The 71,502-nt window shown below is 44.9% G+C and overlaps 1 protein-coding gene across 5 annotated transcripts; it reads left to right on the top strand.

Moving 5' to 3' along the window:
• Window positions 1-7,114: 7,114 nt before the first annotated feature.
• On the top strand, window positions 7,115-54,553 carry Pcgf3 (polycomb group ring finger 3). 5 transcript variants are annotated; one of them, XM_050155738.1, is made up of 12 exons: window positions 7,116-7,314; window positions 16,758-16,793; window positions 18,020-18,059; window positions 18,302-18,442; window positions 19,608-19,725; window positions 20,840-20,936; window positions 23,805-23,860; window positions 31,643-31,750; window positions 32,784-32,872; window positions 45,464-45,601; window positions 49,943-50,023; window positions 50,598-54,553. In XM_050155738.1, the coding sequence occupies exons 5-12, from the start codon at window positions 19,617-19,619 to the stop codon at window positions 50,643-50,645; spliced, it is 726 nt and encodes a 241-aa protein (XP_050011695.1). In that variant the 5' UTR covers window positions 7,116-7,314; window positions 16,758-16,793; window positions 18,020-18,059; window positions 18,302-18,442; window positions 19,608-19,616; the 3' UTR covers window positions 50,646-54,553. The 5 variants fall into 5 exon arrangements, with proteins under 5 accessions (XP_050011698.1, XP_050011697.1, XP_050011695.1 ...); XM_050155741.1 differs by lacking the exon at window positions 18,302-18,442 and having other exon boundaries at window positions 7,115-7,314; XM_050155737.1 differs by lacking the exon at window positions 16,758-16,793.
• Window positions 54,554-71,502: the final 16,949 nt, after the last annotated feature.

Consider the following 71,502-nt stretch of genomic DNA (forward strand, 5'->3'; position numbering starts at 1 on the left):
CCTATGTTTTAACCTATCAGGGCCAAGCAGTTTCTTTATTGCTTAACCAATGAAATCAACAGATTGATATATGACACTCCCACATCAAGGAAGGTCGTTTCCTAATATCCTGAGAAATCACAACACTGACATCCAAAGGGGTTGTACCAGCTTACATTCCGCTTGCATTCCCACCAACAATGCAGAAGGGTCCCCTTTTCCCCACAACCTCTCCAGCATAAGTAAGTTGTCATCAGTGCTTTTGATCTTGGTCACTCTTACAGGTGTAAGATGGAATCTCAGAGTTGTTTTGATTTGCATTTCTCTGATGACTGAGGATGTTGAACATTTCCTTAAGTGTCTTTTAGCCATTTTAGATTCCTCTGTTGAGAGTTCTCTGTTTAGGTCTGTACTCCATTTTTTTTATTGGATTATGTGATCTTTTGGTGTCCAATTTCTTGAGTTCTTTGTATATTTTGGAGATCAGACTTCTGTCTGATGTGGGGTTAGTGAAGATCTTTTCCCAATCTGTAGGCTGTCATTTTGTCTTGTTGACCATGTCCTTTGCTTTACAGAAGCTTCTCAGTTTCAGGAGGTCCCCTTTATTAATTGTTTCTCTCAATGTCTGTGTTGCTGGGGTTCTATTTAGGAAGTGGTTCCCTGTGCCAATGCGTTCAAGTGTACTTCCCACTTTCTCTTCGATAAGGTTCAGTGTGGCTGGCTTTATGCTGAGGTCTTTGATCCATTTGGACTTGATAAACACACATTCTTAACCTGGCTAAAACTACACTGCTGTGAGGACAGATATTGTACAGAAGCGTGAGGTGTTCATGGAGAGTGACTTCTCAATAGGATCTAATTTGAACTACGTATTAATTCACTGTATGAGCGTGGTTATGGCTTATACAGTAAACTCTGTGTGTGTGTGTGTGTGTGTGTGTGTGTGTGTGTTTCACCACCTGAATAAAGAATGATAAAATTAAAGAGAACAGGTTGGTTTGAGCGTGGTACCAGCACCTGGAATGTGGAGGTGGGAGAATCAGTAGTTCATAAGGTCATCCCAGCCACATAGAGAGTTGGAGGCCAGCCTGGGCTACATAAAACCCTACCTCAAAAAAGTTAAAAAAATCAAAAAATAAGTACACAAGTTTTAGACTTTAATGCAGTTACCACCGAAATAGTTTTACAGTGTCACTTCAAAGAATGCTGGTACTCACAGTTACACAGTTACTCTTGACAACCACCTGTCTGTCTGTGTTTCCATGGATTTACCTTTTCTGAACATTAAATTTTAACATAATCATGTAACATGTGCCCTTCTGTCATACTTGTATGATTGGATTTTTTTCACTCCACACAGTGCTTTCAGGTTTATCCGCATTGTGTCGGGTACCAGTACTCCGGTTTATTGCCAAATAAGATTTTACTATCTGGGTTGCCACATTGTATTCACCATTTACTTATTCATTCATTAACTGATTGACACTTGGGTTGTTACCACTTTAGGATCACTGGAATTGTTGCTACTCTGAGTACTTCTGTATAGGTTTTGTGTACACATTTGTTTTCATTTCCCCTAGATCTATCTCTAAGAGAGGGATTGCCGAGTCTTCAATTTATCTTATCTCACGTATGAGAAGCTCCAGATGGTCTTTCAAGAAATTAGGTCATTTTTGCACTCCCACTATGTATGAAGACTCTAATTTCTCTATATCCCCACCACAAACTTGCCACTGCCTGTGTTTTTAGTTATAACCATTCTAGAGGGTATTGTGTGGTATCTTTTAGCTGAGATATATATTTCCTTGTGGCTAAAGATGTTGAGTTTATTTGTCTTTGTGTATTTACTTTAAGAAATCATCTCACTTGGGGTGGTGGTGGTGCACATCTTTAATCCCAGCATTCAGAAGGCAGAAGCAAGTGGAGCTCTGAGTTTGAGGCCAGCCTGGTCTACAAAGCAGGTTCCAGGATAGCCTCTTGGTGGTTTTTCTTTTCTATTTATTTTATTTGGTATTGTGATGGCTATTGTTTGTAGCAATATTTCATTTGTATTTTAATATATAAAGCTTTCTTGATGTTCAGAGAATAAAACATCCACCCTGGTCAGCCATACAGGCCAGGCAGTGGTGACACACACCTTTAATCCCAGAAGCCACACTAGTTTTCCATAGAAACCAGGTGGTAGTGTTGCAGGCCTTTAATCCCAGCACTAGAAAGGAATATAAGACTGAGGAGACAGCTCTCAGACAGTATCATAGGAGATCCCTGGAGGAAGGATCACCATTTCAGACTGAAGTAGAGGTAAGAGCCAGTGGCTGACTGTTTTGCTTTTCTGACCTTCAGGTTGAACACCAATTTCTGTCTCTGGGTTTTTATTAATCGTGCTGCAATTGTCTTTTTCTTCTCCACATGTCTTTTAGAACAAGCATCTTCAGAAGTTTTGGTTGGGATTCCATTGAAGCTATAGATAGATTGAGAAGACCTGATGTCTTGACAATATTGAATCTATCTATAATTTACCTATTTTATCTGTCTATCTCTGTATATATCATCTATCTATCTATCTATCTATCTATCTATCTATCTATCATCTATCATTTATCTACCTACTTACCTACCTATATCTGTGAACATGAATTATCTCCATTAAAGATTATTTTATGTGTACAGGTGTTTTGCCTGCATGTGTGTCTATGTATCACTTGTGTGCCTAGTGGCTGAGGAATCCAGAATAGAGTATAGAACCCCATGGAACTATAGTTATAGATGGTTGTGAATGGTCATGTAGGTGCTGGTAATCAAACATTCTGGAAGAGCAACCAGTGCTCTTAATAAATAGGCCATCTCTCCAGCACATCTGTACTTATTTTTACATCATCAGAGTTATGCCAATCCCACGTACCGATTCTATACACATCATCCTGAGGATGCTTCAGAGGTCATATTATTTTTCTCCATGGGATTTTAGTATTTACCTATAAAAGATGAGGCCATCTAAAAAACAACCACAACATCATTATTATATCTTAAGATGGACCTTAAATCTCTGACATCACCAGATGCTAAAGCAGGGTTTACTCATCTGACTGTTGCAACATGTGCTTCATCTGACTTGGTTTCCTTGATTCAGCAGTAGGCACTAGAGCTGCTCCCATAGGGAGGGACCTTAGCTGCTTTTCCCATCTCCATAACGAACCAGATATGGCCATGGCTCCATTCCTAATTCCCAGGTCCAGAACAAAGTTTCAGTGGCAAATCTGGGAAAACTTCTTAAGATGGGTGTAGGTGGACTTTTCTGCCCCGCCAGCTGCTCCCCAAATAAATGCTCAGGTAATATCTTAAGCTTGTTTTTAGCTAGCTCTAATTTAGATTAACCCATTCCTCCCTCCCTCCCTCCCTCCCTCCCTCCCTCCATTCCTTCCTCTCTTCCTTCCTTTTTCCATACAGGGTTTCTCTGTTGCTTTGGAGCCTGTCCTAGAACTACCTCTTATAGACCAGGCTGGCCTCAAACTCAGAGATCCGCCTGTCTCTGCCTCCCGAGTGCTGGGATCAAAGGCGTGCGCCACCACCGCCTGGCTATTTCTATTAATCTGTGTGCTGCCCCGAGGCTCATTTACTTCATGTATGCACTTCCCATACTGCTCACTCTGCATCTCATGGCATCTCCACAAGACTCCTCAGACTCCAACCTTCTTCTTCCCAGCATCCTCCTAGTCTGGCTCTCCTTTCCAATCTCTTCCTGGCCAGCTATAAACTAGTCAGATCTTTATTAACCAATGAGAGTAATACATATTTATAGTTATAGTGGTATATTATTTGTGTTTTAATAAATAAAGCTTGCCTGAAGTTCAGAGGGCAAAGCAGTCACACTAGCCAGCCATACAGGCCAGGCAGTGGTGGTGCACACCTTTAATCCCAGGACTCTGGGGTTGGAGACCTCCACAGCTACATAAATTCAAGGCTACCCTGGGCTACACAAGGTCAATCCAGAAACAGATCCAGGAGGTAGTGGTTCACACCTTTAATCCCAGTGTTTGGGAATCACACACCTTTAATTCCAGCACTAGGGAGCTAGAGATGGGAGCTAAGTGGAGAGAGAAATATACAAGGGAAGAGACAGGAACTCACTGGAGTGTGGAGTCTGGGGATTTGTGCAGACAGGATCTTGCCCTTTTGGTCTGAAGATTTGGTAGAGGTAAAAGATCTCTCCAGTGGCTGCTGCTCTGCTTTTCTGATTTTCAGCTTGAACCCCAATATCTGTATCTGAGTTTTTATTATTCATGCAACAACAGTGTACAAAGATTGTTCAACAACAGATGGGATCTGTTCTGGCTGCGTTTATGTCAGCTTGACACAGCTAAGGTTATTTGGGGAGAGGAAGAAAATGAGAAATTGAGAAAATGCCCCCACCAGAATGGCATTTTCTTAATTAGCAATTGATGTGGGAAGGTCCAGTCTATTGTGGGTGATACCAATCCAGGGCAGGTAGTCCTGGGGTATATAAGAAAGCAGGATGAGCAGGTCTAATATGAACTCACTCATAAGTGGCTTTTAGACATAAAGCAAAGAAAAACAAGCCTACAATTGAGAATCCCAGAGAACCTAGACAACAAAATGACCCTAAGAGAGACATACATGGATCTAATATACATGGGAAGTAGAAAAAGACAAGATCTCCTGAGTAAATTGGGAGCATGGGGATCATGGGAGAGGGCAGAAAGGGAGGAGGAAGGGAGAGAGGAGAATGGAGAAAAAAATATAGCTCAATAAAAACAATAAAAAAGACTGGGTTAATTTAAGTTGTAAGAGTTAGTTTTTTAATAAGCCTGAGCTAATAAGCCAAACAGTTTATAATTAATATAAGCCTCTCTGTGTTTCTTTGGGACTGAACAGCTGCAAGACCAGGCCAAACAGAAAATTCTGTCTACACACCATGACCAAAGCAAGTTGGTGAGGAGAAGGTTTACTCCATCTTGCAGTTAGTTTATCATCTAGGGATAGGAACTCAACGCAGAAACCTGGAGCCAAGAACTAATGTCAGAGGCTATGGAGGAGTGCTACTTACTGACATTTGTCTTTCTGTGTCTGGGTTACCTCACTCAATATGTTTTCTAGATCCATCCATTTGCCTACAAATTTCAAAATGTCGTTATTTTTCTCTACCGTGTAGTATTCCATTGTGTAAATGTACCACATTTTCCTTATCCATTCTTTGGTTGAGGGGCATTTAGGTTGTTTCCAGGTTCTGGCTATGATAAACAATGCTGCTATAAACATAGTTGAGCACATGTCCTTGTGATATGACTGAGCATTCTTTGAGTATATATACCCCAAAGTAGTATTGCTGGGTCTTGAGGTAGGTTGTTTCCTAGTTTTCTGAGAAATTGCCATATTGATTTCTAAAGTGGCTATACCAGTTTGTATTCCCACCAGCAATGGAGGAGTGTTCCCTTTTCCCCACAACCTTTCCAGCATAAGTTGTCATCAGTGTTTTTGATTTTGGCTATTCTTACAGGTCTAAGATAGAATCTCAGAGTTGTTTTGATTTGTATTTCTCTGATGACTAAGGATGTTGAGCAATTCCTTAAGTGTCTTTCAGCCATTTTAGATTCCTCTGTTGAGAATTTTCTGTTTAGGTCTGTACTCCATTTTTTTAATTAGATTATTTGTTCTTTTGGTGACTAATTTATTGAGTTCTTTGTATATTTTAGACATCAGCCCTTTGTCCAATGTGGGGTTGGTGAAGATCTTTTCCCATTCTGTAGGCTGCTGTTTTGTCTTGTTGACTGTATCCTTGCTTTACAGAAGCTTCTCAATTTCAGGAGGTCCTATTTATGAATTGTTTCTATCAGTGTTTATGCTCCTGGGATTCCTTTTAGGAAGTGGTTTCCTGTGCCAATTCATTCAAGTATAATTCCACTTTCTCTTCTATGAGGGTATGTAAAGCTAGAGTTTCCTGAAACATCCCTGATGGCTAGACACAGAAACAAGGTCTGAACCTTGGACCTAGAACAAGATCTGGATATGGTCTTACTTAAGGCATGAAAAGTCCACTTGCATACAGGCAGTTCTGTGGTCTGTCAAATTAAATGGATTCCTGGGACCTGCACTCTATTCCCAGGGCTGTTTACGGGCTGCTCAACAGTACCTCGTTTGCTATTTCTAATACCAAGACCATATCCTCCGTTACTCTAGGACTATCTCTCAACTCTCTCCCTCATCAATAACCTCTCCGTGATTGCAAAGGGCAGTCAGGTTTCTGTAGAGCATAGCTGCCTTTGTTCCCAGGGAGCCTTCCCCTCTGAGGGACCATCCACGCGACCCTTTCATCCTCACTGCACACATGCGCTTATTGGATTTCTCTCAAGGCACTACCTCCTCTCCCCATACCGGCAGGTCCCCCCTGGAACTCCTTCCTTGTCCCATTGCTTGTTGAGCATACTGCTGCCACAACTGCTTTGTTCCCCAAGAACAACCTTCCAGTGGAGTGTGGTACCTTTAATCCCAGCACCCAGGAGGCAGAGGCAGGTGAATCTCTGAGTTCGAGGCCAGCCTAGTCTACAAAGTGAGTTCCAGGACAGCCAAGGCTACAAAGATAAACCTTGACTTAAAAAAAAAAATTCTTTTCTGTTCTCTCCCAGTTACAGTGACCCCTGATCACTACGCACAGTGCACAAATGAATGAGTTGTAGGTCGGTCTGAACTCAGATCACGTAGGACTTTAATCGTTGAACAAACGAACCTTTAATAGCTGTGTTTCTACAGTCCGAAAGTAGAGCAGAAGGGTCTCTCTCTGTGTCCACAGTGTTCGGCGCACCTGGCTGATTCCTAGACAAGACAGGAATGTAAGAAGGCTTGCACGGGAGAAAACCTGTTGTCCGGGTGCTCAGATAGTAGCCAGTCAGAAGCGTCCTGCAGACGAAGTTTCTTCAGGTTGTCGGCTCTGACCACGCCTTCTGACCCACCTCTTCCCCTGCGGCCACGCCCCTGAGCTCCACCCCGCCTGGCTTGTCGCACCAGCTTCCTGAGTTAAGCGCGGCCAGCACGCGCCTGCGCCCTCTGGCCCCGCCTGGACCCCACCCCTGTAGGCCCCGCCTTCCAGAGGCCCCGCCCCCTCCGGCTCGCGAGGTGGGAGCTGAGCCGCAGACTGCGCATGCTCTAAGCGCGGCGCCCCCGACTTCTCACTCGGCTGGGTTCGGGCATTTCCGCCTCTTTGTTTTAAACTCCGCACGGCTTTTTTCTCCTCCTCTTGGGGGGGACCCAGAGGGAGCGGCGCCCCCTCCCCCTCCCGGCGAGCCCCCGCGTGCGCCCGCTCGCCCGCCGCCCGAGACGCAGGTCAGTGAGCCCGCCCCGCCCGGCCTGGCCCGCGCGCCCGCTCCTCAGGCCGCGGCCTCGGCCCATGGTCCGCAGAAGGCTGCGAGCCCAGCGCCCTCGGCAAACCCGGGAGGCGGAACCCTAAAAGCCTGCCAGAAGGCCAGGACTGGGAGGTCTGGACCCTGGGAGGGCAGCACCCTGGGCCATTCTGGATCCCTGAACAACCTGGACCCTGGGAGGACAGGAACCAGGACCAGGCAGAACCCTGGGAAGACAAGAGCCAGCACCAGGCTGGACCCTTCCTTGATCAGGCTGGACCAGGGGTGGGCAGAATCGTAGATCAGGGAGAACACCCAGCCAGGCTGGATTCTTAGCAGACTGGACCCCGAGAGACCAGGACCTAGGGAAGACAAGGATCCCAGACAGGCTGGAACAGGCACCAGGCAGGATTCCAGAGAACAGGACCCCGGAAGAACATGAGTCTGGACCAGGCTGGATCCAGGGATATCAGAACCTCAGACTAGACAGGACCCAGACCAGGCCAGAAATACTGGTACTGGGCAGATCCCTCATAGAGCTGGGACCTCTGAAGAGGTGGAGACCCGATCCTGGATTGCTCACTGGGGGTGGAGGGAAGAGGGTCAGTACTAGAGACTTGACAAGAGTCTAGGAAAGGTCATTGAGGAAGACTGGATCTCAGGACCTAGAAAATGCCAGAATCACTGAGATGGTCCAACTCAAGATAGATTACAGAGGAGGGTTAAGACCCTGAGACCACCCTGCGGAGGGCCAGTACTCTGGGGCAAGGCTATTTAGGAAGGTCAGGACCCAGGGACAAATCAGTTGTAGAGAGCTGGGAAACCAAGGCTGGCCCAGTAGAATCTGGACTCCTGTGAAGATCCTTAGAGTAGTTTGGGGCCCCGAGGGTAAACTGAGGAGGGTTCAGAATATAGACAGGCTTCAGAACAATTGGAGCCAAAGGTGGGTCGCTTTAGGGCAAAAGCCTTGGGGCTGAACCACGAGGAACTTCAAGGCAGGGAGGCCTGGGCCTCCAGGCATACAAACCCTAATATCTGCTGTAAAGATCACTAGGCATTGGGAGTCCAGGAGTTTCCCAGATCTATCCAGCCCACACCGGACCCTTTCTGTGAAGTGCTTAAGTGTGGGATCCTGGTTATTGGAGCCCAAGGATTCAAACCCTGCACTTCCCACAAGTACCCGAGTACCCTCAAGGGTGAGGGTCTTAGGATAGTTACAAGGCAAAGTTGGAGTTCTTCCTAGCTCCAAGGACTCAGGGTTATCACGACCGCTGTGCCTCCCCTGCTGTCCTCAGCTACTACAGGATTGTGCCGTTCCCTAGTCTTGGCTCACTCCCCCTTCTCTTTCCCCAGAAGGTCATGAGGGTGTGTACAGAGGCAGGAGGTGTACCCATGGGAAGGAGGCACTCCAGTAGATAGGAAGGTGAGGTGAGTGGGCAGAGAATTGAGGGGGGCTCTTGCATTGATGAGCACCCAGCATCCACACTCTCTGTTTCACCCCCCAAAAGAAAAGCATTAAGAGGGCCTTGGGAAGAGGTTTTGTTTCTCTGAAATCTTCCCAGTCTGCCATGGAGAACACAGTGTTTGTGGAAAAGTGAAATGTGTTTTTTGCTGCTGTGAGAGACATTAGGAGGTCATAGTGTGCTGCTCTTGGCTAGGGCAAGTACCGAGATGTGCAGTGGGAACCTGGTGTGTTTGGGGATGAAATGGCTAACGGATTCTGGGGTGGCCTAACTCCCAATGGGTGTGTTCCCCGTGGAAGCTCTTTGGTCAGGCTGCATTTAAAAGTGCTGGTTATAGGGTGTCTAGACTCTGGGCTATTTAGATTTCCAAGAAATGCTTGATGGTTGATTCCATCTTTCATTTTGAGCTGCTTTGCTTTTTGATTCATCAGGAAAAAAACAAGTTTAGGTGCCTTAGTACTGGGTGCCAACTGAGTGTGGTCCTGAATGGCCCAGAGTGGAAAGATGTGTTTGCCAGGCATCCCTGCAGTTGGGACCCTTGGACTCAGAGCTTGCGTCTGGTTTGTTCTTTGGTTGTGCCCTTTATAGTAACTGGCTGTGTGAACTTTTAGAAAAGAATGAGAATTTGTTTAGGTTCGATGATGTTCTTCATCTTCCCATGCTTGGACTTTTAAACATATGTTGCTGTACAATGTATTACCCCAGAATGTACTGCCCTGAGCCAAAATTGGTTCCAGCAGAAGGTTGAGAGCCCAGGCTTAACCGTGCTTCTGGTCAAGTTTCATAAGCCTGTAGTCAGGGTACTCGGCCTCCTCTGGGCGTTCCACAGGGAGTATCCCAGTCCAGCTCCCTCCTACACTGCCAGCTGGAGACCCAGGTCTTCTCCTGGGGCATCTCAAAGGACAATGGAGAAGAGGCCAATGACAGAGCAAGGCAGCCTCTGGAAGCTCCAGACATGGTGACTCACACCTATAATCCCATCACTTGGGAGCCGAAACAGAAGGATTGCAGTGAGTTTGAGTTTAAGGCAAACCTGAGTTACAGTAGTTAATTCCAGGCCAGTTCAGGCTTATAGTAAGATGCTCTCTCAGAAACAGAAAGAGTTGTGTGTAGAGTGGTGTGTTAGAATGAGGCCTCTAAATAACGTATGTCTGATATCACTGTAAAAGTTCAGATGATTGTGATACATGTATGTATTCTATTTAAGAGGCATCTGTTACAAACCGAAAACGTTCCTGGTGGTTAACTTACCATTTGGAATGTTCTGGCAAACAGACCCCTGTGAACAGAGTGGGGTGTAGGAGAATAGTGTCTGCCCTCTGGGTGAGTGATTTCCAGAATCTTGCCATGCTATTCTGAAATAAATTATAAACCAACCTTCCAGTTTTTCTTTACCGTCTTAAACACAAGTGTCTTTCCTGGTACATTGGACCTCATGCACTTTGTTATAAGTGTTTTTTTTTTTTTTTTTTTTCAAAATAGCGTGGAAGATGTTACATGCTGAAAAGGTTGGGTTATTTGTCCCTTTGGGGAATATTATGCCCAGAGATGTCCTGTAGACAGGAGCCCCCTCTCTCCAGCCCAGGTCTTGTGAGTAGGTCTGGAAGGTGGCTCAGGGTACTTACCCGAAGTCTTGCCCCTGATGGTCACCTCCTTGTCATTTCTGGACTTTGGGAGGTTCCAACTCTAGTTCATAAGGTCATTAACTAGAATTATTGGGGGTTTATTTGTGCTTTAAAACAAGGTTTGTTTGGGTCTGTGTTGTTATTCTTTAATGGCCAAATTTATTATTTGCTGCCTTTTTTGTTTGATATTCAGAATCGGATTTAAAGTTAAAGATGTAACTTTTCTTTATTTAGAAATACATTGGGGTTGAAGGTCAGCTTCCTGTTGTCTGTTGTTACCCTCACAATCATACCGTTCACATTGCAAGAATGCCTCACATCATGCTTTAAAAACTGGAACTGTTGCTTAGTTCTGTGACATGGTAATATGTGTCTGTAATCCTTGCTACTACTCGCGAGACTAAAACAAGAGGATCATTTGCACTCAGAAGTTGGGAGACAGGTATGGGCAACATAGTGTAACCCTGTTTCAGAAATAATCAGTCAATCACAAAGATAGATGAAGCCTTTAAAAATAAGAAAGCACTTTTCTCTGCCACATACCTTCCTACAGAATTAAAGGTACAAAAGCCAAAAGGATAAGGGTGGTCATCAGCTTCACCCCCTTTTGTTGTGGATGACCCACTGGTGGAGCAGACTCCCTGAGAGGCGCAGCACTTGCTGGAGATGCTGTCTCCCTCGGCCTGTTGTTGTCTGTGTGTTGTATTGAACAGACTCTGCGGTGTTAGTTGGACCTCAAGAATGGAGGTTAACTGGATCTCATTGGTCCTCATGGGGTCCTATACCTACAGAAGCTTCCTGGGTCCTGTGTGGGATTCCTGGCGTTTGTGGTACAGTGGGTCTTACTAGGACCTGTGACTATTGTAAGGCCTAATGGAGGCCTCTGGGTCACATGAGGAGTTTGTAGTGACTTTCTCTGTCTCCTGGTTCCACAAACTCTAGCCTAAAGCACATCGTAGCCAGTGGCTTGTGTGGCTTTGTGCTGAGGGTATGTGTCAACTTGGTTGCTAAAGTCCTCAGGATGTGCTCTACAAACTAGCAATGGGGGTCAAAGCATGCATACCATAACTGCCCTTACTTCAAGGGTTTTATGTTTTTTTTAAAATTTTATAATTATTGTGTGAGTTTATGTTTCTGAGTGCAGAAACCCTGAGCACGTATGCGTGTCAGAAGATAGCTTCTGGATTCTGTTGTCTCCTGCCATTTTTATGTGGGTTCCAGGAATTGAACTTAGGTCCTCAGACTTGGTGGCAAGTACCTGTACCCCCTGAGCCATCTCACCGCCACCACTCGTTTTTGTTTTTTTAATCTAAGTTCTTACCAGAGCAAACAATAACAAAACTCAAACAAACAAACTCGTGGAACGAAAATGCAAGAGCTGTGATCAGTGGCCCCGGTGCTGTTTTCATTCCTCTTGCTCTTTTAGGTTGAAGTTGTGACTCAAAGATGACTGCAGGAGAAATGAACTTTGTGGGAAATTCTGTCCTCAAAGACAGAATACGTGCCTTATCAAAAAACCCTGAGAGCTCTTCTATCCTTTCTGCGTCAAAGGACTTGGCATGGTGATTGGGTCTGAATAAGCCAGAGTCTGCTGTGACCCAGCTGCCAGTACTGAGAAATAAACTTAGGATGCTCACAAGCCTTCCATTGTAGTATTTTTATATAATTTTTCTAGATTTATCTATTTATTATGCATACAGTATTCTGCCTGAATGTATGCCTGCAGGCCAGAAAAGGGCACCAGATCCCATTACAGATGGTTGTGAGCCACCACGTGGTTGCTGGGAATTGAACTCAGGACCTCTGGAAGAGCAACCAGTGCTCTTAACCTCTGAGCCATCTCTCCAGCCCCCACTGAAGGGTGTTTTGTGACAGCAGCCTACAGCCTAGGATGGGACCCTCATGCCCAACTGCAGGACACAGTTTTCTGTTTGATAATATCTTTATCTTTCATTAAACACCACTTTCCTGTCACTGGAGTATTAAAGAGCAACTTCAGATGGTATGCCACCTCTTGCAGGAAATGAGGAGGAGGTCCGCTTAAAGCCAACCTGGCTCCCATCCCACAACCCCCTGCAGGGTAGGGGGCTTAGCAGGTTCCACAAATAGTTACTTCCAGGATTTTACAGTTGGCCTTGTTGTCAGAGGATGAACAGATCCCTGGGTTCTGGTGCTAGGTTGAGTCCCATCCCGACAACTCAGGGAAGTCTGGTGCTGTGTTGCTATGCACCATCCTGACACTCCAGGAGGTCTAGCATTAGATTGATGTTCTCTGTCCTCCTGACATCCTCAGAGTGGTAGACTTTGGAGTAAGACAGTCCAGGTTGGAATATTTCTGCTTTGTGACACTTATCAGCCACCCATGACCACCTGACTTGTTCCCCTGTTGGCTGGTTCTGGAAGGTGAAATGCCACAACACAGCCAAAGACAAGGCATTTTGGTGAGGTCATAGATCTGGACAGGCTTCTGTCTCAGCGTCAGTCTTTGGTGACACATTGGAGATGTGCTTACCCCCAAGGCCACTGGTTGTCCCTGGAGACTGATGGCATAAGCACTTTTGGGTGGAGAACCAGATCATAGAAAGTCACAATTTCAGCACTAATTGAAGGGCACATAACTGGGTGCCTGGGAGGGCACAGTGTCCAAGCTCAGCACAAAACTGCTTATTCTGGAAAAGTTCTGATCTGTAGGAAACACCCACCTACCAATGGCTGGCAGCATCCTATCGATAATGTTCCATTTGTTAACCATAGGAGGACCTCTGTAAGACTCCCACAGATGTCAGGACATGCTGGAAGAGACTGGAGTGGCAAGGGAGGCAGGCAAGTGGTCTTAGATATGGGAGCTATACCAGTGATAACAGCCGACCGCCACAGAAGGGGTTAGCACAGGACAGGTCATAGAGCAGAAAGAGGTCATCTTTGGAATGAGATCAGGAAGACGCTTGTCAACAGCTGAAAGTTTGTAAGTGGCTTATTTGGAAAAGATCTGGTTTTTTTTTTTTTTTTTAATTGTTAAAAACTATTCTTTTAGTTTAATGTATTAGGCCTGGACTGTTTGGGGACCAACTTGAAATCTGATCAGATCCGTGGTGCCTAAGACATAGGTCTGATGGTGTCTCTATCTAGATCGTACCCACAGGAGAGTGGGCTTGTGTTACTGATTTTAATGAGGACAATATCATTCTTTTCTCTTCTCTCCTTTCCTCTTCTTTTCGTCAGGGTCTTATGTAACCCATAGTGGCCTCAAACTCATATAGCTAAGGATGACTTTGAGCTTCTGATCTTCTTGCCTACACCTCCCAAGTGCTGGGATTACAGACATGTCTCACCATGCCTGACTCTGTATGGTACTTGGGATTGAATCCAGGGTCTTGTTCATGCTAGGCAGGCAATCACCAATTGAACTACATTCCCAGAACAAGGACGGCATCTTGCCAACTTGATTTAATGGTTGTCCTATCTTCTAGAGCTATGTATGGAACACCTGGGTTGCATGACCAGTAGTTTCTATTACATTACCTAGAACCAGTATTAAGAGAAGTTTTATTTTCTAGTTTTAAAAACATTTTAAAGCTATATTTTTGTTTATTTACTTTGGGTGACCTTTGTGGCCTTGTGAAGACAACTTGTGAAAGTTGGTTCTTTCTTCCCACCATGTGGGTCCCAGGGATTGAACTTGGGTTGTCAGCTTGGCAGCAGGCACTTTTATGTGTAGAACATAATATCTTATGGGCCATATTTCCCGGCTTTAGTTATCATTCATATTTTTGCATATCACAGAACTGGGATAAACTGAGATTCTGTCTAGGTGTTGACTAAAGTTAGGGCATGTGAACCCCATCCTTGGGGAGGCTGCTGGGTGGACCCCAAAGTTAGGCAGTGTGCAGAAGGGGAAGAAGTGTCCTGGGCCCAGGCCTGCCATAGCAGGGAATACAACACACAGCTCTTATCCTGCAGTAGATGAAGACAGTAACCAACCTGCTTGTCTGCCTGCATGGTAGTTTCTACCCCACTGCTGTTATAGCTTGTTGTGTTGACATGCATGTTGTTTTTGTGATCACGCAGGTGATGATGTGTGCAGTGTAGCAAGAAACCAAAATAGGTGATTCTTAGAAGGCCTGGAGAGGACCCCAGGCTGGCCATCTGGCCACATGATATGGTAGGGGTACTGATCAATACTGGTAAAAGTTTGGCATTGTGTGTGTCGCTTTTACCACAGAGTGCCAGCCTTTTCCTCAGCGCTGCACACACATGGTACTTGGTACCATGGCCTGCTACTCACCAGCTCTCGTTTTGTGAGTCCCAGTTTAGTAATAAAGTTGATCAGCTGAAATCCACTTAATTTGAATTTTTTGGTTTTTTTTGGTGAATCTCTTTTCATCATTTAGAGTAGAAGCGGACAGAGTTTCTCTCTAAACACCAAATAGTACTTTGGCGTGGCTGGCCCTTTGACAGTAAGAGCAGCAACACCTCTCCATCCTGAGGACCTGAGTTTGCTAAGCCCTGATCCCTATTATAGTTCTAATATGTTATAGATATGTGTGTCTCAGTTCATAATAGAGCCACATATCGTAATCTTGAATTGTAAAGGTAATAAATACCCCTGACCTCCTACTCAGCATCTGAACATGGCACCACATACTGTGTTGAATGTTAGCATTTCCGTGAAGGGTTGCGGGTGAGTGTGATCTGGTTTCACCCCACCACTAGGAGTATGTCCGTCATTTGTTTTAAATTGTAAGATACTCTTTTCTTCAGTTTATTGTGTAGAAGGGACTCAAGGCCTTTCTGAGACCCGTGGGCCACCCTTGCTGGCAGTGATGTGTTCTTTGTGGGCAGCTTTCTTCTACGTGGAGCCCTGCATGGCTGGGAGCACCCTTTCCTGAGTGCCGAGGAACAGCCGCTGTGTGGGGCCCTAGCTGGTGGGCATTCCAGTCACCTCCGACTAGACTTCGTGCGTGGAATTGTAGTTGTTCACATCTGAGTTGTTGAATAATCATGTTAGTGTCTCCTTCAATGGGGTTAAAAGTATTTCCTTAACATCTTTTAGGATTTCTAAAAATAATGAGTGGGTGCTTTATAAAATAATTTTTACATGTCTGTTGGGAGGATCACGTGTTAGTCTACTGTTACCTTTTGTCACAAGTGATGTTTCTCCTTGTATTGTTGCCTACCTATATTCCTGGGATACATCTAACTTGGTCTGGACGACTCTACCCTTATAGAATGACAGATGAGGGTGGCCAGTGCTCTGCTTAGGGTAAGGTAGGTCTGTTAGTTTTCTTCCAAATCTCGCCTTGCTAGAGTTTGATGTGTGGCTAGTAGTTTTAAGTGAATTAGTGGGGCTGGAGAAATAACTTAGTAGTTAAGAGCACTCACTGTCTGCTCTTCCAGAGATCCTGGGTTCAATTTCCAGTACCTACATGGCAGCTCACAACTGTCTGTAACTCCAGTTCTAGGAGATCCTGCACCCTCACACAGAAATGAATGAAATTAAAGTGAGTTAGAGATCTCTTTAACTGTGCATGGTACTGGAGTCCGAACTCAGAACCTTGTACAAGATAGACAAATGCACGTTCTGGCCCCAGATACTTCTACGCCTGGAAGGATGATTTGCTCTCGGTAGACTCACAGACCCAGAGTTTTGTTTTATTTTATCTATTTATTTTTATCTTTGGGTTTTTGAAACCAGGTTTCTCCGTGTAGACCTGATTGCCCTGGAACTCACCAGGTTGATCTTGAATTCAGAGATCCACCTGCCTTTGCCTCCCAAATGCTGGGATTAAAGGTGTGTTCCACCTCTGACCAACGACCCATGAAAAACATTCAGCTCTTAGAATAGAGAATATTTTGAGTTTCCCTCACTACTGTCAATTCAGGTTTTTACTGCCACCTCCACCCCCTGCTGGGAATTTATCCATTTCACACAAACTTCATTTAAAAAAATTACGCATGCTGTGTAGTGGTGGTGCACGCCTTTAATCCCAGCACTCGGGAGGCAGAGGCAGGGACCTCTGTGAGTTCAGGGTCAGCCTGGTCAGCAAGAGCTAGTTCCTGGACAGCCTCTAAAGCTACAGAGAAACCCTGTCTCAAAACAAACAAAAACCATGTAAGCCAGAAGTGTTGGCACACACCTTTAATAATCCCAGCACTGGAGTTAAGTACAGTTAGAAAGCTGTGTTTTAGTGTTTTATACCTATAAGGCCAACACTTGAGAGGCTGAAGCAAGAGAATCACTGTAACTTTGAGGTCAGCCTGGGGTCTATAGGGAATTTTAGGCCAGCCAAGGCTACATAGTGGAACCCTAATGCCACACTCTGGTTCTTTTGTTACAGGAGCTGCCAAGTTTCAAGGGACAGCAATTTTATATGGTCAGTGACCTCCATACCAGGCAGGGGCTAGTTTAAGACAGGCCTGGCCTTGATCTGGCTCCACCTCTTCTCAGTGCTTCCTCCTTTGGTTTACCTGATAGGCCACACTCACTCTCTTATTCCTTTTGTACAAGCTTCCTGGGTTGATTAGTTAATAAACAAATGTAGTTCTGAGGCTGGAGAGAAGGCCTATGGCTAAGAATGTATACTTGTTCTCTCTGAGGACCCACGTTCCCTTCTTAGTACACATAACAAGCAGTTCATAACAGCCTGTAACTTCAGCTTCAGGGGATCCAATTCCCTCTTCTGGCCTCTGCAAGACACCCGTATACACATTACATACATTCCCGCAGGCAGACAGACTGACATAAACACACACACACACACACACACACACACACACACTCACACGCTTGCATGTGCACATAAATAAAAGCTTTAAAAACGTGAAGTTCTGGAAAATTTTTAGAGGTGAAGTTATCTGAGTTGCACTTAAGAGTAAGTTGGTTCCAGGACATGTTAGGGTACACCGTCTCCAGGTTCAATGTAATCAGTCCTTAAACTACCAGTACCTGGAGCTCTGGGACTGTTCCAGTGAAGATTTCAGGCCCCTTTCCAAGCCCTTCACCAGCAATGCCTGTTCCTACATGGAAAGTCACAGCCAGGCTCCCAGGAGCCTTCAAAGCACCTCAGTCACGAAGCAGACTGCCTGCAGATTCTTGGGAGGCCTCAGACTACGCTACCAGGATTTCTCTAGCTGCTCATCTCCACATCCTGGTACGAGTACCTGGCTCACTGGCCGCAGCCCACTGAACCTACCCATGGTACGATGCCCACATGGGCCCAGGGCACATTCAGTGAGTGGGTGACAGTGACTTAGTCTGGGTGAGAATCGCAGGCTTCAAGTGAAGTGAACAACAAAGTGCTGCTCATTGCCCTCCTGCGGTTTCTCAGGTCACCCCTGAAGTCCACTGTCACATGGAGCTTCCACAGATAACCTGCCTCTTGGGCCCCAAAGCAAGTAGTGTGTATCTGCTCTGGATTGGGCGCGGCTCAGGAACTCTGGAGGTGACCCCTCACAGCAGAGCCACCTTCTTCACCATCATTCTCACTTAAAGCAAGTAAATGAACAGACATGTTTAAGGAAATGGTACTTGAGAATTGCTAGAGGGTAGAGGGCGAGAGAAGATCCTCTCATGGTGACACCCATCTCTGCTTCTCCACAGACTTCACAATGTAGCCCCGATTCCAGGCTATCATTCACAGGTAAGCACAGCTGACTGTCTGTGGCTCAATATGGTGACCACTTCATATTTCCTTGAGGTTTGGTCTCTAGCAATGTCTCTGGAGTTATTTGTGGTTCTTGATTGTCTCCCAGTATTTCCAGTGTGCCCTGTCCCATGGTTTAATACGTAGGGCGTAGCTGAGATGTAGTAGAGTTTAGTGTGGGATTGTGTGCAGGACGGGCATCAGTGTGCTTGGAATTAACAGTGCTGTTTTTGTGCTAGAAAATGGAAAAGGAACAAGGGACAGAAGGAAGGTGCAGAAGCCCGCCAGAACTCAGAGTAAGGAGGGATCACCACATCCACTTGGTGGCCTGAAGCCTCCATGCCACCGGGTGAGGAAGGACTCACAGACATCCAGAGGAGGTGAGGAGTGAGGAGTTTGGCTCTTCTAATACTCTGTGCATACTGGCTCTCTGGAGTACCATTAGTTCAGGGTGGGGTAGGTATGTAGTATTGATCAGTCTGCCTAGGAGAGGAGCACAGCTAGAAATGATCCAGATGGACTGGGCTGAATGGCCATGCTCAGCGCTGAGTCTAAAGGCATTGAGATGGTCTGGAACTCAGCAGGATCTAAGTGATGACTTGGTATGGGAGTATTCCCTCTCATAAAAAGTATAAGAGTGAGGATAGCTAAATTCCTGAGGTGGGTTTGTACCTAGATACCAGCTGTGATGTTGAAAAGCCATATGACAGATCCAGATCAAAGTGGCTGGTGATTAAATTGGATCCATAGGACCTAATCTAGCCTTTTTCTATTTTGTTTTGTTTTTCAAGACAAGGTTTCTCTGTAGATTTGGAGCCTGTCCTGGAATTAGCTCTGTAGACCAGGCTGACCTTGAACTAGCAGAGACCCGCCTGCCTCTGCCTCCCTAGTATTGGGATTAAAGGCGTGCACCACCACCACCTCCTGGTAGACTCTATCTTTCTGCAAACAGTAGAGTGGCTAGTGGCAGTTCTTTGAGTTGAGGTTCAGACTCCACTTACCACTGAGGCCTAAGGTGGGTCATTATTCAATGGATCAGATGAGAAGAAATGTCCAAGAGAAAGGATGGGATGGGCTCCTACACTTGCTGTGTCTGTGAGTAGAGGAAAGGCAAGCTGGAATGGGAAGAGATACCTGGTGTATTAGTCAGACAGACTGTGATCTAGCTACTCTTAACAATGGCTATCTTCCAGTAGAAAGTCCAAGAATTCAGTAGTTTTTCAGTCCATGATGTTGGGTATCTTAACTGGTCTTCAGTATGTACTAGAATCCCAAAGAAGTGTGCTCCAGTGCCAGTGAGGGGACAGACTTGCCGACAAGACCAGGCAAACAGAGAGAGCAAGCTTCCTTCTTCCATGTCCTTTTTTGGCCCTAGATTAAAAGTGGATCTTCCCACCTCAAAAGAAAAATGGGTCTTCCTACTCTAATTAAGAAAAAAATTCCTCACAGGTATATTCAGCTGCTTAAGTTTTAGTAAATTCCAGATGTAGTCAGGTTGAAACCTAGATTAACCATCACATTTAGTTCATTGTCTTTCTCTTGCAGAAGCCAAAGATGTTGACCAGGAAGATTAAACTCTGGGACATAAACGCCCACATCACTTGCCGCCTGTGCAGCGGCTACCTCATTGATGCAACTACAGTGACTGAGTGTTTGCATACATGTGAGTACAGCCAGTTCTTCTGATCTCGAGCACATTCCTTAGAACCTTAGCCTGGCACAGGGCACCAGGGCCAGGAAGAACAGAGATCTCGAGGGGTGGTTGGAAAACTTACCTTGAACTAGTAATGCTGTGGGTAACTCCCTGAGGGAAGCTTCTGTCGGGAAAGCTGAACAAAGGAAAGCCGCCAGGTTGGCCACTGGTGACGTGACAGTCTCTTCTAGCAGGGAGGTGTCTGTGTTGTAATAGTCGAGCACCTGTGGAATTTCAAGGGTTAGGATGGTGCCTGTTGCCTGTTACTCATTCTGCTTGTCAGGCCTGGTTGTGTGCAGGATAGGGGTTTTTTATTGTTGTTATTTTATTTTTTAATTTTTATGTCTATGAGTGTTTAGCCTGTGTGTTTGTATGTGAGTTACATGCTTGCAGTACCAGCAAAGAGAGAAGGCATTGGATCCTATGGAACTTGAGTTGCAGACAGTTCACTGTGTGGATGCTAGAAACTGAACCTAGGTCTTCTGCAAGAGCACCAAGTGTTCCTAATCACTGAGCCGTTTCTCCTGCCTCCCTTAAGTTTTGTTTTGTTTTAATTTTTTTGTCTCTCTGGAAGGTGGATATCCTATGTGGATCACCTAGAGACATGACTGCTGCACAGAATAGTGACCAACACGTATGACCTCCGTCTTGTTCATTTTCTATTTTGAAAATGTTTTCTACTTTTAAAGAATTTTAGGCTAAGATTAATTGTATTGTTAGAAATTGGTGGTACAATTTGTGTTAGGCAGTTTCACTGAATTTTACATAGTTTTGCTATAAAAGACACTTTTGTCATCTTTTAGGACGAACTGCAGATTTTTAAATATTAGTTATGGTCTCATGATCTTGCCACACAGTGGCTTAGGCAACTGTTCCCTGGTGTTTCTAGTTGGTTCCTAGGCCAGGGCGTATGACAAGTGGTACCTGCGCAGTGCAGCCCAAAGGCAGATTCTCTTCAGAAGTCAGGAGCTATGTAGAGGAGGTTACTTATGCAAGTACCTTCTTAGCCCCCTTGGAGTTGGCTGGGCGTGGCACCAGCTAGCTCCTCTCTTCTGGGTCGCTGTCATCCTCTCCCTTTGGATAGTTTGCAGGAGCTGCCTGGTGAAATATCTGGAGGAGAATAATACCTGCCCCACTTGCAGGATCGTGATCCATCAGAGCCACCCGCTACAGTATATCGGGTAAGTAACAACGTGGGCTGGTGCTCCCTGGCCATGATGTCCATACATCTGTATGGTGTTGGCCACCTTGTTCTTGGCCCCCAGATACTACATTGCAGGTGACAGAGCCATACCAGTATCTAGCAGCACATGTCCTGGAGGGACCATGAGAACAATGGAATCTTAGAAGTTTTCTTACACTAACAGTTTGAAGTAGAAGAGACCCAGACCTGTCTTTCTTTAGAGGAGTAACTTGCCCCTGGGCTAGAACTTGTGCCGAGAAGCAAGGGCCTATAAGTAAAATTTCTGATTTCAGGGGTCACTTTGGAGGAAATTAAGTCACAGATACATTTGGCATGAGGGAATCAGGAGATGAACTGAAAGGAAGAGGTGTTTTTCACTCTAAAGTTGAACAGCATGTCACAGTCACATTACAGCTGGAGCAGTAGCAGTCTGACTTCGGAAGCCTCCAGACGTCCGACAGCACTGCGGATGCCCCTGTTTCTATCCCACCCTGAGATGAGAGTTGTTTTCTGTGTACCTAACTTCAACGCCATGTCATCTCTTCTTAGAATCTCTGGAGAAGACCTCCTGGTCTGTGTGTCCTATGTGGTGGACGTATGGCAATGTCTAGCAGTTCTTGGTGTTAATTATTGTCTGAGTCCTTTCCAGTGTCTCAGTGGGTGCGGGACATCTGATTTAAGGAACTTCTGTCCAAATTCCTATTGACTTTTGAACCAAGCTCCCTGTATAGTGATAGGTTTTTGGTTTTGTCACTGTGGTGGCTCTAGGCACATCTCACTCACTGCCATGGTTATCCCTCAGCTGGTGCCTTCCCATGTCTACCCGCTGTTGGACTTCCTTGTGATGCCACCTGTCGCAGGCTCTGTTCTGCTTTTGTTGTCCTCATGTGATGGTACAGGCCGCGTCACCTGCTCTCTCTCTCTTTCTCTGTAGCGCTCAGAGACAGGTTCCCCACTTGAACTACTGCTGACTAGAATGGAGGCTGGGGGGACACTGCTGCCCTCTTGAGGGTTGCTGGAGTTTGCTGTGGGAGGCAGAACACTAAAGAGCTTTCATGGGCAGGTCTCTCATGGAAGCTTAGATTGTCATGCAAACAAAAAAGAGATACGGGGCAGGAGCCCAGCAGTGGACCAGGTGTTGGATAAGTAAAGGAGCAGGGAGGTATCTAGGCTTGAGTGTTGTGACTCACAGTATGAGCTAGGTAGCAGCTATTGCCTGCCATAAACCCTTGACCTCTAAGAACTTCTCTTTCTCTCTGGCTTAATTGACACAGGGTTTTATGTAGCCTTGAACTTCTGACCCTCCTGCTTCTTCCTCCTAAGAACTGAGTTTATAAGTTTATTCTACCACACTCCATTATACAGTGCTAGGGATCAAACCCAGAGCTTTGTAAATGCAAGGTAAGCGTTCTACCAATTGAGCTGTATCCCCAGCTCTTAGTGCCTCTCTCACTGGCAATGTCTGGGTTCCGTTTGAAACTGTCTAGGATGATACTTCTGCTGGTGCCATCCTCTGCCCATGATTTGGTTTCATCTGCCCCCACCTCCTGTCTGATTCTCTACTTTCAGGGGAAGGAGAGGAAGCCTGTGGGCCCTATGGTATTAGGTCGAAGGAGTTTTCTTGGCTTCAGCATTTACGTTTCAAGATTTAGGGGGAAAGATGTGTAACCAGGAACAGCAGGGTAGAGACCTTTGCAGAGAGTGTTGAAAATGCCGCTGTGAACCTGGAGTGTGAGCATGCTCACTTTAAAGAAACAGCTCCATTTTGAGAACTTTCCATCCAAAGAGTAGTCTGCTATGTTTCCAACTTGCCCCCTTGCTAGGCCTCCAAGGTAGACAAAGCCCGACATCGTATCAATGATGGAGGGTCCTGTCTTTGTTTGTGTCTCTGTTGCTGTGATAAAACACTAACCAAAGCCAACCCAGGAATTATTTATTTAGCTTATTCTTGGAGGTAATGATTCGGTAACAATTCATCCCTGTTCCTGTGAGAATCAGGGCTTGCTGGCTTATTCTCCATGGCCTGCTCAACCTGCCTTCCCATACAGTCTTGGCCCACCTGCTCAGGAGTGACATTCACATAGTAGGCTGGGCTCTCCTACATCAATCACTAATTAAGACCCCGCCCTGCCCACAGGCCCCGTCTGCTTGGGAGGAACTCCTCAATTGAGGTTCTCTCTTCCCAGGTGACTTCAGTTTGTGCCAAGTTGTCAAAACCCAATCTACAAAGTCTAAATTTCACCTGAGTGCGTGCATCCTGGTCTAGGTAGTGGAAAGGAGGTTTGGAGCTCTGGGTAACCTTTCAGTATACAGTTGGGCCTCATAGCCAAGAGCTTCCAAAGCACAAGAAGTTGGTTCGTGCAGTGAGTGCTGGTCCACAGCACTGAGGTGGCTACAGTTGCACTAGAACTTGCCCATGGGTAGCCACTGAGCGGAGCCCAGATTGGCTAGATTCCTGTGCATTTGTTGGAGTGTAATCATTGGCCAGTTACTGGATTCATATAGGCTTATACAGTAAGGATTGGAGGTTAAAATGGCTTTGAAAATTAAGAAATTCTCTATCACTTTATTCAAGAAAAGAAATTACTTGATATCATTATATTTTATGCTTAAAAAAAAAGCAAAATACTATAGATAAAGTAGCTCTGCACCTTCATGTTTGCCCGTGTCCAGAAAGTTGAGCTTAGCCCTTTGTCCAGAAGGGTGGAGGCACTGTCCCCAGGGTGACCTCATTCCAGGTAGGTGAAACCTAAAGTAAATGATGCCTCAGTTCAAGTCCTAGGTAACTTTTAGAAAGTTGTTAAATAGAAGATGTAAATAATGATAGCAATCGTGTAAATTACCCACTGCCTGTTCTCTTTTGCAGTCATGACAGAACCATGCAGGACATTGTTTACAAGCTGGTACCAGGCCTCCAGGAAGGTGAGTTTACCTTGTACCCAGGACCCTTTCTCAGCGTCATCCCCATTTGCCACATGTCTGTTCTTAGATTCTCCACTGTCTTCCTGTGATCAGTAGGCTGTGTTAGTTTTGGGAAACAGCAACATCTCGAGATAAAATGCTTAGATCTTTATAAGCATTTGCAATAGAATTTTATATGTAGCCAAGTACATGAAGATCTCTGTATGCTGTGATCACTGATTTTTGTTTCTTATTTGTGTATACTGCTACTTTGTTGAAAGTGTAGGAGTTTCCAGGAAGAATTTTTAAGGTCAGTTATATATTCAGTGGTATCATCTGCAGATAAAAATACTCTGACTTCTTCCTGTTTGTAACCCCTTAATCTCTTTCATTTGTTTTACTTTTCTAGCTAAGACTTCTGGTACTGTATTGAATAGATATGGAGAGAGTGGATAACCTTGTTTTGTTCTGATTTTAGTTGGAAATGTTTTGAGTTTCAGTCTGTTTAGGTTGGTGTTGGCTGTGAACTCGTTGTAAATCGCCTCTGTTGGGTTGAGGTATGTCCCTTGTATCCTTGATCTCCACAAGACTTCTACATGAAAGGGTGTTGGATTTTGTCTAAAGCCTTTTCTGCATCTAATGAGATAATCGTGTGGTTCTGCACTGAACCATCCCTGCATCTTTGGGATGAGGCCTACTTGATCATGGTACATGATCCTTTTTTTTTTTTAATATTTATTTATTTATTATGTATACAATATTCTGTCAGTGTATATGCCTGCAGGCCAGAAGAGGGCACCAGACCTCATTACAGATGGTTGTGAGCCACCATGTGGTTGCTGGGAATTGAACTCAGGACCTTCGGAAGAGCAGGCAATGCTCCTAACCTCTGAGCCATCTCTCCAGCCCTACATGATCCTTTTGATAAGTTCTCGAATTTGGGTTACAAGTAGTTTATTTATAAATTTTACATGTTCTTCGAGGAAGTAGATTTGTTCCTTCTGTTACTATTTTATGGAGTAATTTGAGGAGGAGTAGTGCATTAATTCTTCCTTGAAAGTCTGGTAGAATTCTGTGTTAAAACCATTTGACCCTGGGTTGTTGTTGTTGGTGGGTTTTTTTTTCTTCTTCTTTTGTTGAGAGACTTAATGATTGCTTCTATTTCACTAGGGGTTATAGGTCTGTTTAATTTGTTTATCTGATCTTGAGTTAACTTTAGTAGATGGTATTAATTGAGAAAATTTTCCAATTTGGTTGAGTACAGATTTTTAAAGTATATCCTTATAATTCTCTGCATTTTCTTGGGGTCTTTTGTTTTGTTCCACTTTTCAGACCTAATTGTATTCATTTGGATCTTCTCGCTCTGCCTTTTAGTTAATTTGGGTTTGTAAATCTTTTGTTTTTTTTTCAAGGAACCAACTTTGTTTCATTAATTTTTTTTCTATTTTATTGACTTGAGCCCAGAGTTTGATTATTTCTTTTCATCTGTTCCTTTTATGTATTATTCCTTGTTTTTGTTCTAGCGTTATGCCTGCATCATGTACCCCCCAGAGACCACCAGAAGTCCAGGTTCATATACAAAAGCAGAGAACCTTTATTGCAAGCCCGAGCTTGGGCTCACCATTCCTTCTGACACAGCGATTGGACCAGAGAGAGCATTGCGCTCAGCTATGGCAGGGTTTTTAAGGAGTAAAGGATGGGGGAGGGGAGGGGAATTCTAGATTCAGATTGGGCAGGAGTGAGGTAACAAGTTTTGTCAAGCAGTGGTTGGTACTGGCATTGCTGCAAGGAAGTTGGCAGTCTATATACAGATTATGTAAGCTATTCGTAATGTTCTGGAGCAGCTGGTACAAGGAAGTTGGCAGTCTATATACAGAGTATGTAAGCTATTCTTAATGTTCTGGAGCAGCCGGTACTTGCTGTCTCACTTCTGATTGGTCCCCCCCCCCCAGGGTACAGTCTCTGGTTTTTCCTGGTTATTGTAAGGGTGAGGCCTAATCCCAGGATTGTCGGTCCACAGCCTAGCATGGCTACACTAAGGCTAAATTAAGCCTCTTAACTAGAGCTTTCAAGTGTGCCCTTAAATTATAATATGAGGGCTCTGCATTTGGGGGGGGGTCGTTTGAGTTTTTGTTTGTTTGTTTGATACAGGGTTTTTTTTTTTATGTAGCCCTGGTTATCCTGGAATTAGCTCAGTAGACCAAGCTGGCCTTGAACTCACAGAGATCCCTTGCCTCTGCCTCTCGAGTGCAGACTCGACTTAAAGGTGTACACCACCCCTGCCTATCTCGGTTTTTTAATATATCACTTAGTGCTATGAACTTACCTCTTAGAATAGCCTTCATTGTGTCCCATAAATTTGGTATGTTGTATTTTCATTCAATTCTAAAATGTTTTTATTTTAATTTAAATGTTATTGCTGGGTAGTGGTGGTGCACGTCTTTAATCCCAGCACTCAGGAGGCAGAGACTGGCGGATCTCTGTGAGTCAGAGGTCATCCTGGGCTACAAAGTGAGTTCCAAGACAGACTCCAAAATCACACAGAGTAGTTTTGGTCTCCAAAAACCAAAAAAAAAAAGTTTTTAATTTCTATCTTGTCTCATTTTTCCTTCAGTAGTGAGTTGTTCAGTTTCCATGAGTTTACACACTTTCAGTTGTTGATACCCAGCTTTAGTCTGTGGTGGTCTGATAGGATGCAGAGTGTTTTCTTGTATTTTCAGTTTTCTTGTATCTGTTGAGACTTGCTTGTGTCCAAGTGTATTTTCAATTTTAGAGCTACTGAGAAGCCATGTTCCTTTGTGTTTGGGTGAAATGTTCTGTAAATATCTGTTAGATCTATTTAGTTTATGAGACTAGTTAGCGCCAGCACTTCTCTGTTTAAGTTTTGTTGGATGACCTGTCTGTTGGTTAGTGGGGTACTGAAGTCACTCACTCTCACTGTGTGAGAGCCAATATGTGATTTTAACTGGGACTAGCAGACACACCTCATTCAAGTCATCTCAGTGGGAATAGTTGTAGAGTCTCAGATGCCATTCTGCTTCTAAATTCCAAGAGAATCCTGTGCTTTGCTTTGCTTTGAGTATGTGGGCATTGCATGATTTACAGTCGGTCTTCTCCATAACTCCACCATGGTGCATCTCCTTGCATCTCCCTGCCACATGCACCGTTTGCAGTGGCTGCATAGGATTCCTTGGGGTAAGTGACCCCACTCTGGTCCCATGAGGCACCTGTTGGATTTACTTTGCCTGTTGATTCTTAACAGTGCTGAAATAGTCACAGCCTCTGTAGGGATGCTGTTGAGCAGAGGAGATAGCATGAACCTTAGAACAAATGTAACTGGCTCAGCTCCAGTGTTGCTCATGCGGCTCTTAAGTTGTGTGTGATTCTCCAGTGTTACAAATAAGACTTCCTTACAGGTTGACTTGCTTACCTTTTGGATAGATTACTAACAGAATTTTTTGTGTTGTTGACTAAATTTTAATGTATTTTATATATATGTAAATGTATGTATATATAGCCAGAAATTTCTAATTTCTGTATCTGTTTGCTTGTTCATTTTGGTGGGTTTTTGTTTGTTTGTTTGTAGGGTCTAACTAGCTCTAGCTGGCCTTGAACTCACTGGGATTAATGGGTTGTGTTTCTGTATCTGTACACACCTGACATTGGCCATATTACATTTTCTGTTTGTTTGTTTCTGTGACAAACACCCTAGAGTCTGCTGTTTTAGGGTTTTAAGTCTGTGGTCATCTGGTTCTGTTAGTTGTGGGCCATGGTGAAGCAGAAGAATGTCATGGTGAAAAGGAATGGCAGAACAGAGTTGCTCACCTTGTGGTGGCTAGGAAACAGAGGAGCAAACAAGCTCCTCTTCAGAAGCCTGCCCAGGGGCCTACTTCCTCCACCTCTCAGTAATGCAGTCGGGTCACCCACTGCACCCACTGGAGGAGTTAGTGCTCTCCTTATCCAGTCACCCCCAAGAGCCCCAGAGTTGGCAACTTTGAAAAAAAGACATTTCGGTGTCAAACCCCACGGGGGGGGGGGTATTATTATTTTCATCCTTTTTTATTATGATAGGTGAAAAAAATAAGGAACTAGGCAGTAAACGGGGTGATAGATGCTGAGTTATTTCTGTCTTTGGTGACTTCCTTATCATTGATCTCTGGGCCTTTGGTATTAAGGTCACAACTCTTTGTGAGGCTACTTTGGGTGACTTCCCTTTGTCAAAACTGTTCCATGCTCTGGTTTCGGGGGTTGTAATGGGAACCCGTCTTCATTTGTTTATGTTATGTATATACGTGTGCACGTGGCGATGCATGTGTTCCCTGATGTATGTGCTATGGTTGGTTACAGAAGTTAGGGGACAACTTGTAGCGGTTAGTTCTCTCTTCCACCTGTGGGTCACAGTTCAGACTCAGATTGTCAGCCTTGGTGATAGGCGTCTTTAACCACTGAACCATCTCTGATCCTTCCCTCCACTCTAAAACGGCTCCTTTTCTGGCCAGGTACACAGTTTATACATCTTCATATGTGTAACAGTCAGGTTTGGCAAAGCATCTGTTCAGGCTGGACATGTCCAGAACATGCTCTGGGCTCCCTAGGGATTCCATGTCTACAGGGAAAGACAGACGTGCAGATGAAAAGTTTAATAAGGCCAGGCATGATACTATAGTGATATTTGTATTTTTTTTTAATATTTATTTATTTATTATGTGTACAATATTCTGTCTGTGTGTATGCCTGCAGGGCAGCAGAGGGCACCAGACCCCATTACAGATGGTTGTGAGCCACCATGTGGATGCTGGGAATTGAACTCAGGACCTTTGGAAGAATAGGCAGTGCTCTTAACCTCTGAGCCATCTCTCCAGCCCTGATATTTGTATTTTTAATAAATAAAGCTTGCCTGAAGTTCAGAGAGTAAAACAGCTGCACTGATCAGCCTACAAACAACATGGTTTTAACCTCAGCATTCAGGAGGCAAAAATAGGCTAATCTCTGTGACTTAGAGGCTAGCCTGGTTTATACAATGAGTTCCAGGCCAGCCAGTGCTACCTAATGAGACCCTGTCTTAAAAAATAAACAAGTAAAATTTTTTAAAGTTTATTTAAGAAAGCATTTCTTGCAGGGCGGGTCGGTGGTGGCGCACGCCTTTAATCCCAGCACTCAGGAGGCAGAGGCAGGTGGATCTCTGTGAGTTTGAGGCCAGCCTGGTCTACAAGAGCTAGTTCTAAGACAGGTCTCAAAGCTACAGAGAAATCCTGTCTCAGGAAAAAAAAAAAAAAAAAAAAAAGGAAAAAAGAAAAGAAAGCATTTCTTGGTTGACTACATATAAAGTCTTTTACTGAGTTACTTGTAGATTTTTGGTTTGAACAAATCATTTTAAGTTTCCTTTGTGTTCTGAGCAGAGGCCAGGATCTGATGCATGTCATTTGAGTTTGAATTTTAGTATCATGGATGGAACTTTTGCTGAAAGTCAGAAGCAGATTTTGTCTCTTGTAATTAATAATTTCCTCTAGCTAATGGAGCTTGTATGCTGACCATTTAAGGACAGACCATGCTGCTTTCTTGGATAGTAATCCCGAAAACCACAGTAATCTGAAACGCTGGACAGCTTCATGGCTGGATGCTTGTCTTTAAGAATAAACTTTCTCTGTAAGCTGGAGGTTTCTGCTTCCTTTTTTTCTTTTTTTTTTAATTTTTTTTATTGAGAATAAGAAAAAAAAAGTTTCCGCGTCCTCCCAGCCTCCCATTTCCCTCCCCCATCCTTCTCCCCCTGCCCCCACTCCTCTCCCCCTCCCTCTCTAATCTAAAGAGCATTCAGGTTCCCTGCCCTGTGGAAAGTCCAAGGTCCTCCCCCCTCCGTCCATGTCTAGGAAGGTGAACATCCAAACTGGCTAGGCTTCCACCAAGCCGGAACATGAAGTAGGATCAGAACCCCTTGCCATTGACCTTGGCTTCTCATCAGTCCTCATTGTTCGCCATGATCAGAGAGTCCGGTTTTATCCCATGCTTTTTCAGTCACAGTCCAGCTGGCCTTGGTGAGCTCCCAATAGATCAGCCCCCACTGTCTCAGTGGGTGGGTGCAGCCCCCCGTGGTCCTGACATCCTTGCTCGTGTTCTCCCTCCATCTGCTCCTCATTGGGACCTTGGGAGCTCAGTCCAATGCTCCAGTATGGGTCTCTGTCTCTATCTCCATCCATCACCAGATGAAGGTTCTATGGTGATATGAAAGATATTCGTCAGTATTGCTATGGGATAGGGTCATTTCAGGTTCCCTATCCTCAGCTTCCCAAGGGACTAACTGGGGACATCGCCTTGGGCTCCTGGAAGCCCCTCTAGGTTCAAGTCTCTTGCCAACCCTAAGGTGGCTCCCTTAACTAAGATATGTGCTTCCCTGCTCCCCTATCCAACCTTCCTTTATCCCAATCTTCCTGTTTCCCCAAGTTCCCCCAATCCTCCCCTTCTCACTTTTCTCTCCCCGTCCCCCCTTATCCCCAACCCACCCCACCCCCAAGATCCCAATTTTCTCCCCGGCAATTTTGTCTACTTCCCTTAGCCAAGAGGATAACTATTGTTTCGGTTTCTCAGGAAATTCGGGATCAACCTAACCCTGGACCCAGCAATACCACTCTTGGGAATATACCCAAGAGATGCCCTATCATATGACAAAAGCATTTGTTCAACTATGTTCATAGCAGTATTATTTGTAATAGCCAGAACCTGGAAACAACCTAGATGCCCTTCAATGGAAGAATGGTTGAAGAAAGTGTGGAATATATACACATTAGAGTACTATGCAGCGGTAAAAAACAATGATTTCTCGAATTTTGCATGCAAATGGATGGAAATAGAAAACACTATCCTGCGCGAGGTAACCCAGACCCAAAAAGATGAACATGGGATGTACTCACTCATAATTGGTTTCTAGCCATTAATAAAGGTCACGGAGTGTATACCTGGTGAACCTAAAGAAGCTAAATAAGAAGGTGAACCCAAGAAAAAACATATAGTTATCCTCTTGGCTAAGGGAAGTAGACAAAATTGCCGGGGAGAAAATTGGGATCCTTTTTTTCTTATATTTCTTTCATGGCTACTGCTGCCTACAGCCAGTTGGGGGCAGTCTTCACCCAGTACAAGACAGATATGGCCACTGTTGTAATCCTTGATGTGACCAAGGGACCTTGGCACACAAACACAGTCTTCTAGGACAGGGTTGTTCTGGGTCTGTTCTTGTCTTCAGTTGCATCTACTACCCTCAGCCTGGTGAGAGCTCTTCTGCACTTGATGGCAGCCAGATGGTTGTAGATTGTAACCATCGTGGCTATAGGGACAGTGGGAGCACTCAGCAGCTTGTGCCCAAACGGCGTATAGTATATAAGAATGCACCAACAGCCACATTGTTAGTGGTGATGTATGAAGGGTCATCTGAGCCACTTCCTCGGGACCTGTCACAGTCTGGGGGGTCCCTCAAACTGCTTCCATAGGATCTGTCATGCTCCAGGTGACGAATAACCCCACACCATCCTAGAGGGCTGAGGAGGTTGTGTCGTAGTCCAGGAGCAGAATCCCTACATCTCCAGAGCCTGTCTTGCTGCCCCAGTTCTTCCTACCTGTGTCCTGTCTCAGTGTTCTCAGATACCTGCAACATGGGCATTACGGTTCTCATTCCAACCTGTGCTTACTTTCTTACTAGTATCATCCTTCTGACTCATCATCTAATCTGCAAGTTTCTTTGTGTGACATTAGTGAGCAGTTTTACTATTTAAGTCCTTTCCTATTGAACATTAAAATTGTTTCCATTCTTAATAGCGGAAATGAGGAAACAGAGGGAATTCTATCACAAACTGGGCATGGAGGTACCAGGTGACATCAAGGGGGAGGCGTGCTCAGCAAAACAGCACTTAGATCCCCGCAATGGTGAGTAGCTGCTGCATTAGGCCACAGAGCACTTTTTCTCAAGGCTTAGGTGGTCTGCCCATTTTCTGATTGTTGTTGAAAAGGATCTTCATCAACCCTGGTAGCTGGACATGTGGGTTAGACTACTAGAGATATAGCAAATACCTAGAGGTCATGTGGAAAAAACGGTAGAAAGTGGATATCCTTAAGATTCTAACTTTGCTTACTTTATGATAAAGAGGTCAAATGCCAGTTGGATTTGAGCATAAAATTAATTGGTGCTTTTAAAGTCTGTATTTAATAAATTATTCAAATCTTGAGTGCTGGCACTTTGCTGGCAGGACCACTCAAGACCACCCTGTATGTGCTGAATACCCAGATCCCTGTGGGAGCCAGACTAGGCGTGGGCGGGGGTAGGTTAGGGTGGATGGAAGTGGGAATCTGGCCCCAAGCGTGTGTCCAACAGCAAGACTCCACGAGCTAGACTACTTAGAGGACTAAGGTTGCTGTGGTGAGTATTGAGTGGTCCTGGAGGCTTGTCTCTGCTTTGCTCACCAATTCTGGTCACTTCTCCATCTTCTGAGTCCCTTACGACATTAGTCCAAGTCCAGTGAGCCCCTCAAGACACATAATCCAAAACCTGCCTCACTCAGCTGCAGTCATAGGGTTTCCTGCCACAGAGTTGCTTAGTTCCTTAGCTGACATGCAGAATGGTTTTAACTGCTATCACTGGGCTCTTTGTATGCGTGAGTGTCAGCATCATTTTTAATATACTGTGAACTTTTACAAGTATTATAACATTGGATTTCTTAATATGGGTTTTGCTCATCCAAAATGTTTAGAGCCAAAAGTGTTTCAGAATTTGATTTTTTTTTTCATTTTGGAAAAGTTGCATATAATATTTTAATTCTGCCTTTTTCTACATACAGCCTGTCATATGGGGTTAAGTCTAGAAGTTTACACTTACACCTCGAAAAGTTTTACATACTAGAACTTTTGAATTTTGGATTAGAGATATTTCAACCTGTACAACATTTTCTATTTGTGCTAAAAGGTGAAACCAAAGCAGACGACAGTTCCAATAAAGAGACAGCAGAAGAGAAGCAGGAGGAGGACAACGATTACCACAGGAGTGACGAGCAGGTGACAATGCCTCCTCTGTGAACCCTGGCTGTGTGCATACGTCAGCGTCTCATGAAACTGTAACAGGATAAAATACCATAGCTTTTCTTTATATTCCTATTTATTTGTTTCAACAATCAGAGCAGTACATGGTGACTGTAGAGCATGTCAGACATACAGAATTCACAATCAGATTGTTATCTACATCCATAGAAACACTCACTATTGGTGGTGTGGTCCCTTCTCTGATGTGCCCCCAAGGGAAGTGGGCCTGCAGTGTTGAGAACCCCCCATGTCTTATTTGCCACATCATCAGCTGAGAAAACCAGACCAAGCAAACAAAAACCATATCAAGACAGAAGTGCCACAGAAGGATCTGATAAAACTCCATATCCCTGTCTACAGAACTTCCTAGTTTGTGAGTTCTAACAGTTTTGATGCTTTTGATAAAATAGGATCATTGTCTTACTAAAACGGAGTAAGGAAATGCCATGGCTGTCACTGTGTTTAGAGGCCCTCTCCCAGGGGCAGGGAAACACGGATAAGACAGTTAGAGGAGCAGATGCTGTATTCCTAGGAAATGCTGTCTTACATAAAACCTGAGACAGTCCACTGGAAACAGAACTTTGCTCCATGGCTGATTGGATCAGCATGTAATAATCAGTACGTGTTGGGAATAGGCAACAAACCAATGCACACCACCATCAAGGATTTTTATGTGATTTCCTGGCAAAGAGAGGTCCTTCCCCAGTCTGACTTTAGACATGATGCCAAAGTCGACAGGAAACAGCCACTTTATGACTTAGTGGGAGATGAATGCGCATCAGTAGTCATGAGATTGCTGCATATAGTGGGGTGATCTTGGCCCTATTAGAAGACACAGTAACATCGTAACTGAAACATCGGCTGGAACGGTGGAATCTTTTTTAACATGTCCATTTCTATAGTTAATGATAGTCGGCACCACAGAAATAGGGTGGGTTTGCAGATAAATGTGGGATAAGTGTCCTTTCCTGTGGTGACTCTGACAACCCTTGTGTGCACAAGCAATGCAGTCATCTTGGAGGGGCCCCGGTCTCATGTGCTGTGCTGATTCTGAGCACCAGTAGCAGGTGACAGCAGGTTTCATAAGCTCTGCTCTGTAGGCCGTGTGCCTGCCAGCACTTCTGGAGCACAGTAGTGTTCCTTGCCTGGACTCAGTCCTATGCTTTTGGAAGCCACTAGGTATCCAACCCTAGCCCAGGCCTGGTCATTGCTTGTGTCCTTTTCCTTTTTATAGCAAATATACTACGTGTTTAAGTATTTCTTAAAGCATATATAAGGAGTGAATTTTGTTCTTGTTTTCGTAGTGGTCTAGCTTTCGGAGCTAAACTCTGTGTACTTGGTCTCACACAGGCTGCACACGTCCTGGGTGCCGTGGGTACAATCCCTGACGCTTACAAGTTGTGCCTTACAACCCTATCTTTTGCAGAGGCATGAAGGCTGTCATCTGGCCTTTCTGGATAAGTGTTCTCATGTGTCCACCTGAACTCCCTGCTTGGCTATAGTACTTTCTGCTTCTTTTCATTGATATTTAGAGGATGCTATTTGTGCTGACCTCTGCATGGAGTTCGTGCTCCTCCAGTGTCCAGGTTCTAGCTTACCTTTTTGTTGCTGTGATAAACAGTATGACTGAAAGCAACTCGGGGAGGAAGGGATTTGTTTCATTTTTCACTTTATGGTCCATCATCAAGAGAAGCCAAGATAGTAGGATCCTGGAGGCAGGAACTAAATCAGAGACCACAGAGAAACACTCTTACTGACTTCCTTTCTATGACCTGCTTATTTAGTTTTCTTTTATAGCTCAGGACCACCTCCTTAGTGTAGCAGAGTCCACAGTGGGCTGAGCCCTCCTCCATCAGTCAGCAAAATGCCCCACAGACATTCTCACAGCCCATTTTGATGTAGGCAGTTCCTGAGTTGAGGTCCCCTCTCTCTAGATGTGTCAAAAAGACAACCAAGCCGGGTGGTGGTGGTGCACACCTTTAATCCCAGCACTCAGGAGGCAGAGACAGGCAGATCTCTGTGAGTTTGAGGCCAGCCTGGTTTGAGGACAGGCTCCAAAGCTACAGAAAAATCTTGTCTCAAAAAACAAATAAACAAACAAACCAGCATTAGCTATAACAAATCTACTCTTTGTCTTTGTCAACTTGACATATAAACATATCACTACTAAACCATAACCTTTCCTTTTTCATTTGTCCCAGGATTTTATGTTAATATGAGAATATAAAATATAGTGCAACTTTAAAGTGATGAAACTTCTTGAACACTGTGGGACTTTAAAGTTCAGGGTCTTGGGACTAGAGAGATGGCTCAGTGAGTCTCTTTAAAAAGTCAAAAGTCTTAATTCTAGGTCCCTGTAAAATCAAAGCCGAGTTAAATACATTCTTGTTTCAAAAGGAAAACCTTCAGAGTTGCTAGGTGATGGTGGCATATGTCATTAATCCCAGGACTTGGGAGACAGAGGCAGACTAGTCGAGACTGGCCTGGTCTACAGAATGAGCTAGGGCTATGCAGAGAAACCCTGTCTGGAAAAAAGAGAAAAGGAAAGGGAAAAAAAAATATCAAAAAACAATCACAGTTAAGGAAAACCAAAGTCAGCAGTGTAGCTTCAAAAATCTTGTGGCTCAGTGTCTGACATCTTGGTTCTTGTGGGTTCCAAAGGGCTTGGGCAGCTCCCTTCTTTGCCTCTGTCATGCCTAGAACGCACAGCTCATCTCAGATTAGATTCAGGCCAACTCCCTTCCACATTTGCCTCTGTCTGTGATGGTCTCCTCACTGCCCTAGTATCTCCAGCTCGTCAGTAGCTCTCCTGGCCTCTCATCAGGGAGACTCCAGTCACACATGGCACTAAGCCTCAGGTTCTCCTCATGACTCTTTCAGTCTCAGGGTTTTCACTGCAACTGAGGCTGCGCCTTCATTAACGCACCCCTCACACATTGGTCCCCCCACTGGACCATAGCTTCTGTGTGTGATCCTGAGGAAATACTTGGACGATCTCACCTCCATGATGCTGGTCTCTTACTAAGCACAACTGATATTTTTAGCCCCAGCTAACCATCATCACCTGTCACTTCAGAGGTTCTAGTCTCCAGTTAGTCACAGTTGTTCTCCAGCTCCCCAGAAGTTACAAATTCTTAATGAAAAATATCATCTAACAGACATGGTAGCTCACACCTTAATCCCGGCACTCAGGAGTCAGAGGCAGGTGGGTCTCTGAGTTTGCGGCTAACCTGGTCTACCCTCTCCTTCCCTCTCTCCCTCCCTCCCTGGTGGAGTCTGAGTTACTCTGAAACTTCACTAGCCAGGCCTTCACTGTCTGTGTTTCTCTCCAATTGTCTTGAACAATTAACTCATGAAGCCCGGAGTACTCGATGAGTTTTCCAGCCCAAAGCTCCAGATTTTCTCCCTTCATCCTGTAAAACAGTCTAAGACATTAAAGCCAGGGTCAGGTCCTTCACAGTATCAGTTACTGGTACCAGTTTCTCTCTTAGTTTACTCTCAGTTTCTGTGATAAAACACTGGCCAAAAGTAGTTTGAGAAGGCAAGAATATATTGACTTCCAGGTTACAAGTCCGTCATGGAGGGCAGCCAAAGAGGGAGCTGAAGCTGAGACCTTAGAGGAGCACTGCGTGGTGCCTTCCTTTCCTTGGTTTGCTCACCTAGCCTTCTTCCACAACACAGTACAGTTCAGAGGTTACCCCCCCCCCCCCCCCTAGACTGGGCCCGCCTCTATCAATTAAAGTACAGGAAATTCCCTGCAGATGTGCTTGGGTACGTCAGGTTGACAGTCCAGTTGTGCAGAGAGCCCAGGGGAACGACTCTAGTACTGATGTGGCTGTCCACACCTGCAGCCTCGTCTTCTCGCCTCCTAACCCTAACCTTAAGCTGTAACACCTTCATAACTGTCACTCTGCCTATTCCTCAGTTTCCTTGCCTGTGAGATGGTTGGTGCTTATAATATCTTCCCAAGGCTTCTGTGCGGTACAGTTGAAGCGTGTGATACACAATAAAGCACCACACCAGCTAAGGAGAAATTGGTGTTGGCTTTACACTTACTGTCTCTTACTAGTGTGTTCTAACAGGTGTGTGTCTTGGGGAGCACAGGCTGTGGCCCACATTCTTGGTGAGTGTGCTGTTTCTCGGCTTTGGTATTGCCACTTCCCTTGCTTTCTCTCTAGATGTTTCTGTCCTGATGCTTTGGGTCTGCATGTAATGTAGAATTTTACGTTGCATTTTTAAACACATCTTGAAGATCCTGTTTTACAGTTATTTCCATTGGAGTAGCTATCTTCTTCCCTTTCCTATTGACCCATCCTCAGGTTGTTTCTTCTTTCTCACCCATAATCTGGAAATACTGTTTTTCATGGTACTCTTAAATATTTGAACATGCTTAAGTTTACGTTTTTAAGTGATCTAATGCTTTGTTTCAGGAGATTTTTTTATGAATCAGAGTTGGGCTTAATGAAGTTATTTTAATTTTAGGGTAAGAGAAAAAGAGATGCTCAGAAGAAAGTAAGACACACTGGGTGGTGGTGGTGCACACCTTTAATCTCAGCACTCAGAAAGCCCAGGCAGGCAGCTCACTGTGAGTGTGAGACTTGCCTGGTCTACAAGTGCTAGTTCCAAAGCTAAAGAGAAACCCTGTCTCAAAAAACCATAAATAAATAAATTAAAAAAAAAAAAAAAGACAGGCATATCCAAAAGCATGAGCGTGGCCTTCAGAGGAGTCAGGTTCCCACCATAAATGGTTACTTATTTTACTAAACCTTTAGCATAACCAGGTGACTCAACACCTGTAACCCCAGGTGAGAAGGTTAGCACAATTTTGAGGACAATCTGAATGACACCTTCTCTCCATAAAATATAACTTTACGCACTGGAGAGGTCTCAGGGGTTAAGACATTGACTGCTCTCCAGAGGTTCAGGATGGCAGTTTGCAGACATACACATACACTGATATACATATAGTCAAAACATCATACAAAATAAAAGTTTTTAATAAAAAAGCAAAACTTTAAAAATATTTTAATGATCGGAATATATTGTATGCAATTTTTAAAGAATTAATAACTTTAAAAAATAAGTTTTGTTGTTTTTGTTTTTTGAGACAGGGTTTCTCTGTAGCTTTGGAGCCTGTCCAAGCCTGTCCTGGAACTAGCTCTTGTAGATCAGGCTGACCTCAAACTCACAGAGATCCACCTGCCTCTGCCTCCTGATTGCTGGGATTAAAGGCATGCGCCACCACCACCCAGTGAAGTTTTTTTGTTTGTTTGGTTTTTAAGATTTATTTACTATATATACAGTGTTATGCCTGTGTATATGCCTGCATGCTGGAAGAGGGCACCAGACCTCATTACAGGTGGATGAGCCACCGTGTGGGTGCTGGGAATTGAACTCAGACCTCTGGGAAAGCAGCCAGTGCTCTTAACCTCTGAGGCACCTCTGCAGCCCAAAGAATAAAGTTTCTTAAAAAAACAAAACTTAACCAAACCAAAATAAGGTTGGTATGGTTTAGGGGAGATTGTTTGTGACAGGGTTTCACTAAACCATTCTTGCTTTGAGCTCACTATTTAACCAAGGATGATCTTGAACTTCTGATCTTCTCACTCCTTAAATGCTAAGAACACAGCTGTGCACAGTCTGCACCCAGTTAAGGTGCAGGGATCAAACCTGAGCTTTATCAAGCAAGCACGTAACCAAGCTGCATCCCCAGAATTCTTCCCTAACAGTAAAACGTGGATGCAAAACTAAAAGTTGTGTAGATTTAGTTAAGTGTCGTGCTTTTGTGGAGTTTGGTGATAGTTTTGTTTGTGATGCTAGGGTAGGACATGCTAGGCAAGTGCTTGACTGCTGGGTTACATCTCCAGCCCTCTTTATTCTTTCTACTTTTCATTCTGTGACAGGGTCTCAAGTTGCTCAGGATACGCTTACCTCAGCCTCCTGATTAGCTGAGATTAGAGGCTTGTGCCACCATGTCCAGGTCTTTTGGTGTTCGTTTTATTTTCCCACAATATTGGATTTATCTTCAGTCTTTCTCTTTTGTGTGTTCTGTTTATATGCCATTTCAGACCAAGTGTGTCGGTAGTAAACATTCCGAGTTTTTGTGTGCTGCTGTATTTATTACTGTCACCTCTCATTTGAATAATTTAGTAAACTTAGAATTCTAAATTCACGATAATTTTATCGCTTACCACCAGGCTGTCTTACATCTTTCAACTGGATTTTGTGCCTTAAGCATTAAATATTTTTTTAAAATATTTATTTATTTGTTATATTATTTGTATAGCATTCCTTCCACGTGTGCCTGCAAGCCAGAAGGGGGCGCCAGCTCTCATCATAGATGGCTGTGAACCACCATGTGGTTGCTGGGAATTGAACTCAGGACCTCTGGAAGAGCAGTCAATGCTCTTAACCTCTGTGCCATCTCTCCAGCCCCCAAGCATTAAATATTAAGACAGAAAATGGATGAGGCATGGTGGCATATGCCTTTAATTGCAGCACTTGGTGGGCGGGAGCATAGGCCCTCACAGGTCTGCGAGTTCCTGATCAGCCTGGTTGTACATAGTTTCCAGACCTGTCAGAGCTACATAGTGAGACTATCTCAAGAAGGAAGAGAAGAGAGAGGAAAGAAAAATGGAAAACTAATAGAGCTAAGGAAATAGTTCAACGGTAGAACTCTTGCCTGGTATGCACAAGGCCCTAAGTTTGACGTCCTCTCCCTGACCCAGGACCAAAAAGGAAGGAACGACAATGAGAGAAACCAGTAAAAGGACAGGCTGCCCAGCCCTATGTGATGTTCCTAGTTTCTCCCTTCTTGAGTTCCCTGCTAGCTTAAGCAGGAACATCTACTGGCATTCGATGACAGGAAGGTCTTGTCCTCTCTGCGGCCACCGCTGAGTGACCACTCTGGCTTGACTCCAGCTCTTGCATTTGGTCAGTCAGGGAGTTGGATGGGGCTTGTTCATGGTGGCCTCTCTCTCTCTCTCTCTGAATAGAAACTGCCCCTGTTTGTCACCTGTCTTCACTGCTAAATAACCCCAGGAACAGGCTTGTGGGCAGTGAATGATTTATATGACCTTTCGGAGAGAGAGGTTTAGTGGAGGCTGAGAAGTACAAAAAGCATAGATCAGTCCAGGAATGGGGGCTCACATCTCTAATTCTTCTGCTTAGGATGCAGGCGCAGGTGGATCTTTTGAATTCAATACCAGCCTTGTATACATACAGAGTTCCAGGCCATGCATAGCTTACACAGTGAGACAGTCTCAAAACATAAAAAGTAGGTTAAGTTTCTATACTCAGAATCATGTTTTCTGAAGAATTGACAAGACTTTTATTTATTTTCCCATTTCCTGAGGCAAGGGGTTGAAGAGGTTCTGTCTGTGGGCACCCCATCTATCTACAGTTGATCAGGCTCCCCACCCAAGTCAGTCTTACTCTGATTTGGGAGTTCCCAGATCTCTGGGTATCTGCCTATGCCTCATGGTTGTTGCTGCTCCACAAGGGAGCCTCATTCTTTCTGCTCTTCATTTCCTCTCAGCTTTGCCCCAAGTTGAGTCTTTCCTAGGTCCCTTCTTTCTTTCTCTTGCCGTTGTTCACAGTGAAAAGGCCATCTGGGCAGAGCCATCAGCTGTGTTGCTACAGGTCTCTTTTCCTGAGGCCTGATTACTTCTTTTGGGACAGCCTGAGTAGAAGGTGGTTGGTGAGTGGGCAGGAGGCTCCAGTCATGTGTGTGTGTGTGTGTGTGTGTATGTATGTATGTGTCTGTCTCTCCCTCTCTCGCTTATTTCCTCAGGAGATGCCTTCTGCAAGAGATTCTCACACCCAGAAACCCCACAGTGATCAAGGGGCACCTGCTAGCACAGGGGTAGGAATGTGGGTCTTATTTCCATAAAGGCCACTCCTTAGCTCCTTAATGTCTACTATGATGGGGCTTTGTTTTGTTGTTTTGAGCAGCCATTCTGGGCTCTGGGGGTCCCCAACTGACATTGATCCCTGCACAAACTGTCTTCCTCATGGGGCTCAGGAAGATAGGCTGTCACCCCCTGCAAGAACACCTAGGAGCACCAGGTCCTTTCTGTGCCCCCCGCCCCCCACTTCCCGTGTATCAATCTTATCTACCTCAATTCAGTCTCTTTTCACTCTGAATTCTTGAATCTCTACTTAGACCTTCCCAGAGGACAGCCATGGCATGCACTGACCCTTGGGGAGCAGCTTTCTGCCTTTGAGTTTCTTGCAGCTGATGTAAAATCCAGATCAGATGCTACTTGGCAAGAGGGGAAGGCATCAGAGAATGTGGAACGAGTTCAGGGGGTAGTGGGGAGGCAGGAAGTAAAAGCCTGTGGCCTGGTTCTCTGAACAGTCTCTGATGCAGAAAGGGAATTCCTATGCTACCTGCACAGAGCATGCCCTTCACCCTAGGGTCTCAGCGTCCCCCACATACACTTGAGGGTTTCCTGACCACACCTGAGTCCTCTAGCCAGCGCTAAGCACGGGCCTACAGACCTCACAAGATGCAGACTCCGACGAGAACACACGATAGCCCACAGCTTGCAACCATTTTGCCAAGCCGGTGTCAAGTGGGGCTACTGTAGTCCCTTCACAAAGTTCACCAGGTGCTTCCTTTTTTAAAAATTCCTCTTATATATTACATCCCAACCACAGTGTCCCCTTCCTCCTCTCTTCCTGTGGTTGTTTGAAAGAAAACAACCCCAAAAGGAGTGCCACTCTTAGTAGGCGTTTCTTGTTGGAGGAAGTGTGTCACAGTGGGTGCAGACTTTGAGGTCTCACATGCTCAAGCCATGACCAGTGAGACAGACTACTTCTGCTGCCTGTGAGTTAAGATGTAGAACTCTCAGCTCCTTCTCTAGCACCATGTCTGCCTGCGTGCTGCCTTGCTGTCTGTCTTGATGGTAGTGGACTAAACCTCTCAACTGTAATCGAGCCACCACAATTAAATGTTTTTCTTTAGAAGACTTGCCTTGGTCACGGTGTCTCTTCATGGGAATGGAAAACCTAAGACACCTCCCAGCCCCTCCCCCCATCTTTCCTCTCCCCCAGATCCACTCCTCCTCTGTTTCCCTTCAGAAAACAGCGGGCCTCCCAGGGATATCAACCAAACATGGCATCATATCAAGTTACAATAAGATTAGGCACATTCTCTCATATTGTGAGATATGATCGTGTGAGATATGAGGTATGTGAGGCTGGATCCCCAGGAGGAGGAAAAGGGTCCCCAAAGCAGGCAAGAGTCAGAGACATCCCTGTTTCCACTGTTAGGAGTCCCACACCAAGCTACACAGCTATAACAACCATGTGACCCATACAGGCTCCCTGATCGTTGGCTCAGTCTCTGAGCCCTTATGAGCCCCGATTAGTTGATTCTGTGGACTGTGTTTTGCTTTGTTTTGTTTTGTGGTGTCCTTGATGCTCATATGATTCCCCTTCAGTTCTTTCACAGGACTCCTTGAGCTCCATCTGATGTTTGGCTGTGGGTTTCTGCATCTGCTCTAATCAGATGGTGCATATAAATTTATAAACATGGGGCTGGAGAGATGGCTCAGTGGTTAAGAGCACTGCAAAATATCTTCCTCTAATATCTAATATTGACTAGATTTTATTTAATCAAACCAGAATTTTTCTCTTTTTTTTTAAAGATTAAGTGTGTGTGTGTGTGTGTGTGTGTGTGTGTGTGTGTGTGTGTTGATTAATATGGATGCTTGTGCTTGGTGCCTGGAGAGTCCTTGGAACAGGTTACAAGACGGTTATAAACTGTCGTGTAAGTGTGAGGAGCCAAACCTGAGTCTTCTGCAAAAGCAGCAAGTGCTCTTAATCACTGAGCCATCTCTCCAGTCCCTAGAAAATTTAGATAAGTTAGTCAAATTTCCCTTGGCCACTGATACATCTGAGCTAATTTCTGCTTTAACTTACCATAATTATTTATTTTTCTTGTTTCTTCCCTTTTTGGCACTAGGTAGGGTTGATGGCAGAGAATTATGTTTTCTTTAATCTTTTTTTCATGTCTATGTTTTTGTAAGTTAACAGTTCTGTCTTAAAAGCCGGGCGGTGGTGGTGCATGCCTTTAATCTCAGCACTCGGGAGACGAGCAGGCGGATCTCTGTGAGTTCGAGGCCATCCTGGTTTACAAAGGCTGCTAGCTCCAGACCCCAAAGCTACAGAGAATGGGGGGGGGGGGAGTTCTGTCTTGCTTTACGGTTACAAATTGCTTAAATGACTATGTACATTTTTAAAAGCCATGGCTGGTATAAGTCAGCACCTTGGCCCTAAGATTCCTCTTGGTCTTCTTCCTGTATGTCTTCCTGAACCAGTCTTTTCCATAGTTGTTTGAAAGGAGCTTTTTTCATTCTTGCTCTATAGTGTGATTTAATAATAATCTGTTTTCTGATCACTTGACTAGTGCCAACTTCCTCTCATTTTGGTTTAGTTTAGTTTTGTTGTTGTTGTTGTTGCTGTCATTGTTCTTTTTGTCGTTGTTTTATTTTTTTGATGGCTTCATATAGAGTGTGCTGACCTGATGGGGCTTTATACAGAGCATGCTGGCCTGGGGGGCGGAGCTTCCTATAGAGCATGCTGGCGGGGTGGGGGTGGGGCTTCATATAGAGCGTGCTGACCTGAGGGGGTCTTCATAGACAGTGCTGGCGAGGGTGGGGTGGGGTGGGGTGGAGAGCATCCTTCAATTAGAGCTTGCTGGCGTGGGGGGTGGGGGGACTTGACCTTGAACTCCTGATCCACCTACCTCTTCCCCAAGTACTGGGATGAGCAGATGTGTCTTAGCAACGCTGTACCTCAGTCTGTGGCATTTATTTTTATCTTTTAATAAGGTATTTTATGAAATTTGTTTTGCTTTTTGAGACAGGTTTCTCTTTGTAGTCCTGACTGTCCTGGAACTCACTCTGTAGACCAGGCTGGCCTTGAGCTCACAGAGATCCTCCTGCTTCTGCCTCCCAAGTGCTGGGATTAAAGGCATGCAACACAACCGCCTGGCCTTCTTCTGTGTGTGTGTGTGTGTGTGTGTGTGTGTGTGTGTGTGTGTGTGTGTGTGCTACACATGTGCAGGTCCCCATGGAGGCCAAAAGAAGTCATCGGGTACCGTGTAGCTCAAGTTATAGGTGGTTGTGAGCTGCCCGACATGGGTTCTGAGGTTCTGAGAACTGAACCCTTGGGTCTCCCAGAAGAGCATCACATAGTTTACCCAAAGGCCATCTTTCCAGCCCCTTTGGTTTTAACTGATAATTTGCTTTCCTGGTCTGCAGGTTTATGATTTTTGTCCCTTGTGCCTTCCTTTGTGCAAGTCTGGGATTCATCCATCTGTCTTCCTTGTTGGGTTCCTTAATTCTGATACTTTAGTTTGAATTCGCCTTTAAACTTAAATTCTTACTAATAATTTCCTCAAATGATCTTTGAGAAAGTTTTTTTGTCTTGAGCACTTAAGGTACCCAGTGATTTTAGCTTCTGTGTTTACTGTTTTTAGAAGTTACATTGTATTTTTATGCCTGTATAATGTTCTTTACTCAGTATCTTATGTTTTTAATTCTTCCTTTTCTTTTTTTTTTAATATTTATTCATTATGTATACAATATTCTGTCTGTGTGTATGCCTGCAGGCCAGAAGAGGGCACCAGACCCCATTACAGATGGTTGTGAGCCACCATGTGGTTGCTGGGGATTGATTGAACTCAGGACCTCTAGGAAGAGAGGCAATGCTCTTAACCTCTGAGCCATCTCTCCAGCCCTAATTCTTCCTTTTCTATCTTATGATCTTATAATACATATTTAAGTTTTAATTCTTTTACCTGAATTTTCAGAAGTTTGAGTGAACCCATGTTGGAAGGGATTTCTCTACAGTCCCAGGATAAGGCTTTGTCCCCCTGCAACAGATCCCGCATCACCTCTAGTACCCTTGACCTGTTAGGATCCAACAGCTGATCCACTTGTACCCTTGACCTGTTAGAATCCAACAGCTGATCCACTTGTACCCTTGACCTGTTTAGAATCCAACAGCTGATCCACTTGTACCCTTGACCTGTTAGAATAAACAGCTGATCCACTTGTATCCTTGACCTGTTAAAATCCAACAGTTGATCCACTTGTACCCTTGACCTGTTAGGATCCAACAACTGATCCACTTTAGGTTTACACCTCACACCTGTACTCTGACCCTGGAAAACAGTGACACCCAGAGCACTCTTCTTAGAGTCAGACCCAGGCTTTGCTCGTGGCTGTTCTATGTCAAGAGCACACTGGTTTCCTTCACAGACCTCGTCGGTACAGGGCTTGCCTGACAAGGGCAGCCACTTGAGAACATAAGGGACTCAGTGCCTTTGGCAAATACAGACACATAACTCTCAGGGTGACTGTAAGTTAAGAGAACTAAAGTTGACAGGCTAGAGTGTTTTTCAGCATCACAAAGACTCTAAGGAGGTTTTAAAAGGAAGTATAAAATGACAGGTAAAAATCCTCTACAGTGTTCTGATTTCAAAAGGCCAGGCCAGTACTCATAGGAACTGTGTACGTCCAGGAAGAGTCTGACCTCGTATCCTTTCTCTTCCAGGTGAGCATCTGTCTGGAATGCAACAGCAGCAAACTGCGGGGCCTGAAGCGGAAGTGGATCCGATGCTCAGCCCAAGCAACAGTGCTGCACCTGAAGAAATTCATCGCCAAGAAGCTCAATCTCTCCTCCTTCAATGAGGTAGCCATCAGCCAGAGAGCTGGGATGGGTCCTTCTCGCCTGTCTTGTTTGCTAAAATAACAGCCAAAAACATATATATCCCTTCTTTTTAATAGCCTTATTTGGAGATTTTTTTTTAAGAACGTTTTAATTAGGTTTATTGTGTGCATGTGTGTACATGTGCAGTGGCACTTGCACGGAGATCAGAGGACAGCTTACAAAAGTCAGTTCTCTCCCTCCACTATGGAGATCCTGGAGATTAAACTCAAAGGTTGTCAGGCTTGGCAACAAAGTTCCATTACCCACTGAGCCATTTTGCTGGCCCCATATATAAATCAGTGTTGAATTAGGAGCGGCGGGGCTGCGTCCCCAATACCCCGGCCGCTTGGCTAGCTCATGCCCGAAATAACAACACACAAACTGTATTCATTTAAGAACTGCTTGGCCCATGAACTCTAGCCCTTACAGGCCAATTCTCGCAACTGGACTAGCCCATTTCTAATGATGTGTGTAAGCACCCCAAGGTGCGCTTACCGGGAAGATTTTAGCCTAAGTCCATCGTGGGTTGCAGCTGCCTGGGAGAGCAGAGCATGGCGGCTGTCTGGTCCCTCTGGAAGCAGGGCAGAGTCTGACCTCACTTCCTCTTCCGCCCGGAATTCTATTCTGTTTACTCCTCCCATCTATGTTCTAACCTATCAGGGCCAGCCAAGCAGTTTCTTTTATTGCTCAGCCAATGAAATCAACAGATTGATATGACACTCCCACATCAAATCAGTTTTTGTTTGTTTGTTTAATTTATTTATTTTATTCTATTTATTTATTTTTGTTTTTTGAGACAGGGTTTCTCTGTGTAACTCGCTTTGTAGATCAGGCTGACCTAAGTAAGACTCACAGAGATCTGCCTGCCTCTGGCCCCCCTCCCTCCCCAGTGCCGGAGTTAAAAGCATGTGCCACCACTGCCCAGCAGAAACTAGTTTTTCATAAAAGATAGGTTTGTTTATTTATTTAATGTTTCCCCTGCATGCGTATGTACGGTGTGCATGCCGGTGCACGCAGAGGTCAAAAGAGGGCCTCAGATCCCCTGGAACTGGAGTTACAGACATTTGTTGGCCACCATGTGGGCAGAGCGCTCTTAGTCACTGAGCTAGTCATTTTTCTAGCTCCTTCTTTGAAAAATTTAATAAAAAAAATCAAATCTTAATTTGTGTTTTCTATCCCGTCAGGTAGTATGGAAAGAAATAACAGTGAAAAGCAGAGATTAGATTGTCTGAGCATAAGTTACAGTTGCACATAAGAAAGAACTCTGGGTTTTGTGTCTGTGTGTGTAGGAGCAGAGGTATCTGTGAGCTGAGGCCAGAGGAGGATGTTGTGTCCTGCTCTTTCACTCTCTGCCTCTCCCTGAATCTGGAGCCTGGCTGGCAGCCCCATTTCATAATCCTTCTAGCTCTGTTCTTCCGTAACAGTGGGGTTACAGACTCATGCATAATCATGCCCAGCTTTTTTTGTTGGTTTGTTTTTGTTTTGTTCTGTTTTTTGAGACAGGGTTTCTCTGCAGCAGCTCTGATGTCCTAGAACTCTCTGTAGACCAGGCTGACTTTGAGCTCACAGAGATCCGCCTACTTCTGCCTCCCAAATGCTGGGATTAAAGGCGTGCACCAACACTGCCTGGCTCATGCCCAGATTTTTAATGTGGGTGCTAGGATCTGGACTCAGAGCCTTATGTAGAACAAGGACTCTTAACTACTGAGCCATCTCTGTAATCCCAGAACTTTGTTTTTTAATTTAATGAATGGGTAGTGGTAGAGGTGGATATGACATGAAAACAAAGTAGAGCCAGAGACCCAGAGCTTGTGGGGGCTCATGACTGTTGTGCTCAGAAACAGGCTTGAGGAGCAGTCAGGCAAGAACAGCAGGACCTGGCCCTGCTGCGTTAAGGAAGGGTCAGTGATTCAGTGTTGCCTAAGAAGAATTCTGAGGCTGTGTGGAAAAGGACTTAGAAGGCACATAGACCCGGTCAAGACAGAAGGTCCGGCGTGTTGCCGCAGGTACATGTGAGTGTGACTGAGACTAGTTTGGAGAGTCATATACAGAGCTGTGCTAGCCACTGGACCAGTATCCCAGCAGGAGCTGTGGGTGAGACCCCACTGGAGGAAGGTCTTGACAGATGTAACATCTTAGGGATTTTGAAATGAAACATCTCAGATTATCTGCTAAGCCTAAACCCAGTGACAAGTGTCCTCATTAGTATGAAGTAGACGATTTTCGACACAGGTCAGGGGAAGCAGGATGAACGATGACAAACAGTGACTGAAATGACCTGGCCACAAGGCCCTAGAAGCTATAGGGCAAGAGGGTCTTCTTCAATCCATGTGCTGAAAACTCTGTTTCGGCCCCATGGTGCTGGGAGGCAGGGCATTTAAATCATGACCTGGTACCTGGGAAATCTTTTTTCTGCTTTATTACAGCATGCAGTGACAGCAAGTGCCTACGTTATGAGCAGAATTCCAGTCTCTAGCACATATTAACTGTTAACCAGTTATATTAACTGCTAACTGTGTTATATTAAAAATGTTAATATTTTGTTACGTTACTATTTTAACTGTTTATCGGTTGCCCAGTCTGCTATTTAATTATAGCCACACTGAACATTCCTGGCAGTTGTCACAGTGGTGTTTCAGAACTGTTCATCAAACCCAGGAGCCCATCACTCAGCTCTGAGCCAACCGTACAAGTGGTTGGGGAGAAGGTGGCAGACACAGAATGAGAACCTAACTTGACACTCACTACCAGGAGCCCACAGGGAAAAGCAAGTCTAGATTTGGTTTATTTGGGAAGTAGGTAGAGGGGAGCCTTGGATCCTGTGAAGGTAGAGATGTTCATCTTGACTTTAAGTGGCTTCTATGCGCTGTACAGAACCGGGGACATCAGGCAGTTCAAGGGGAGGCTGCCTCTCATGTGCAGGGATATTTCTCCATGAAGACCATTAAGAAGTGAAGCATTTTCTTTGCAACTGCTGTCAGCTCCTGAGTATCCCAGGTGGATCTCACACTTCTCTCAGAGCCCTGCAGTCCCCAATGCTGTGTGAAGTGTAGGGAGCACTGTCCTAGACATTGGATGAGGAGGGGAGTCATAGGAACTGGATGAGGGCATCATGCCTTGCTGGGACAGTGGTTTATATGCACCTGTGAAATGTACACACCACTTAGTAAAGATGACAGCAGTCAGGTGAGCTCTCGTGGACGCAAAGCCTGGTTTTCCACTCATCACTGTCTATAAGAAACACTCCTTACGGCCTGTGAGAACAGCCTCTCTCCCCTGCCTAGGGAGATAACAGTACCATCTGGGTCATCGTTTCACACATGTAGGGAAATAAAAATTAAAAAGCAGACAGTGAGACGTCACCATGCCCCTCCTCAGGCACCATCTGCAGATATGTAAGGGCCTGGAGCAGTGGGGGCCGGTGTTGTCAGGTACACCTCCTTGCAGACTGACGGACAGGGTACATAACCCATGCCATAGTAATCTAGTCTAATGGGAACATGTATATAAGATGAGGCAAAGGAGCCTGAAGCTGCTCTAAGTAGTAAAGTCTATTACATAAGTAAGAAAGAGTCCAAGTCATGGTGAAAACTGTATGTGAAGAAGGCCTTGTGTGTTCTGTGTGCATAAGGTCCTATGTACTCCGTATGGACCAGGCCCTGTGTGTTCTGTGTGCATAAGGTCCTATGTACTCCGTATGGACCAGACCCTGTGTGTTCTGTGTGCATAAGGTCCTATGTACTCCGTATGGACCAGGCCCTGTGTTCTGCATGTTAAGAGGAATTGTCGTGTGACTTCCCACCTTGCTGTCTGGGTAACCTGGAGTCCCTGCTGTAGCTTACTGAACCATTGCTGGTGGGTGAACACAGGAATTTACATTTCACTACCAGGTAGGGGAGGACAATGAATTGAGGTGCAATACGTGGGATCCAGCAGTGGGTCCACCTGTGATGCTTCCAGGACTTCATTAGAGAAGCCCAGAACTGGGGTAGGGACAAGCCAGGATCATTGATGCTCAGAGCAACCAGACTGAGCCTCTTGGGACCACTGCAACACAGCCGTGAAGTACACCACTATATCTTTGACCCCCTGAAGAAGTTTTGGTCTTAACAGAAATGTTCTTTTTCTGTTATAACTCATGTTTGCAGCTGGCTTCTATATTGGATGATGCAGGTAAGTGAGTAAGCAGACAAGCCACCTTCCCACATGGCTGGGGAGGGGCTTGTTTAGGAACACGTGAGAGTATTGTTCATATTATCACTGTTGGCCTCACTCAAAAGGTAGGTTGTATATGTGCCTAACTGAAGCCCCTTCTCCCACCAGCTGGACATTTTATGCAACGAGGAGATCCTGGGCAAGGACCACACTCTCAAGTTCGTGGTTGTTACGCGGTGGAGATTCAAGGTGAGACCGGGTGGTTCTTCCGATGCCGGGTTTGAGACAGACTCTTGGTCCATACTTGCTGTGCGTGTCTTCTATTGCAGACACTCTGAGCAGCTGTCTTTCTGGAACCATCTACCGAGCCAGGGTGTTTGCTCACCACCCCACTCAGTCCCCTGAGTCCCCAGTGGAGCAAACTTTCAAACTTTTGGGTACCTTTCTGAATCAGGAACTGGTATTACGGTCCCTGCCTAGGACCAGAATGCAGCTCTTCCACCTCTGGTCATGGTGCTGCCCAGGAAGAAGGGGATGCAGACAACTGGGTCAGCCAAAGACCAGGAGGACCAGGGCAAGGGTTGAGAAGTATAAGAAACTGCACAGGAAAGACCAGAGCTAGTGTGGTAGGCAGGAGGAACAACCTGAAGTTCTGGCTACACAGGCCCTGCCGTGAGCCCCAAACACCACCCAGGTTACCACTGGGTCACCTGAGGCCAGTGACGATTACGCCTCGTCCCCAGAACTGGACTCAGCTGTGGCGTTGCTGGTGCAGTGTGGGGCCCCTCCTACTTCCCTCAGCCACCTTTCTTTTGTCTTACAGAAGGCGCCCCTCCTGCTACACTACAGACCCAAGATGGACTTGCTGTAAGCCCAGCCAGACTCAGCCCACACCCAATGCTCTACATGGCAAAATGTGCCGTGGAATGTTGCCTCTGGGTGCCATGTGGACCAGATTTCTGAATAGAGAATATTTATAACTTTTGTATGAGAGAATCCACTCCCAACAAGACACTACCAGCACGTGTTTACAGAGGATGAAAACACTTCGCAGTTCGCTCCTCTCTGCTTCAGGTCCACAGGCCAGAGAACAAGTGAATCCGTGACCACACGCAGCGCCTCTGCTTGCTTTCCGGGGCTTGAGAATCTGAGTTCCTTTTGGCTTAATTTGTGGATTAGGTTTCATTATAAGCCTCAGAAACACTTGTGCTTTCATTAAGTCCTTCCTAAGTTATTGAAAGTCTTTTCATGGTATGTATTTATGTTGCCTTTAGCTTCCTGAAGACTGAAGAGATATATAAAAATTTAATTTAAAGTATACCCAAAGAGGCTTGCAGTAATACTATTATTTAATTTCCCACCTTCTAGAGTATAGCAGAGGTCCATTCCCAAATTAGAGTCTTGTACTCTGTATCCTGGCTGGGCAAGGGGAGACCCTGCCTCAGTCCCCAGCGTCTTGTGGCTGCAGTTCCGGCCCCTCCGTAAACTCCGGCAAGTCGGGTGAAATGGCTGGTGCAGCGCTGGCTTGCTGAAGTCACCCCGGAAGTTCCTGCCCTTCCCTTTCTGTTTTCCTTCTGCTGGCAAGATGTGGTGGTGGCTGTTTGTCTTTCCAAACAGCACAAGCCCTCCTGTGGGGAGACCTTGTAAAGGCACTTGGGAGGTGACCTCTAACCTCCCCGTTCCTGGCAGTTGGTATTTCCAGGCTTGCCTTTCTGCTCATGGGGTTCACATCTTTTTCTTTTTTTTTTTTTTTACCCCTTTTTCAGGAAAAGTAATTGAGCAGCCTGCTCAGCAGACGTTTTCCCAGTCACAGGCAGGATACTGTTTGTGAACCTCCCACTTCACGTGTAATTTATTTGGTTTGGTTTGGTTTGGTTAGAGAGTAAACGCCAGCATATCCAGCTTTGTTCTCTCTTAAGGGGTATGAAGGCAAGAGCAAGGAGAAGGGATAATGGCCTGGGGTTCTCAGGGACCTCTCTCAGTCACTTCCTGCCCTCCCAGGCCCGTGGGAATCATAGAACCCTGTAATCCCAGGGTTACCTCTGCTCTTGGTGGGCAGAGGAGGATCTTAGTGTGTCCCTTGAGGCTAGGCTTTCTGCGTCTTCGCCTTAGCAACTGGAATTTTTCTTGCATTGCTTTGACAGTTGGGATTGGGTTTATCAGCACCCACTCTTCTACTTCCTCTTTCACTCACACAGTGTCAGAAGCAGCAACTCGTGAGACCTAATGTTCCTAAGGATAGAACATCCAAATTAACGGAATCCTTAATGTATGACCTTGTAAAACAAAAGCAAGCTCTTTGTTTGGAATTGATCAAAATTCACCTCTCTATTTGAGCCCAGGACTGTTTGGGCTATCAGTTTCCTGAGTTTGCTATTCATCCAAATCATTTCTAGAGTTACTACACAAGGGTTCATGCGTAAATATTACCTGTCTACCTCAGAACACAAGTGCTGCTGAAGCATCCGCAAGACCGTGTTCTCACCATGCAGTTACATTAGAATCTAGGTATTTCCCATGTGGTGAAACTAAAGAAGACTTAGACAGAGGCCTCCAAATTAAAATAAAGTTAATTTACAGTTCAGATCAAACTTAGTATGGCTGTATAATCTCATGATCTATATTTGTAACTTTGTAGCTACTTTGCTATGGTGCTAAGTTGATAGCTCTAAGTGTTCAGCGAGGCGGACATCACAACTGATGTCCTAGCTGGGCGCCGCCGCCCCAACAGCCCTGCTTCTGTCACCACGTTAACCTGATCAACCTCAGCAGCAAAAATGCCTATTTTTCTAAGATTCCATCATGCGCCTGTCTGCTCTGCAGGCAGCTTCCCGATGCCCTTCCGCCCTCTGGTCTGACCTGTAGCCTTACCTCGCTCCTAGATGAAGCAGAGTGAGCTTGCGTCAGATGGAAGCTCTGGGCGCCTCGTTTCCCTCCTGCCAAGCTCCATGTGACATCCAAGGCTGAATTTTATTTTTCCAGCATGAACATGAGGATCAGTTAGTGATTGGTCCTGTCCAGCTTTCTCAGCAGGCGGAGCTCCTGTGAAGTTGTTTTCATAGCTGCCGATGCTAGAAACCCAATGCATCCAACCGGCAGCCCCGGGACCAGCCTCCCAGCACGTGGTCTCGCTCAGTACCATTTTCACGAAAATAGAAATCTCAGATAGAATATATAATATTGAATTTAAGATTTGGGGGGTTAAAAAAAGAAAACTTAACTTTATAAAATTATTTATTCTATTTTAAGCCTTCTATCATATTTTCCCATCCAGTTGTTTGGTTTCTGTGGTCCAGCTTTATTTACAGGCATATAAGATAAAATTGTGAGATGTTTTGCAAGCTTCTTTTACTTTTTGTAGCCTTTGGTTTGTATGTTTTTATAGGGATGAAGAGCATTTTTATGCTTTTGTGCAATAGGTTCCAACATGCATTTATTAGAGTGTGTTTAAATTGTGATCTAGCATCGATTCTACTAAATTGAAAGGGAATATAGGTGGAATTTCGATATCTGTGCATTCAGCTATTTGGTTTTGCCTTTTTCACTGTTATTATTATAAGAATGCTGTTACTGAGAGTGTGTGTGCGTGCGTCCGTGTGTGTGTGTGTGTGTGTGTGTGTGTGTGTGTGTGTGTGTGTGTAGATATGTTCCATCAATATTAAAAGATAAGCAGCCAGGCAGGAAGTGACGAGGTTGGCACCATGCTAGGCTTGTGTCTACAGTGGGCACACCCAGTCCTTGAGCTGAGTCTGTGACTGGGCCATCCTGGGGGTTGGGATTTCATCGTCTCCACCTATCAACCTGGCAGTGCTGACCTTTACGGGCCTGCTGGTCCCTGATGCCTGCCCAGGCATCAGAATCTTTGGAGACTGGTGTGTTTTGTTTCTGAGGGCATACAGGGTGGTGTATCACAGTGCTCTGAAATGTATCGTTAGCTTAAATGTTCCAGGAATGAGCCAACTGAGTTCTGCTTTGTATATGGATATTGAATATGCTTCTAAAACACTGAAAGTAAATTTAGTGCAGATAGCGAAATCTCAATCTCTCTCTCTCTCTTTTCTCACACACACACACACACCACCACACACACACAATATGTCTGTTTCCTCAGGAAATCATTTAAACCCCAACACATCACATGTGACCTTAACATGAAAACAAAAGTTTTCTCTGCCTTGATATTAAATACACCAAGTAAATAAACTGGGATACATAGATTAGGAAAGCCACTTAATTGCACCACAGTCTGCATATCTCCATTCCTCCAGGTAGGAATTGCTACCATTCAGGCTCCCGTCAGAAACAGCTGTGTGGGACTGTGGTCCTCACGCCAGTGTTCACACCTGTTGTCACTTACTCCCACCCGAGAGCACATTTGGGGAAAGAACTGAAGTGTGTGTCACTAGCATGTGTCAGTTCTGGTTCTCAACTTGTACCAGACACGTTTTTTCCAAGTGAAAGTAACATCAGGTCACAGACAGCAGCACCATGTGCTCCCACCTTGGAATGCAGCCACAGCTAACAATTGTCATGGTGTATGAAATGATGCAGATTCATATTTTTGACTGTTTAATTTGAAAGTTTACATTTTTTATGATTGTGTTAGTGTGTAATTTTTGTACCATCAAGTGGCTAGTTTTTGTCTGAAATCTTTTTTGGAATATTGCTTAATGTTTTGATTTCACGATAGTGAAGCTTGTATTCAGTGTTTTGCCAATTAATATTATATGCTTGTAATAAAAGCAGAAGAAAAACTTAACTAAAATCTCCTGGACTGGAATTGTTTCACCTGAAGTACTTGTGCGCGTGCACAGCAGATAATGCGTTACGGAGTATGATCAGCCTTCTCCATCTGTAGGCTCAGTCATCCAGGGATGAAATAGTCATAAAAACACAGAATTTTTTTTTCCTGTTCTTATTCCCTAACTGATTTGAGTTGGTTTTGACTTTTGGGGTTTTTGAGACAGAGCCTCTCTGTGTAGTCCATGCTGCCCTGGAATTCTCTATGTAGACTGGACTGGCCTCAACTCACAGAGGTCCACCTGCTTCTCTGCCTCCTGAGTGCTGGGATTAAAGGTGTGGGCCACCATGCCGGGCCACAGTGTATAATTTACACAAATCACCTAAATTGATTTCAAGAATTCAAGAGGGTGTGCTATTAAAAAAACAAAAAAATTGGCTGGGGGCTGGAGAAATGGCTCAGAGGTTAAGAGCACTGGCTGCTCTTACAGAGGACCAGGGTTCGATTCCCAGCACCCACATGGCAACTCATACCTGTTTGTATCTCTGGTTCTAGGGGATCTGGCACAGACACATGTGCAGGCAAAACACCAATGCACACAAAATAAAAATAATTTTGTAAAAGAATTGAGCACCCTCAGATTCTGGTGTCCGCAGGGGATCAGACCTCATGGGTGTCCAGGGGCTTCTGTGGTGTTGAGAACTGCTGTAGATGTTCACCATTGAGACATGCCTCACCTTTGCTCAGGAGCACATGCTCACGGTAACACAAGAACACGAGTGTGCAGTCTGTCCATCCGTCTGTGCTCCTGGGTTCACAGCCCTTCCTCTATTCCATACATCACTTCTAAAATGTTACTCTGGATCCAGAACTTCATTTAGATTGACCCAAAATGTAGTCCCAGAATTCGGCAAGCATATGAAATACCGTGATTTTAAAGAGGAGGGGTTTGGGTCTGAAGCTGTGTATAACAATGATGGCTGGAAAGGAGCCTGCTGGTACCCATCAGTAGGCCGAAGAAATGATAGCTTCTTATCTATCTAGTTTACTCCCCCACAAAAGGGAAAAAGCACTGGTCAGACTTAGAGTTTATAAAAGTTAAGCCTTGCAAACCTGAGAAAACTAAAGTTGGAAGGCAAGAAGTTAGTGACCAAAATTAGTTTCTGTGTGCTGTATATGCGCCAGGGGAAGATGTTAAATTTAAATGTCCTCCACCATTTTCTACCTTACCCTTGAGATAAGTCTGTCACTGAATTGAGCTAGGCAGTGACCAACAAGCTCTTATGATCCTCCTGTCTTCCCCCTCTCTCCTTACTGGACTTACAGGCATGTACAATCACATCTGGCTTCTCTTTGTTTTGTTTTTGTTTAGTTTGGTTTATTTTTTATTTATTTTTATTTACTTATTTGTTTGTTGAGAGGGTTTCTCTGTGTAACAGCCCTAGCTGTCCTGTAACTAGCTCTTGTAGACCAGGCTGACCTTGAACTCACAGATTATTCCCCTGCCTCTGCCTCCCGAGTACTGGGATTAAAGGCATGTGCTACCTAGGCTGGCTCACATCTGGCCTCTTATATTGGTTCTGGAGATTTGAATTTAGGTCCTCAATGCTTGCACAAGTGTGCTAGTCCACTGAGCCACCTCCTTCCTGATTTAAGTTTCTTTTCCTTGTTTTTGGCAAGTCATTACACATCTCAGAGATGTGAGGATATAGTTACATTATAGGCAAATAGGGAGTAACTGTCTTAGTTTCTTTTCTGTTACCATGACAAAACACCATGACCAAGGCAGCATGGGGAGGAGGGGAAGCATTTAATCTGGGCTTCATGGCTCCAGACGGTAGTAGAGTCCATGATTATCATAATGTGGGCATGGCAAAAGGCAGGCATTGTGCTGAAGCAGTAACTGAGAGCTTACATGATAACAGCCAGGAGGCCGAGAGGGAACTAACTGGGAATGGCGTGGACTTTTGAAACCTGAGAGCCCACCCCTAGTGACACACTCCTCCAACAAGGCCACAACTCATTTTTCCCAACAGCACTATCAACTACAGAGCAAGCATTCAAATATATGAGTCTATGGGCCCCGTTCTCATTCAAAACACCATAGTAGCAAACATATCTTCAGCTCCAAGTTGGTTGGTGCCATCCACCTTCCAGGTGAGATCAGTGGGGCAGGATGTGAGGTTCCTGTTATTTGAGACTAGAGCTTCAGCACAGATAGTTCCTTTAGGGAGATGGTGTCTGTCCCTTCAAAGGCCCTCAGTTGCTACATGGATGCAGGCTCAGGGTGTCTCTACTTTGGTTTCCCTAGTGCTTTCCTGTGTACTCTTAACTGTCCGTGTGCGGCATCATGGAGTCAGATGTGGCTTTGTGAAGGTCAAATGTGACCGCTGTAACATGAAATAGGTAGGTGAAAACAGGTGGTATTTCGATGGCGTTATCAAAGGCATTGTGCTTCAGAAGCACGCTTTTCCTAGGGAGACATTTACAAAATCTGCTCGCCCCAGATAGGGAACCAAGGATAGAACAAATTACAGGTATCACCAAAGTCCAACTTGGTGAACCAGTGCATTTTACTGGGGTTACTTAGAAGAGCCAACACAGGTGACAGTTTATAACAGCTGGAAACCTGGAACAGGTTAACAGCCTACAGCAGCTCAACAGGTTGGGTGTGTTCCTAGTGGTTCTGTTGGGCTGAACTTTTCCCAGGCAGCTTAGCTGCTCTCCTCTGTCTTTGCTTCTTCCTGGAAGCCAAGCTGATCTGAGAGCATATTCTGTCTGTGTGTATGCCTGAAGGGGGCGCCGGACCTCTTTACAGATGGGTGTGAGCCACCATGTGGTTGCTGGGAATTGAACTCAGGACCTTTGGAAGAGCAGGCAATGCTCTTAACCACTGAGCCATCTCTCCAGCCCTTAAATACTCTTGAGGAGAGGAGGGTTCTAGCTAATTTGGTCAGTTTCAGAGACTTTCTGGAGCAATTTTGAGATGTTTTCTTCTGGTCCCTCCAGGATAGAGGGGGGCACCTCCCCTTAGAACATTCTGTTGTTTTCACATTGTAAACATCCTTCCCTATAAGATCCTGTTGTTTCACTTTTAAATCCTGTGTCTAAAGTTTCCCAGTATGATGGAAGGCTTTAACCTTGGAGGAAACTTCTGAGCAATAAATAGAAGCTCACCTTTTCCATAGAGGCCCAGGAAGGTTACTGATCCCCAAGACTGAGGTCTTCATCTAATTCTGGTTCTTACAGACTTTCCAGATAACCTATTCAGCTTGGCCGGTATGAGGTTTGGGGAGGCCAATGCCAGCATGTCGCTGTAAATGTGAATAGCAGAGTCTTGTGAACCATGAAGGAAGGAGGGAAGCCAGATGTGGTGGCTCACACCCATTGTTGGGTCCAGGGGGGTTGCGCAAAGATGGGACAGACCACCAAAGTTTAATAAACCAGAAGCAAGCTTTATTCCAAAATCCAGGAAAAAAAAAATCTCCATGGGGCTTATCAGCTAGCTGAGACCACAGCCAGAGATGGATTCTGTAAGGCTGTGGCAAAGGCCGGTTTCTGAACCCAGCTTTTATACTTAGGGGCACCAGGCATTAGGTCTGAACAAAGGAATTTTTACAATCTTGAGGTAAAACTCAGATACAGATTACCTTTACTTAACAATCTCCGTTAACAGCGTTTTTCAGTTAAACTAGTGTTTGTACTTAATCTGTTGCCTACCTTGGTCCTTCCAGGTGGTGTTTGCCGAAGCCCTGTGCTCTCCCTTCAATGCTGCCAGTTTCACATAGTAGGGATAATGTGTAACCCGGAGGTTCTATATCTGTTACCTAAAAGTTGACTCAGCTCATGTCCATAGGCTAGCTCTCAGTTTGCAGAGAGATGCTTTGGCCTCATGAATAGAGCTATGGGTTGTAAAGCGGAGTAGCCCACTGTTAATAGTTAATCCTCAAGCCGCTGAGAAAGCTGCTGAGAGTCTGTTCTCATTCTCCTTTGCTTACAACTTTATATTTCTTTATTTCTACATTCCTATTTCTGAAATCTACATTTTTATATTCTTATTCCTGGACCCTTCACCTATCATCCCGACACTCAGGAGGCCAAGGCCTAAAAACTGCAGCAAGTTTGAGGGAGCCTGGACTTTATAGCGAGACCTTGTCCTTTACAGGCAGGTGTAGAGGATTGGATGGATGGGACTGGGAAGATGGGTCAGTGGTTAAGATCACTTGCTGCTCTTGCTGCTGTGGTCCCAGCACCCACATAAGTGCCTACCGTCCAATCATCTGTAACTTCAGTATCAGGGATCTCACTCCTGACCTCCATGAATACCAGGGCATGCACATGCTTCACACACAGATATACATGCATGCAAAACACTCATACACATAAAAATTAAAAGATAATAGCTATTTTAAAAACTGAGCCATATGTGGTGGTATACACCTATAATCCTAGCACTCAGGATACTGAAGGCAGAAGATCCTGAGTTTATGGATGATAGCCTGAGCTGAAAGTATTGGAGTTGGCTCAGAATTCCAAGACCAAGTTCTAAGCACAAAGGTTTATTTGCCCCAGAGGGACAAAGGGTAGCAAATAAGAGACAAAGACAGGAGCTAGAGGGAAAGGGGGCAGGAACAAGGGAGAGGAAGCAGGAATATTTGTCCAAGAGGGGGACAAAGGACTGCCTCTGGAGAGAGAGGAGACGGATGTGCCCCATTGGAAAATGGCGGTGTACTAAAGGTAAAAGGGGAAACTCTGAATTAGGATGAGGTGTTTAATTGGGCATATTAATTAGGTGAGCCAAAGGGGGCTGGACTTCAGTACTTTGATAGCTGGGCCTCAGGAGGAAGTGGTCAAATAAGGGAATAGACCTTAGTGGCTATCTTTGGAAATGTAGTCTAACTGGTTTTAGTAAGGCAGAGGGAGTGGAGAAGAAGGGCAAGGCCTACCAGAGCCTTGTTTGCTGTGCTTGGGCTGGCAAGAGTCCGTTCCTTCATGGGCAACACAACAAGACTCAAAACTACATGTTTTTAAAGTGTATTAGCTTTTTGTTGGATTTTGATTGCCTCTGTCAAATGGTAAAAACAAAATGCCTCTGGAGCACTCTGAGTTACTTCCTGCACGTGGTATAGGATAAAAGGTCTTAGTTCACATCTGAATCTCCACTAATCCCTGAGTTTGAAAACCTACCAGTGCCTGAGCTCAAAATCCCACCAATCCCCAGGCTTGCCCCAAGCTCAGGATTTGAAATCCTAATCTCTACCCGGAAATCTCTATCCTGGAAAACTCTTCCCCCAAGAAACCCTATATAAGACCTGTCTCCTCCTCAGCTCCACGTGGCTTCTCTCCGAAGGTGAGGCAGCCACCCTCTTGTCTTTCCCAGGAAATCTCTTGTGTGAGGTTTGTTGTGCATAGTGACTTTGTGGTATTCCTTGGCTCCCAGCTAACTACCAGGGTACCTTTACCCTCAGAGCTGCAACACTTATTCATAGATCTGTCTAGACCATGATCACGTCACGGGTTAGGGCAGCCTGCTCTGTCACGTTCTGGCTGGTTTGTTTTTAATTTTGTTTGATATTTCAAAGGATCATTTCACTATTATTTATTTTTATAGCTTTAAAGATATATTGGTATTCCATGAAAGCAATACTAATTCCTTGAGTATTTTTAGGCAGAACCTCTTGAAAAACTGAAAGCTCTGGCACATGAAGGGTTTTGATGGGGAAGATTGGGCCACAGGGAGTGTGCGAGTCAGCCAGTCAAGATCACGAGGTGAGTGTCCCAACTCAGTGGAGTCATTGGATTGTCCAGAGGGGCTACCTGTTTCCTGCTGCCTCCATGTCTGAACCTAGTTGCTTCCCTCTCCCCTTACTTCAGAGTGACTGGGGCCCACGGCATTATCGTCAGAGAGTTGACGATTACCATGTTATCTATCTCCTGCCCTTCCGTTGATGGCCAGGGTTTGGGGATGCAGTGTACTTGAGCAACGGCTGCTCTCTGGCTTCAGAGTTATCCTTTGTATCCTGGGTTGGTGCCAGTAAAGACTCCCGTTATCTTTTTTATTACATCGTGTATTATGTATGTCTGCATCTCAAACCAGGCTGCTGGGGCCATGGAGCCTCAGCGTGGGCCAGAATTGAAGGGTGATTCAGAGCCTTTAAGGGATAGGATCTAGTTAGAGGCCTCTGGGTCCCTGGCATGTGACGTTGGAGGGCATTGTGGAGCCTCTTCTGTTCTAGTTGCTTCCTGGGTGGGCTTCTTGCTCACCACATGCTCCCACCATTGTATGCGGTTTCACCAGCCTTAAAATCAACCAAGACGATTGGCCCGAAACCTCCAAAACTGAGTCAAATGATTCTTCCTGTAGCTGTTTAGTAGACTGGGAGGTGGGGTGGGGGTACCTCCTGGAGAAATGCCCATCATCACACACACACACACACACGCATATACACACGATATTGGCATTTCTTCTTCTTCTTTTTTTTTTTTTTTTTTTTTTTTTTTTTGGTTTTTCGNTTTTTGGTTTTTCGAGACAGGGTTTCTCTGTGGTTTTGGAGCCTGTCCTGGAACTAGCTCTTGTAGACCAGGCTAGTCTCGAACTCACAGAGATCTGCCTGCCTCTGCCTCCAAAGTGCTGGGATTAAAGGCGTGTGCCACCACCGCCCGGCTTTTTTGTTGTTGTTGTTGTTATTGTTTTTTGGCATTTCTTCTTAAATTGCTTCTTGGAGCCGCCCCCTTTATGGCTTAAAGGAACCTCTTGGCATTCAGTCAGGATTGCAGTAAATTCATGGTTCACACTTTCAGGGGAACCCTGAGGGAAGTCCCCTTTTCCTCAAGACAAAAAAAAAAATCTGTTTACCCACATCCTCTTGAGGTCTTCTTGGAGCTTTGTGTGTTGTTCCTCAGAGCAGTGACTGGCTCATGCTCCTGTTGTATGTATGCAGAAAAATCCACGGCTTTCATACTAGATCTGATAGGCATTGAATGGGTTTCCATGTGGGGTTACATCATCTGAAACGAAACCTCTAGTCCTGCTGAAGATCAGGAGTAAGCCACATCACATAGCAGGCTGTGGAGTTCCCGTGTTCACGAGAGTTTTGTAATGCCTTGTTTTTTATTTGTTTGTTTGTTTGTTTATTTATTTATTTTTAAAAGAACCACAGTATCATTTATATTAGCAGTAAAGGGGTGCATAGATGTAAATCTTGCAAAACATAAACAAGATCCACACAAGGAAAAGTGTAAAACTTTGATGAAAGGAGTGAAGGAACTAAGGAACTGTACAGCTGTTCCATGTTGATGGATAGGGAGACTCAACACCGTCGGAATGTCGGTTTTTTCCAACTTCTATAAAGCCAGCAAATCCTAAACAGAATCCCAGTAAGTGTGATGTGGATATTGCAATAGTGCTAGTTTCCAGCTTCACAGGACCTGGGATGTGTGAGGTCTGAGGAAGTCCACGTATCCAGAGATGAGCTGAGCTCTAGCTCTGGTGTTAGATAACAGCCGGCACTCCTTGGGAACCTGTGGGAATCCTCAGAAGGAATCCCTCCTCCCAGATACTGTCGTCCTTATAATCTGCATGATTCTGCCTCCTCTCTGGTTCTCTCTCTGCCCTTTACCTCTTTCTGTCTCCCCATTCTCCCCTGCTCCCCCAGTTCCCCATCCCTGGCCAGGACCAGTCTGCTTTCTTTTCTCTCTGCTCTGGGTTCTCCCAGATGCCTCTTGATATTTTCTCTCTCTTTCCTACAATAAAAACCTTTCCCCTAATGGAGTCAGCAGTTTCTTCTTTGTGCCCCGCGCAGGCGGAGTCATCTCGGAGTCAACCCTCCAGGCACACCTATGGGGGTTTGGTGAGCCTCTGGCAATGCCTGTAGGGGGATAGATTGGGATAATGGAGGTGGGAAGACTCATCTTTAATTTGGGCAGCACCATTCACTGGGCTGAATAAAAAAGAAGAAAAAGCGGAATACAAGTTTTCATCATTCTTTGCTTCCTGATTGTGGATGTGATATGACCAGCTGCTTCAAGTTTTTGCCCCATTGACATCCCTGTCACAATGGACTGTACCCATGAACTGTGAGCCAGGATAAACCCATTCTCCCTTAAGTTGCTTTTATCAGGGTATTTTTTCACAGCAACAAGAAAAGAAACTAAGGCACGCCAAACTGTCTGGGATTCATAGTCAAAGCCCAAAGACACAGAATAAAATGTCCAAAACTGAAAGGGAAGAGTGAGCTTGACTCTCCTGATTTAGAGTCAGCAAGACAGTGTGGTACTGATAAGAGAAAAAAAAACCAAACAGATAAATGGAATGGAACAGATTTGTATACACACTGTTAGTAACATAACTTGAGAACCATTTTGTGTAACTCAAAAGCCACTTTATGTGACTTGGAATAATATAATGCCTTAGCATGCTGCCAGGTAGCTTTGGTAAGAGGTAGGCTGGTGTGGGAGGTCCTTCTGTATTTGTGTTGCTTTTATTGGTTAATGAATAAAGAAGCTGCTTTCGGCCAATGGCTTGACAGAATTTAGCGAGGCTGGAAAAGATAGAGTAACGAGTCAGGGAGAAGCCATGTAGCCCCGCCAGAGACAGATGGATAGAACTTTACTTGGTAAGCCACAGCCACGTGGTGATACACACATTAATGGAGATGGGTTAGTTTAGGATATAAGAGCTAGCTAGCAATCCACGTAAATGATTGGCCAAGCAGTGATTCAAATAATATAGTTTCTGAGTGACTATTTCAAGTCAGGGCCGTAGGGATATGAACTTCTGGCCTCCGACAACAGTGGCCCTTAAAAGCAAGCTCCAGGCAGGCCACCCAGAAGGTCAAATAGGAGATTAGCCCAGGACAGGCCTTGACATACTAGTGAAGTAAGCCCAAGGTGCTGTGGCTATGATAGTGAACCACCTCAGGGCTGTGAGCTGCGGTCCAATGAAATGGTAGAAAAATTGAACCTTTGGGAATGGTCTCTAGGGTTGCACTGCTGTACTCCAAAGACACAGCTTCTCTAGCCTCATTGGCGATACCCATCAGCAAGAAGACTTGAGACGCTGTGTGTGGTCCTGGCCTTAGTGTCCAGTGGACTCCAGCACTGTCCCTGGACCCACACAAGCCTGCCTAGGCTCTCAAAGACTTCCCGGGACCTTCATCAGTGCCATCCTCTCAGCCTGCCACAGCTGAATCACGTCGGAAGTGGGCTGAGCCTGCAAGGTTCTGAAGTGTCCTCACTAGAAACTAGAAGTGTCCCCAGCAGAACTCCGCAGCAGCTTTTCTGCCCGAACAACTGTTCCCTGCTTAGTGATATATCGGTTTAAATTTTATATTAGCGTTATATTGTTATAAGGAATGTTTGTGTGGTAGATGGAGCATATACAAAAGACAGATCTTGTGTGGACAAACTAATTGCCGAGTGCCTCATAGCCCATATGTTCATTCTCTCCGCACAGACCCATAAAGGCAATGGCAATGAGGTTTGTAATGTAGACTTTTAAGAAGAACAGGATAACCACTTTCTAAAAAGTAAAATTCAGCACCGTTCTCACATCTCTAAAGTTAGATCAGATAGATCATCTTTAATCTGAAACACAAAACTATATAACCTCTAAAAGATAGCATGAGAGATTAAAAATCTAGTGTCCTTGGGTTGCTTCCTGAAAACCATGAGGGGAGAAGCTTCTGCCTTATACTCTTCCTTATGTATCCATTCAAATCTCAGTCTAAGAGTGATGGATCCAGACAGTCTTGGACTGAAATTTCTGGAACCAAATTTAATCTATTACTCTATTACTCCCAGTAATGAAGATCTCAAGACCCAAATTATTTGAAAACTTACATTCATGCAGGACTCTGAATAAATATTTATAGCGCTTTTCATAGTTACCATAACCTGGAAACAAAGATATTCAAGAGTGCGTGAATAAGAATACTGTAGTCTGATGCACAGACCCACAACCAGACATCAGATGGAGCTCAGGGAAGGAAGGATTGTAGGAGCCATATGGGTCAAGAGGGGACACCACAAGAAAACCCACAGATTCAACTAACCTGAATTCATAGAAGCTCACAGAGACCGAACCAACAACCAGGGAGCCTGCATGAGACTTATGTAGGCTCTCTGTATGTATGTTACATTTGTGTAGCTTGTGGGACTCCTAACAGTGGGAACGGGCTATCTCTGACATTTTTGGTTGACATCCCTTGGAGGCCTGCCCTTTAATAAATAAAAACAGAGGAGTGAAGGAGGAGGGACCAAAGGGGAAGTGGGAGGAGCTAGGAGGAAAGGAAGGCGGGGAAACTCTGGTCAGGATGTTTTAAAAAACTAATAAAATCATTAAAAAATAACTAAACAATGAAAAAAGAATAAAGATTGATTATATTGAGATTAGTATTAAAAAAATAATCTGTAGCCCATCGGATAATTAAACACTATTCAACAGTAAAAAGAAACGAGCTAGAGGGATGGTTCATGCTTAAGAACACTGCTGTTCTTTCAGAAGACCCAAGTTCAGTTCCTAAAAACCCAGCTCCAGGGGATCCAAGGCCGCCTTTTGGCCTCCACAGGCGCACACACACGCTTACACATGTACACAGAGAGAGGAAAAAATAAAATACCGCAAATATGGCTCAGTGACAGAGTGTATGTTTAGCATGCACAAGACCCCAGGTCCAGTCTACTTTACCATAAAGGAGAAAGCAGAAGAAGGAAGGAAGAGGAAGGAGTAACCAAGCCTCTCCTCTCAATTAGCTTAAATGCATATTACTAGCTAAAAGAAGTCAATCTAAAAGCATATATACGTTAGTCCAACTTAATGACATTCTGGAAATAGGTTGATGACTTAAAAAGATGGGGTGTGTGGATGGTTGTTGGGGTCTTAGGAGGGGAGGGAAAGAAAATCTTATGTAAATTAAGGACTCACTTTAGTCAGTGTCCTAACTGGCTCATTGTTGGGCTTGGAGGAAGCCCCGAGTGTATTGTTGACGTGGACACAATCATGACAAGGACCAGAGCCTTGGATCCATGGGAAACTGACAAAGATATTCCCCATATTGGTCAGACTCAAAATTGGCAAAGCCCTGCATGTTTACAAATTATTGATCAGTGTGTATCAAAACTAGCAGCTGCAGATTCCTCTTCCCAAATGTTTGCGTCTGAGATTGCTTGCCTACAGACTCCTACCAAGATTAGCTAAACCCTCCCCTGTGCTGTACATAGTAAGCCCAGCAGGTTCTGGGTAGTGGTGGCAGCAGGTCCATCAGACCACACACAGCCTACCTGACCCCAGGTTTTCTGTACACGTCTATTTCCCTGTCCTTTCTTCATTTTCTTTCTTCCAGAGTAAGGTATCCGGAAAGGATGTGGGTTTCTGTTTTTAGCTGCTGTTTTGAGATTTGTTTGTTGTTGTTTTTTTTTTTTTTTTTTTGAGACACGGTCTTCCTATACAGATCAGTGTGGGCGTAAACTTAAAACAATTCTCCAGCCCCTGGCTCCCAAGAGCTGGCATTGACAGCACATAACCAGCGTGCTCAGCACTTGGGTGAGTTCTGAAGATCCATAAGGAGTCAGAATGGGAGCAGCACTCCAGTCTTACGTCTGTCTATCCAAGTAACCCTTTGCCAACATTGTAGGCCCAACACTTCCTACTGTTCCAAAATGACTAACCCATATGTAGAAACCCTGGCCACTTCAAATGCCTGTGCCCAGCCGTTTCCCTCGGTGTCTAATAACTCAGGCCTCCAGTCAAGTGGTGATTCTGTTGCTGTCACACAGCGCCTGCCACCCCCATACAAACTTCTGCTGAAGTTCCTGCCGTGGAACTCCTCTGCTTTTGACTCTTACAGGTGCCTCTCACTTGCCAATCTGCTGCTGTTCGCTCTTCGTGTACCCTGCCAGACGGACTACTTGCACAACTCTGAGCCCTGAGGTTACAGTTACAGGCACGAGGCTCGCCTCCAGCTCATAGATTCCTTCCCCAAGTCTTTGGTATGTTGGGACTATGAGTGTTTAACTCTAGCACCTTCCAAAAGCTATGTGAGTCTGAGTTTTGGACGAGGTTTCACCCCCTGACATTATCAAAGTGACCTGCATTGAATGACTTCAAAGTATTTCCAGTGCCCTTGAGCTACCAGAACACACTTAAGCAAGTCCAATTCCAAATTCTGACCCAGTTTCTGCTCCCAAGTGGGTAAAATCTTTTTTATGTATGTGGGTGTTTACTTGTATATATATTTGTGGACCACATGTGTATCTGGTGCCTACAGAGGTCAGAAAAAGGTATCAAATCCCCTGGAACTGGAGATACAGATAGATGTGAGCCCCCAGGTGGGTGCTAGGAACCAAACTCGGGTCCTGTGCACGAGCAACAAGTGCACTTAACCTCTAAGTCATCTCTACAGCCACACGTCATCAAAGCCTCTGCCAACCTAGGAACGGACCAGAACTCTGAAAACTCCTTATATAAATACCAGGTCTGTTCCACGTATTTCCCACACCAGAGTTCTGGACAGAGAACCCAACATGCCCTTTTGCCTTTGAATTTTCTAAAATTAGATTGCTTTTTTCCCCTCTGTCATTTCAGGATGCTGGAGAAAGGAACCAACAGCAGAAGCCGTGTGTTAAAATGAGATGGGTATTGGAAGGGTCTTGGACAAATTAATGATAATAAAGCCCACCCCTCTTCTATTTGAAAAGGCAATTAGGTCATGTCTGCCCAGTTAAGCTGCTCTATCTGTATACCATTCTGGAAATTAACACCTACAACAACAGCTGCCTGTGAGTATGGTAAATCCTAAACTGGTGTTTAAATACATCACCAGGGGAGGAGTCTCTTGCCAGGAGAGCTAAACACTTGCCCTAAGCCCTCTAACAATGGGTAAGACTGGACTAGGATTACTGAGGGTGCAGTGGTGGGACACTCGGGGGCACTGACTTGCTTCAGGCTGAAGGCTGCATGTCTCCACTACCTGCTCCTCCAGTTACCCAGATCCTAGCTGCAGTTAGTGTGCTCAAGGCCTGGGTCTAAGCCCCATGGGTGGAGAGCCCACTGAGAGGTGCAACAGTGTGTCAGCCTCTCAGCAAAGGCTCGGAGTAATCACCACGGCAACTAGAGTTTACTGGATTAATGTTCTTACTGTGCTCTGTTTCTCCACGTTTGCTCTTGACAGTTGCTTGCTTCTTGCTTCTCTGTTTCCCTTTCTCTGTTTTTCCAGTTTGCTTCATTCAGAATGGAGTTCCCATTAGTACTGTGGTAAATTTCAACTCTTCTCAAAAACTTGTCTCGCTGTATCCATTTCCACCTTGTCCGTCTGGAAGGGGAAAACTCAGGAAACAGACCTCCCCCAGCTGTCCATCTTCCTGGTAACTACAGCCGTGTGGGTGGCTGAACACCAGCACCTGTACTGGGCTGTACTTCCCATTTTATTTCTTTCACTGCCTGCTTCATGTTATTTATGCTAATTGAGCTGAATAATATCTTTTCCAGCCAGTAATTTGTTCTTGTTGTTGTTTGTGTGTTTTGACATACGGTCTCACTATGCAGTGTGAACCAGAACTCCCAGGAAAAAGTCGTGTCTGCAGACTAATTGACTAATTAGAGCTAGTAATGTGGAAAGATTGGAATGCTACATGTCCATATGCTTAGCACCTTGCCAGGTAGCTTTAGGCCCCGGGAACAGCCATTTCTTGTCCACCCTTCTTGTAGCTTACGTCCTACGACTGATAGAAAATTCTCTGGAAATCTATCGCCTCCTTGTATGACTTGTGTCACAGAACCCTGACCAGGAAATGAAGAAATGACAGACACATGGGTACACACGCTGGGACTGGGTGGTCTAGGCTCTGGGATGGAGAAGCTGCAGCCCCTCAGAAGCTCGGCGTTTTTATCACGCACAATTGAACCAGGAGGTGTTATTGCCTGTGGTTGAACAAGGAAACAGGTTTAGCTAGTCTTGGTCGGGAGCAGTCTTCAGGCCACACACACCAGGAGAGGGTGGGGAAGCCACAGTAAACAATGCACACACTGTGAACACTCCCGACGTGGCTGGGCCCATGTCAACAACATACATTTACTCGGGAATTCCCTTACTTTCTATAGAAATCTATGAACTTAATAGACCGTTAGCTTCCACCAATCCCAAAACTAAGAATGGAATCGCACGGCATCTGGGGGCCTTAGAAGAGCTGTCCCGTCTTGCTCTAACTGTCACTCTTATGTACCCATCAATGTACTTTAAACTTGGCCTGATTTATGACTTTGTTTTTTAAAATTACGAAACTGCTTTTATGTTGGAACATGGAATTTGAGGTAACCTAAATCTGTTCCCAGGTAACGGTCACTTATATTTGACTCTCGAATAAACTTTTATTTTTCTCTAATATTAAAGATACACACACACACACACACACACACACACACACATGCATCGACAGCAGCCCAGGCTCACTTTGAGATTGGGATTCTTCTGCCCTGTCATCTAGAGTACTGGTATTACTCTTACCATCCCTGGCCAGTAAGTGAATTTTTTTTAAGGAAACCTTCAGTCCCAGCACTCAGGAGTTGAGGCAGGAGGATCTTTATGAATTCAAGACCAGCCTGGTCTACATAGTGAGTTCCAGACCAAACAAGACTGCATAGTGAGATCCTATCTCAAAGAAAAAGAAAGAAAGAAAGAGAAATTAAGAAAGATAAAGAAAAAAAAAGAGAAAGTGAAAATTTAATTTCAAAACTAGGTGACCGAGCCCTGTATATAAAAGCAAAGAGCCTTTTTTTTATTTTTATTTTTTATTTATTTTTACTTAAAAATTTCCACCTCCTCCCCCCTTCCATTTCCCTCCCCCTCCCTCCTCCCCCTCCCTTAGAGCTCAGAGGAACAGTTTGCGGGTGCTGCTGAAAGACCAGAAGTGTCAGAGAAACTGGAAGGAAGAGCGGCTTCAGCGGGCTGCACACACACTTAGACTTTTGTCTGAGGGCCAAAGCTTAATTCTTCATTTTCATTTTTCTCTCTGCTGGATTTTCTTTACATTTTTCCTTTATCCCTTTTATGCCACCTAAAACAAAGATTTCTGTGCAACAAAAGATTACCTTGTAGGACCCAGCCATAACAAGCTGAATAGAGGCCTGAGTCTCAGAAGTTTACCCTGAAGCAGTACCTGGTTCTGATAAAGACCACACCCTGACACTACCCAGGCTCCACCAAGGAACAGACCATCCAAAGAAAATTCCTAATCATTGTAGATAGGATCACCTGCTGGCACACACCCTGTTAATGTACTTTTTCTGGGTTTTGCCTTTCAATAATGCCCTCTAGAAGGACGGGGCACTTCCTCTTGCTGCTGCTGTGCCAGTTGCTTCGATGAGGTCCCTGCCAGCTTGCATTGTACACACAATAAACCTCGCTTTTGCATTTCAGTGGGTCGGTCTCCCTGGTGGTCTTTTGAGGTCCTCACGGACTGGGCATAACAACCTCACAACCGTAAGTTACATATTTTCCAAAAACAAATTAAAATCTTTACATAAGAAAAAAATAATAAGATCACAAGTTACATGTTTTTCTTAGAAGCTCACAAGCAGTTAAACATTTTCCTTTGTATTAATTTTCTCACCATAACATCTTCACCTCAAAACAATGATTCTTTTATTACTGATTAACAAAGGTTTAAGAAAGCCAAGTGTATTTCCGCAGCTCCTTTGTACTGGCAGGCAGCTGTTTGTGGCTTCAGTGTAGCGGGCTTCTTTCTTAATTCCACTCTGGAGAAACTTTAAACCGGTGGTCAGCTAGCCATCTATTTTTCTTTGCACACAATAGGGTCATTTAATTTACTTTCACAACTTTGTTTTTTCAAGGTGCACACCAGGCCTGTGATTAATTCTGTACGCTGCATGACCAAGGGTGTAGGGGCACAACTGTTTTCTTTGCTCATCAGCCTGTTTGTCCACAGGCAGAATTTGTGCCTCTGTAATTTCTGGCCTCTGCAAAAGCTCACAGCTAACAAAAGGGAAGGTAACTTTCAGCCTATATTTCCCTTTTATGTATCTCTTATTGAAGCAATTGGCAGAATAACCTAAATCATGTTCCTAATCATCTTTACTGTCAAAAAGTCCAATTAAGTCGTAGGTCTAACTAATCAACTTTTCTTATAAAAATTGTCTTTATTATGATCTGTATGTAAATTTCCCATTGAGGAGTGGGATTTTCCCAAGAAGAAAGTAATCACACCTTACCAAATGCAGCAGGTGCACAGCAAACAGAGAGAAGCACAGCAAAAGCCAGGAGCTTTCTGGAACACACCCCCTTCCTCGCCCCGGGGCTTCGCCTCTCCAGGACGCAGCTAGAGTAGCTTTGTTATCCTCTGGGACATATTCCACAAACTCAGTGCTCCCTGGAGTTCCTCTGACGCGTCCACAGGCAGCCAGGAATCAGTCTGTGCTGGCCACAGGACACAGTACTAGTGACAGCCATCTTGACTACCTGGAATCATGGCGAAATCCTTTGTGCTTTACTCCTTAGACTTAAATCCTCCTGCAAAGGCTTCACTTTTAGAAGGGGAAGCTTGCCATGCTTTAACAGAAGAAGGCAGGTTAGACTGTGTGGCATCCTCTGCAATGGGAGACTCACCTATTCTCTTTATGCCTTTACTCAGTTTTTGGTTGTGTGTGTGTCTGTGTGTAGCTGTGCACATCGTCCCATCTGAGTTGTAATTCAGTTCGGCCTCTACCACCGGGTACACTCAGCCGTGACCACATAGCTATGACGGCACTTCACTGAGGGTTTTCTTCCTTTCTGCTCCAGCTCTAGGTGGTTTTTCCTGGTGGATGAATTTTGTTTATTTCTGTTTCTTATATTGGAATGGGGGTTCAGATGGTTAGTCTGCCACTTTGCCTAAAGCCTCACTAAACTGTCTCTGCTATCCCAGTCAGGTAGGGGAGGATAGCCAAAGGGGCTCAGAAATGCAGCGGTTCCTGCACCTGGAGCCATGTTGAGCC

Source organism: Alexandromys fortis, unplaced genomic scaffold, assembly GCF_014885135.2.
Source record: "Alexandromys fortis isolate MF-2015 unplaced genomic scaffold, M_Fortis_MF-2015_v1.1 scaffold_87, whole genome shotgun sequence".
In the NCBI taxonomy this organism is placed as follows: domain Eukaryota; kingdom Metazoa; phylum Chordata; class Mammalia; order Rodentia; family Cricetidae; genus Alexandromys; species Alexandromys fortis.

Bases quoted from the DNA above. Each gene is read 5' to 3' on its own strand.
- Pcgf3 (XM_050155741.1), top strand. From the start codon at position 19,617: ATGTTGACCAGGAAGATTAAACTCTGGGACATAAACGCCCACATCACT. The intron at 19,726-20,839 runs GTGAGTACAGCC...CCCTTTGGATAG, and splicing joins GACTGAGTGTTTGCATACAT to TTTGCAGGAGCTGCCTGGTG. The intron at 23,861-31,642 runs GTGAGTTTACCT...CATTCTTAATAG, and splicing joins GGTACCAGGCCTCCAGGAAG to CGGAAATGAGGAAACAGAGG.